This window comes from Pleurodeles waltl, chromosome 10 (genome assembly GCF_031143425.1).
Source record: "Pleurodeles waltl isolate 20211129_DDA chromosome 10, aPleWal1.hap1.20221129, whole genome shotgun sequence".
In the NCBI taxonomy this organism is placed as follows: Eukaryota; Metazoa; Chordata; class Amphibia; order Caudata; family Salamandridae; genus Pleurodeles; species Pleurodeles waltl.
Genome location: NC_090449.1, coordinates 394,657,069 through 394,729,157, shown reverse-complemented (window position 1 = coordinate 394,729,157; position 72,089 = coordinate 394,657,069).

The following is a 72,089-nucleotide window of genomic DNA, read 5'->3' as shown; positions in this document are numbered from 1 at the left end:
TGTCCTCTCCGCCAACGGTGTCCACAATGCATGCACTCAACTTGTCTTTATGTTTTCCACCCCCCCCCCATTTTCTTTGTTTCTCTGTGAATGTGTGCATTAGCATCATCAGGCGGAGGAGAAGTGGCATCGGCGCAAGAGGGAGCTGCATCTCACATGGCCCCGGAGGGCCATGCAACGGACTCCGACATGACCAGTGAGACGGAGGGCGAGGGGGGCTCCACCACGGGGACCCGTGCAGACGTCAGCGACACCGACACGTCCTCGGAAGGGAGCTCCCTTGCGGTGGCGGCAACATCCGTGCCCACCGATCCTACAGGTACAGCCACCACCCAGCGCACCAGCTCCGCCCTCCCAGCAGCCCCTCGGCCTTCGGCCCGTGCCCGCAAGGCCAGGAAGTCGGCCATCTCCTTCGCCCCAGGCACCTCAGGCCCTGCCCCAGTCACCCCTGCTGCCCTCAGTGAGGAGGTCATTGACCTCCTGAGGACCATCATTGTTGGGCAGTCTACCCTTTTGAATGCCATCCAGGGTGTGGAGAGGGAGGTGCATCAAAGCAATGCATACCTGGAGGGCCTTCATTCGGGTCAGGCTGCCCATCAACGATCGTTCAACGCTCTGGCCTCAGCACTGACGGCAGCGATTGTCCCTGTCTCCAGCCTCCCTCTTCTGACTCCCTCCACCTAGTCCCACTCCCCTGTTCCTCTGCCTATCCCATCCACACCTACAGACCAGCCTGCACACACCTCAACACCCAAGGGCAGCTCATCCAGACATAAGCACCACAGGACACACAAGCATTCACCCAAGCAACATCCAGATGCAGACATGGCAACAGTCACTACCTCCTCTGTGTCCACCACCTCCTCGTCTCCCTCCTCCCTCCCTGTGACGTCTCCACATACACCTGCAAGCACACCACCATCAGCCATTGCACCCATCACCAGCACACCCTCCAGCCCAGTCCGCACACGTGCAGTCACCACCCCCACTGCCATGTACACGTCCCCTGTGTCCTCTCCCAGTGTGTCTGTCACCCCCGCTTCCCAACCACACAAACGCAGGCAGGCACCCAAACAACAGCCATCCACCTCACGTCAGCCTCCAGCCCAAGCACCTGCACCCAAAGACAGCACACTTGACTCTCCTACAACCACATCCTCTTCCTCCACTCCCATACCCACTCCAGCTACCCTTCCCATGGCTCCAAAGAAAATTTTCCTCTCTAAACATGACCCCTTTTCCTCACCTGACCCACCCCCTCCATCCCGTAAGAGTTCCACAAACACCTCAGCCACCACCAGCCCAGCAACTCCCAAGAACGTCGTGCCTGGTTTTTGGAGTCCGCCCTTTCCTTGGGCTGGGACATCGTCCAGCAGCAAAGGCACAGCCAGCCCCCCCCCTGGGAAGAGGAGCAAAAAACTGAAGGGCAGGCGTGACAGGCCTGATACGCCTGCCCCCAAGGAGGGTAGCCTTGCACCGTCACCTGCCACATCGGGTAAGGGAGCCAAGGGCCACGGACAGTCTGCAAAGGAGGGCAAGGGCAGCAAGGAGCAAAAAGCAGGGAGCAGCCGATCTGGCCATGAGGGCCCCACCAGCCCCATTCCGGGGGTATTGGAGGAGACCCAGGGCCCCAGGACTCCATCACAGGAGGGCCCCGCAACAGAAAGGTCCGATGCAGACTGAGCGGCAAGTATTGGCCAGGTGTGGTTCACTGGAAACACAAGACAGGCACCGCTGAACAGGGCCCCGCCGTGAGGAGCACCGCTGAACAGGACCCCGCCATGAGAAGCACCGCTGAACAGGGCCCCGCCGTGAGGAGCACCGCTGAACAGGGCCCCGCCGTGAGGAGCACCGCTGAACAGGGCCCCGCCAAGATAGGCACCGCTGAACAGGGCCCCGCCGTGAGAAGCACCGCTGAACAGGGCCCCGCCGTGAGGAGCACCGCTGAACAGGGCCCCGCCGTGAGGAGCACCGCTGAACAGGGCCCCGCCGTGAGGAGCACCGCCGTGAGGAGCACCGCTGAACAGGGCCCCGCCGTGAGAAGCACCGCTGAACAGGGCCCCGCCGTCTCAAGCACCGTTCCGCTGGGCCCTTCCTGTCAAGCACCGCTCCGCTGGGCCCTTCCTGTCAAGCACCGCTCCGCTGGGCCCTTCCTGTCAAGCACCGCTCTGCTGGGCCCCGCCGTCTCAAGCACCGCTCCGCTGGGCCCTTCCTGTCAAGCACCGCACTGCTGGGCCCTTCCTGTCAAGCACCGCTCTGCTGGGCCCGCCGTCTCAAGCACCGCTCCGCTGGGCCCTTCCTGTCAAGCATCGCTCCGCTGGGCCCCGCCGTCTCAAGCTCCGCTCCGCTGGGCCCTTCCTGTCAAGCACCGCTCCGCTGGGCCCTTCCTGTCAAGCACCGCTCCGCTGGGCCCTTCCTGTCAAGCACCGCTCCGCTGGGCCCCGCCGTCTCAAGCACCGCTCCGCTGGGCCCTTCCTGTCAAGCACCGCTCCGCTGGGCCCTTCCTGTCAAGCACCGCTGGCCCATTGGCAGTCCCGGTTCTGTGTCGGGCAGGCCTTCACGACGCACTCTGCCCACCATGCCTCCTCCATGACCACTGGTCTCTGTAATCCACCTGATGGACTGTGGCTTTGCACTCCCCAGGATGGCACAGTGGGCAATCCACCCACTGTAGAGACTTGTGAGACTGTGGCTTTGCACTCCCCAGGATGGCACAGTGGGCAATCCACCCACTGTAGAGACTTGTGAGACCGTGGCTTTGCACTCCCCAGGATGGCACAGTGGCCATGGAGGGCCTTCGTGGATCTGGCGTCGTGGACTCATGTGGCTGAGGTGCCCCCCCTTCCCTTCCCCCTGAGGTGCCTGTTTTAACTTTTTGTGATGCCCCAGCAGTGTTCTCTCCAATGGACTCGATCTCGTGTGTGGGCTTTGCCCATGTGTTGCTGCACATTGGCCCACGGACATTTGGACTTTGAAAGACTGGGCCGGACTTTTGCTACTTGTATGGATGTGTATTGATTCTTCATATATTGCTAAGTTCGCTATGCTTTATTGTTGCAATAATATAGTTCTACTTTTACATTCATTGCCTTTTCTCTTTGCTTTTTTTGGGGGGAGGGGGTTTGGGGGGGTCACTCTGACTTTTTTATCTGCATAGGTGTGTAGGTATTTCGGTGGGGGTGGGGGTGGGGGGGTGGCGTATGTGTGTGCCCGTAACCTTTCCTCCTCCCCCCTCCCCTGTGTCGTAGGTGCAGTACTCACCGTTGTCGTCTGCGGCGTGGTTCGTGATCCTGGAAGAAGAGCAGGAAGGCAATGGCTGGGAGGATGTGGAGTTCGGGTTCCATGCTGTTCCAATTCCGCGTGGAGTGTGTCGGGGTAAGCGTTTTCCATTGGAGATGTCTGTTTCCGCCGTGTTTATTATCGGCGGGGCTCCCGCCCCGGAAAAGGTGGCGGATTGGTGAGTCGTGATAGGGTGGGTGGTACATTGTCTGCCGCCTGCCTGTTGGCGGTGACCGCCGAGCTGTTTGTTTGTACCGCCGTGGCGGTCGGAGTGTTAATGCGGCGGCCTGTGTTGGCGGTTCCCGCCAGGGTCAGAATTCAGGTTTTTTGGCCGCCAGCCTGTTGGCGGGTTGGCCGCCGCTTTAACACTGACCGCCAGGGTCAGAATGACCCCCAATGTGTAATAGAGGGCCTAGCTATGAGGTGCATAGGAATGATCCTTTAGATAAAGGGACCATAGGCTCATTGAGAAATGTCCCCCTATGCCAGACTAGATACAGTAATTATGACATATACATGATAAATGTACCCAAGCTAAGTAATGGACAAAAGGAGCAGAGAGATTCCCTCACAAATAAAGTAATCCATTGGATAAGGGGGACGAAGAAGTGTAGCTCTATCATAAGGGACGACATAGTCACCGCTCACAGACATACAAGAGTAGGTTTAACAACAGACATCATAGGCCTCAAAATGAGTAGCCAGAGCCTAGTAAAGGGTCTTTTGGCACTGGATTCAAGAATGAGACCTGGTACCTTTTCACAAATGTCACTCGCTCAAAAAATCCCTCAATCATTGGCAAATCTGTCTCCCCAAGAGAGATACATCATCCCAACGGCCCTGCACACAAACACACCTAGAAGGCATCAAAAGAGGAGCCCAACCTCAGCCATAGACTGACGTGAGGCCCACATGTTGGAGGATGGGAAAGATGGCATATTCAATCTAGAACCCTCTAAGCCAAGTAACCAGACACTGTACACCCGGGGAGCGAAACTAGAAGCACATTGTAGTGATCCATTAGAGGAGCTGGACTATGGAATAATGCCCTGTTCAAATGAGAACAGAGAGATCCCACTAGATACGGGGAATGGTCTTAATCCTCCGATCAGGTTCTTAACTTGGAATGTGGCAGGGCTGCTTCAGAAATCAGATAACCCTGACTGGTGTAGTTTTATAGACCAACACCATATCATTTTACTACAGGAGACATGGGTGTCATCAGTGACTAATAGGGAAGGTTACTGGGCTTTTCAGAAGACCGCGCTTCCTTCACCATCTGGTAGGGTGTCAGGGGGTTTGATAATTTGGATAAAACACGATCTGTTCCCAAAGGTGAAGGAGCTAATAACTCCTACAAGAGATCTATTAGCCGTTGAGGTGGAACTTAGCACTGCCAGGGGACCTGTTAGCATAGTAATTGCAAATATATACGTTAGACCTGGCAGTCAAAGGACGCAGATTGCATTGATGAGTATGCTAGCAGATTTTCTTAACTGTCTACCGGGAGGGCTGGGCCTAATCATCGCAGGAGATTTCAATATGCAACTGAATTTCAGAGATATAAATCAGCAAAAAGAAATCCAGTTTGCAGAGCCTTGGGATAGATCTGGGCAGGTTCGAGCCACGGCTAAAAGAGAAGGGGGGGCACTAAATATATTAGACGACCTAATAATAACAACAAGGGGACTAAGAATAGTAAATGGAAACACTAGATCAGATAGTCCGGCCTCGCCCACTTATAGGAGAGGACCATACACTAGCCATCTTGACTACATCTTAGTAGACGACGTTCTCTGGAATTCTCTCATTGACATGGTTGTCCTCCCTCGAAATGATAGTGACCACCAACCCTGAGCACCGTCTTTTCTACAATCTCATTCAGCTGTAAAACACTGACAACATGGGTTAAGGGCAACGTCCTAGCTATGACAAATGATCTTAAAAGTGTAAAATGGGAACAGGTAGAAGATGACGCAAACGTTCAGCTATCTATATATAGAATAGTTGCAACAACGCTTTCCCCATTGAAGCACACAAACATTACATTGGTGGATTTGATCAGTCTGCATAGCATTCTGACCAACCAGCTAAAACCACACTTTCAGATAGCAAGGAGGCGGACAGCAACTGGAATTAGAACTGTAAGCTGGTTCTCTAACTCCTGCCGCCAGGCCAAAACACAGTTATTGGGAGCACTAAAGGCAGGGAGCCATTTAGAGATAAGAGAATCTAGGGTTGTGTACAAAGTTGCACTCAAAAATGCAAAAAAAGAGTGGGAAGCCAAATATTGGAATGGGATGGTAGACGCACTTCACGAGAAGGATTTCAAATTATTTTGGAAATTAGTGGCAGATAAAGGTAGCTCTAAAGATGGGGAGACTTATCCCGTAATCCAGCCAGAAACTTGGGTGACACATTTTAGCAAAGTATATGGAAAAACTCAAATTAATAGTATTACCATCCCTTTACTTAAATCTAATGATCTTGTTGGTAATACACTACATGCTGGGAGAGCTATATCATCCGAATTTGCTGTGGCTTTCTTTTCCCTAAAAGAAACAACTTTGGCCCTACAATCAGTGCGCAAAGGGAAGGCCCCTGGGCTGGATGGCATCCCAGGCGATTTATACCTGTCTCGACCAACAATTTGGTCCTTGTACTTAAATGCGCTCAGCAATGAGATACTGAGGGGGGGAGGACTTCCCCCTACGTGGCAAGGAGCAATCATAGTCCCTATTCACAAGAAAGGGCCAAGAGAAGAACCTACTAACTATAGGCCGATTAGCCTACTCAATGATGTCACTCAAAAAATATTTAGTAAGCAAGTATTGAATAGACTGCAGGCATGGACAGAGGATTCTCACATTCTTTCCGACTTCCAGGCAGGATTTAGGAAAGGAATGAGTACAATAGATCAGGTATTCAGGTTCAATCTCCTTTGTTGGAAATATTTGTCATTGAATAAGAGCCACCTGTACGTAGCTTTCATTGATCTAAAGGCTGCTTTTGACATGGTCCCCCGTGATCTACTGTGGAATGTCTTGGAGAGCTATCAACTTGATGGAGAACTACTAAGATTGATTATGTATCTTCACGAGGGAACGTACGCTCAAGTACGTTGGTCTCAAAGTGGAGACTTAACAGAAGCAATACCTGTTAACAGGGGGGTTAGGCAGGGGTGCGTTCTGGCCCCAACATTGTTTAATCTTTATATTAATGGTGCGGCAGACCAATTATTACATTGCAAGCACGATGCCCCAAAGCTTGCTGGAACCCCTGTCCCCATTTTAATGTTCGCTGACGATACTCTACTAATTTCAAGGACACCTATGGGCTTGCAAAATGAACTGGATGCTTTTTATAAATTTTGTCTGAACAGAGGGCTTGAAATAAATCCAACAAAATCAAAGTTCATGGCTTTTAACCCACATAAAACGTTTAGGGGGAAAATGACCATAGCAGGCCAACCAGTGGAGAGAGTCAGCCAGTTTGATTATCTGGGGATCAGGCTAAGCGATGACCAAAAATGGTCGGCGCAGATTGGGAAGAGTCTGATAGCCTTGAGGCAAAGGTCTTCAGTGATAGGGAGGAATATTGCAAATACCTCGCAAGGGGAGATATCACCTGCTATTACTGTTTACAAAGCAGCAGCAGTTGCAGCCTCAACCTATGGTGCTGAGCTCTGGGGCCATACTAATTCCAGGTGCTTGACTATGGCAGAAAACCGTTTTTTACGGAACTTTCTGCGACTGCCGACGACCACCCCCCTTATTCCGCTTAGATTCGACCTAGCCTTAAATGAAATCCACTACGAAATTGCACTAAGACCACTTAAGTATTGGGTGCGTCTTTGGACTTCTGAGCACCTGTCTATCCTACACATAGCATTAAAGGAGTTTCTTGTAGGTGACTGTGTATTAAAGATCCCTTGGCTTAGACACATTAGAGACACGTGTAAACTCCTTAAAATGGAGGAGATGTGGAGTGCCCCATATAACCTGACCAAGTAAGCAAAAGAGCGTATTAATAGGTGTTATTGGGAGAACATCCTGGTGCAAATTTGGACAAAAAACCAAGGTAGTCTGACGCTACAGTTCCTGGATCACAAATGTAGCCCCAAATTTGAGGCCTATATGGATAACATAAATCCTCCCTATACCAAAAATACTTTTTATTAAGTTTAGATTAGGGATCCTCCCGCTTAAGACATTCACTGCACGATGGAGCGTGGAGGACTGTAACTCAATATTTTGTCATTATTGCCAAAAGACAAAAGAGTCACTCGCGCACTTTATGTTCTTTTGCCCTAGATATTTGGTGCCCAGGAAGAAGTGGATTGCCCCGTTATGTAGGTTAATGGGGATAAGGGAATGGAACACAGCCTTACGTCTCTTCATAACTGACACAAATGACAAAATAGTTTTTTCTGTCGCATGATACCTGCAAAGTGCATGGGCAATAAGAAATAGAGAATTGTTATAATTGTGTGTTTTAACATATCGGTTTTAGATTTTACTTATCCATTTATCTTACGAAGTAAGTTGTAAATTGACCAGAGCCAAGATACATTGGTCCCCGTACTACATATTTAACACCCTTAAGACAAAAGATTTTTAGAATAATGTCTGTTTTACATTGGTTTTACAAAAAGCGATTTTATTATTTATTCAGGGTCCTAATGCATAATGTGGTAATTGTTGCTGATTTCCATTTGTAACTGGCATACTACTCAATTATGATATGATGTTTTATTGCTTACTTTTATGGCTCTTAGCCGAAATAAAGTATAATTTTGAATTTGAATATCCAAGGAAAGCCAGAGAACACGTGTTCCAAAGCCAGAGCTCCAGCTGAGGCAGCACCATTCTGTGTCATGCCCTCCATGGAGTTAAGAGTCGTGGAATCCATAAAAGGCAACTCATAAACTGCTTCCCGTAGCAAACACACCCTCAAAGCGCATGTCTGATAATGAGCCCTCATCGAGAACATCAACAGATAAGCGTCCAATGAAAGTAAGCTCTGCGTAGAAAGACAAACTTTCAGTGCACATTCAAAGAGGCACCAGAGGCATCGAAACACAGGCTGCACACAATCCAAAACCAGTTGGAATGACAAAGACAAGTCACACTCCAGTTGTTCCACGAGTGGTGCTCCGGAATACTGCATCATTCATTCATGACACAGTTGTGGTGGTGGTAGCGCTTTCAGTACTCCTTGCTGTGAAGGGACAGCCATTGTACAGAAAAAGTAGCAACAGCAAAATGTCACCTATTATAGCCAAAGTAATCGGAAATCCCCCGAAGACACTAAAAAATATTAAATGTATGGCTGATGGTATTAACTGAATACACACACACACCCACACACACACACATTACCTCCCACCCCCTCACCTGTCAGAGCACCCACTTACCTGTGTTTAGAGGGTCCTCTGGCAGGAGACGGGATGGGGCGCTGCTGCCAGCAGCAACGTCCGCCAACAGAACTCCGCCAGGCAGCGCCACCTTATGACCATCCGACGGCTTGGCCACAGCCGGATTTTTGCCATCCTTCTGGTGGAAATCCGGCTGTGGTCATAATACGGCGGACAGCTGGTAGCCACGGAGACGGTCTTTTGGCGGCCGGCACCACGGCAATAGGCTGTTTTCATTGTCATAATGAGCGCCTTAGTCTGCTCAACTTGTCAAAATTCAAATCAGAAGTACCAAAATGAGGCCAAACGTCTGCTACTCCTTGAAACTGCGTAGGGGGAAAAAGAACATTTTCTGCAACACATAACAATTTGGGAGACTGAAACGACATAAGCTATTCCGGCTTGCATTCCTCAACAGTTCTCACTGATAAGGAGCACATAGCTGCTATTTGAGAACACCTGGAACACGGGTCTAATTAAGGGGACTGGGACTCCCTTCAGATAACAAGCCAAATTTGCAGCGGAAGCATTAAATGCCCCGTATTAAGACAGCTGTTTACTAACCCTCTAATGGCTCACAGAAGTCTCGCATTCACTACCGCTAAGAAAGACCTCTTTCATGCCATTGAAACATTTGTACGAGAAAGGAAGCTCCCACACCTTCTGTATGTAATAATCTCTCAGCCTTTCATAACTACCCACTGGATTGTGTTTCAAACAGGATGTAAATTGAAGTGTTGAAATGGGCAGATTTATAACCCCATGTATTAGCCAATCAGCAGATGGTATTTCAGCCACAGTAAAAGGCAACGTTTCTACCTTTTCAATATTCAACATGACATATGTTGCTTCTTTCATAGCTATTATTTGTTGTTGTCGCGTTCGATTAAATGTGGAAAAAAAATCTCCCTTGCGCTTACGTGTTGCCAGGGAGTGCGACATGCTTTCAATGTTTGTAGTGTCCAACCTAACCGCATAATGGATCTTAGCTGACTTTGTTCATGTTGCCAAAATGTTACATCACTCTGTACTATATCTATTGCAGAGGATATAATGTTATTCAACGTGTATATTCGGTCTGACAAGGTGTTAATCCCATTATCTACAACGCCTAATGCTTTCTGTAAATTTTCCTGATCTATTTGCCTTAACCGGGTAGCCGCTTCTTGTTGGAAAAGCTTCCGTATTTCATTATATGCAGCATATCAGAAGCGTTTTCTGAGTTGTCTTCTGGTGCATATCAGGAAATCCTGTAAATCTGTGTTATTGGACAAGAGACTTAGATGTTTTTGGCAGCATACAACAAGGAAACCTTCAACCACTGCTGGCATTGTTTCCCTACACTATATGTTGTCACTATATCTGAGTGTTCTGAGGACACATAGTGAGGGTCCCGCACATTCGTTCTAAAACCCCCCGAGGAGTTGACAAAACTCATAAGGCTCCCCTAGGTGTCTACAGGCCACAATAACCACCCACCAGGATGTGAAAATGATTTGTTAAATGTACCATTCTGGACCCATTCATTGAGCTGATCTTCAGATGCATTTGTATACCTTTGCTATTTGTAAAATTTAGCAGGGGTGGGAATACTGGGCGCATTCAGTTCCTTAATGTTTGCTAAGCCTAAACAGCTTGTTTGTTGTACTGTGTCATTTACAAATATAATTTGAGCAGGAATCATACATGCTCTAAATAAAGCTTCTGTTCCTCTTATTTGCCAAGTTTTTGTTCCCCACACACTTTTTAAGTCAATCGACTTCAACCAGTATTTGTAGCTTTCTATAGACAATCGGGAAACGAAGGAATGAGAATAAATCAATTTTGTATCTGGTAATAAAGCATGTAGACTTTTTATTTCTGGCAGTTTAAAATAATATGACTCAGAATTTTTAACATTATGCCCAGAAAAATATGCACATTTTTCAGTATACGTTTTAGAACTACCTTCTGGTGGAGTCGGGCAGTGTTCCCATTGTATCTATTTAAAAATAGTCTTTGGGGTACATACTCTGTGAATTAAATAATGTCCATAGTAGTTATAACAGAACATATCACCATAATCTCCTTTAAACTGATACACATCTTCATTTTCAAATACTGTATAATACTTTAGATCACACATCATAGCATCAACAGTTTTCACATCCCAGTCATCAGAAACCACTCTGGGTGTGATTGCATCTGTCATAGAGAGTTTGAATGCATATGGTATTTGAATGACCTCAGTAGGCCCATATATGTTGAATAATACTTTATCCCAAACAATCCCATAAGGAATTGGTATGGCTGTAATGTTCACTAATGACAAGTCTCTGCAAATTTTATGTGATGAGAAAAGTGGTTTTAAGACTTCATCCACCAGTTCAACTTTAGAGCGTTTCGTAAGAAAATGACAATGCATAAGGAGAAAGAAAACAATAAGAAACCCAATCCAAAGGAGGAAGGCAAGTACAGTCAATGAAAGCCATAGATAAATCCATGGAAGAATGAAATAGTTAATTTTAAGCCAATGTATCAGCTCACACGCTCATGACTGTTCTGTTGCAATAGAGGCAGATGAGTCACTAAAGGTGTCGTTTACGTCGACAAAATAACCAGAATCTGTTTGTGCAAAAACTGGAGCTGGAGTTATAAGTGAAACCAAATAAAGCCCATTTTCCACCCTCCACCTAGCTTGGAGAGGTGTCATTGTTGCTGTTGAAGACTAGTAGGGAACATCCTGGTCTGTAGTGGGAGGGATTCGGGCACTACCCACGAGTCATTTAGGTCTGCAGGATCGGCCACATGGTGTAACTTGACATTGTCGATGGAGACAACGCGAGTTTCTTTAGAGCCAGTAAGCAATGGTAGGAACACAATTCTGGAACTGTGTATTCACAGGACTGGAACCAGTGAACGAAAAGAAGGTCTGAACTCCTTTTTTACAGCAATCTCTTCACTCACTAGATCCGCAAGTTAAGGAATCCAGCTGGTAGATGTTACTTGTACATCCCTAATTCCAGAGGAGGCAGCATTGGCAGATGCGTTGTCATCACAGAACTGTTGTAAGTCCTGCAAGATCTGGAACATATATTTGCATTCCAAAGAGGCATTAGTATGATGTACACCCCTCCAGGGACCCTTTGGGCAGATTGTTAAGTGCTCTCTGGACTCCATATAGGTGTGTAAGCCAACTACAACCCATGCCTAATACTCTAGCTGTTAAGGATTGCTTTGAAACTCGGTTTTGTCACTCCACAACACTATTTCCCACGGGATGAAATGGAGACGAGTAATGCAGTTAGACCCCTAATGAAGATATGTCCCTGTAAGCCCTCGAAGCAAAAGCAGGGCCCTGGTCCGAGTGGAAAGCCGCAACTGCATATGTGTCGATAAAGACTTGCAATTCTTTAATAACAGTTCGCTCATCAGCCGAGCGTTGTGGCCAAACCCATAGAAATCAGGAGCATGAGTCAACAGCGACTAGGATGTATTTGTATGCACTATCTGGTGTCAAAGGACCGCAATGGTCCAGGTACACACATTGTAAAGTTTTTTGGGAAATTAGGAGGGGTGTCTGCAGTGGGTGTTTCACAGTGGACCCTTTTATTTGCTGGCAGATGTCACAACAAAGGACATACTGCTTGGTCCATTTGTAGAGACCTGGCCACCAATAATGCGATTGCAATATTGAAATTGTAGCCGTCACACCAGCATGAGCAGAAGCAACTCCCTCATGCACTGCTTTTATTAATCCAGGTCTTTATTGGGAATTACTCGAACTCCCATACCTGATATTGTTACTTGTGCATCAAACAAGCCTGCCATCTGGTAGGAATATTTAGCAGGATGCACTTTAGGTAAAGGTGTGCCGTCACCCGAAGTTTTCACGGTTGCCAGTGTTTCATCATCCACCTTCAGCTTAGAACGGGTTACTGCAGCAACAGAAGTCAGGCCTACTGCTGATTTGGCTGCTTCTTCAGCCAGAGTGTTGCCTTCGACATGTATTCCAACACACTGAGGTCCGGGTATATGCACAACATGGACATTAGATAGCGTTTCTTTCAGCCGCGCTACCTTCCACCACAGTAGTCTGTGTTTAACAGTATTGCCTTTTGAATCTCTGAACCCATTTTGGCACCAGTAATGCAAATATTCATTGAAGGACTGGACACAATAATACGAATCACAGACAACCAAAGTCATCTACTCAGGATCCGTATGTTCCAGTGCCATCACCAGAGCCTTAAGCTGTGCAAGTTGTGCAGTGCAATCTCCTAGAGTCTGCGTGTAAGTATTTTGTGGATGGAACTTGCCATCCTTCATGTAACCACTCATGACTGCGCAAGCAGCGGAGTATTGATGTTCCTATTGCTGGTTGGGCTGAACCATCAGTATACAAGATTCTATGATATTTTTCAATAGGCAATGCATTTGCTGGAACTGGATACTCAAGTTCATATGGTAAAAATTCTTGTGTTTGTAATTTGGAGTCAAAAACATAATCAACATCAGTGGCTATCAGGGTCGTTGCCCATTGGATCCAACATGGATGCAATGCTTTAGCGTTTGGAACGCTTGCTTTGGGAACAGTCTCAAGGGCTGGAATCGGGGATACGACAATAATACGCTTCCCCTGGGCAAGAGTTCTCTCTTTAACGACCGCCATCCAAAAGCAGAGAGGATTTTCTCAGTGGGAGCAAAGTGTTGTTCAGCTGTGGAGTATAAGTGTGATTTATATGCAATTGGGACTGTCTCACCCTCATTGAATGTCACATAGGTGAAACCAATGGCACCAGCAATTACTCTGATAATCAAATATTTTTTATTATCCCTTGTATGCAAGTGTTTTGCTTCAAACATGTCTTTTTGCAAAGCTTTTACAATGTGTGTATGTTCGAGTGTTCAAAATTTGCTAGTAGAATCAGGACGTATTAAGTTGTACAATGGTTTTATGCATTGGGCATAATCTGGAATATATGTTCTGACAAACTTTAAAAAGCCCAACACTGACTGGAGCTTTTTTATTGTGTTTGGAGGTTATAGTTGCACACATTTTTCTAAAAATTGGGGCAGAAGGCTACTGCTTTCATCCAACAGTTCATATCCCAAAAACAGGACACTAAGGAAGGCTATTTTCATTTTTTTGAAGTTGAATTTATAGTCGATTTTGGCAAATCCTACAACAATGCGGGCTACCCGTCTCAAACGTTGCATGAGGTCGTCTGTGAGATAAATGTCATCCACATGCGACAATGCCTCAGGGTCAATGTTGTGTAGAATAGATGTTACACAAGCTGAGAACAGTCTTGGGCTGTTCTTGTACCTTTGTGGGAGTCGGCAGAATTTTTCTGAGAGCCAAGGGCACTAAGATTTGTTAAGTCTCTACTTTCAGGCGCTATGTTTTGGCAGAAAAACCCATTGGATATGTCCAGGGTCGTCTTGTTTTTTTGCGCACTACATTGTTCACAAGTGCTGTGCTGTGTGCATTTTGGACGGCAAATGTTTTTGTGTGACTGTTTAAATGTCTATAGTTTAAGACTTTTCTATATGAATGGTTGGGTTTAGCAACTGGAATTAATGGATTATTCATGGGTGAGTCCGAGGGTTCAATGACACCCTGGTACTCCAATTGGTTGAGGATTCCCCTCACAGGTGCTTTTGCATCATATTTTATTGGGTATTGAGGTTGAGGTTGGGGTTGGGATTTTATTAGTAGTAGGTGGTAGGGGGAAACATTTTCCCACCCTACATGATTGCGATATAACCCAGGTGCCTGTGCCACTGCCCAATCATTGGCATGCATTTCAATGAGCTTTCTGGGAACGAGGGGTGAGAAGGATTTTTCAATTACATCCTCTCCATGAGGGAGATCGCAGATGAATTCCGGCGGCCAATCTTTTTCATCCAGCAAAATATCATAAGTAGAAACAACGAGGTCCCAAAAGATGACATTGATCCTACGATCAATGTCTCCTTCTAACTGAATAGTTACTCTGTACACCCTATCAGGTGTGGAGACACTCAAGCCTGCAGTCTCAACTTGTAAGAAGTCATGAGTTGCTTTCACCTCCCGATACTTTTGAAGATCCCAGCGAACTATTGTGACCTCTGCTGAACTGTTGAGCAGTGCCAATGCCTACTTCCTGTTTTTCAGTAAAGCCCTCTTCTTGAGTGGCATGTCGGATTGTAACTGCTGACACTTTTTTCATTTTAAATTGATGTTTTTGTTGAGGAAGTTTCTCTTCTTTTTTAACTGAAACTTCTAAGGTTATACCTATTTTGTGGGGTCTCCGCGTGCGGAGATGCTCCCCTTTCTTTTTTAGGTGTTTGTTGTTTTTTATCTCAATATTTCTTGGAACCTTCAGGCGCTTGCTTGGTAGTATCTTTATTAGATCTGCCTTGAAATTGTGGTTTAATCAGTCAGGCCCCCAGACTAGCTTGACCAATACTAGAATAGGTCTCTGCGATAATCTTTGGTAGCTCACGTTGTTGATCCTGTACAGGAACGTCCTGGAGCCACATGTGCACTGCTAGTGCAACTGCTTCCCCTTTAAGGATACTTAATATGATTGAGGATACTGTGGTGAAATTGTCCATTAATTGCACCCCCAAATCCAGGGCTGGGGCATCCCCGTATTCATCTTGAATTTGTTTTAACACCTCCAGAAGATTGGCAAGTGTTGGTGTACTGTGTGCGGTAAGTTAGAGCGTGGCAAATACTGTGCCCTATGTATTGCAGTTATCAACTGTGGGAACCATCCCGAATGGCAAACACACAGTGAGAATTCTCAGTTTGTCCTGCGGTCCTGTATGGGGAAAAAACCCTTCTAACATTGCAGAACTAAAAGGCAATAGTCCATTGAATGCTTTTGTGGCTTAGGGATTCCCCATTATCTGGAGAGGGCCTTTAACATGTTTCTCAATGGGAAGGTACATCACTGTACCTTTTTGTCATGCAAACACAGATTCCATTGGTATACTGAGTGAACATGTTCACATATGATTCCAGCATTTCTGCATGTCACTCCCTGATGCAAGTCAACAGTTAGGTAATAAACCTTCACCAATTAACACATGCAAAGCACTTAGCCAAATCATTCAACATCAATGGTGTGTAAATGCACATAGTGATTAATTTCTGTAGGTCTGCCTGTCATTTCCTTCATTGCTTCTGCAATTGTTCATGATAAATGACATAGAGTATCGGGTTAGGGTATGTGTGAGACAACAAACAATGTTGACACACTCATGACTGTGGTACCACATGAACTGTATACCCATCATATAAAGCTATTTTCGAAAAGAATTTGACATGCACACATATGTGATGGAATCAGACATTGTCCCATGAAGACAAGTAGCTCATGTATAAAACAGTAGTGGAGATGATACTACAAAAGTGCAAGGTGCACATGCTAATATGTAGGCACAAATACTGATGTCAACAGTGATGTTACCCAAATCATTTAACTGTAGATTCCCTACTTAACTGGGCATGTATTGATCAGTGACTGCACACAAGGACAATGTATGCTATGTCTCATGCATGATAGCCACCATCACATGAGAGGCAGTAGTGACACATCAGCACTGTTGACACACTGAAGACAAGTGGCCTGTTGGGTACAGATGCCAATATACTCTCTTGAGCAGACACATGGCTGAGTACAGTGATCTATTACCTCATGTTGTTTAATGTTGCGGCTGGCACACTGAATACAAGTGGACTGTTGGGTACAAATGGCACCCACAACATGAAACAAACATGAGAAGATTGACCACTGTACTCAGCCATGTGTCTGCCCAATAAAGTATAATAGTGGTGGCCTGTACTCTGTTGTGTCCATGGTCACTAGGATAACAGAGAAGGCACATCAACAAGCATCAGCTACCATACCTACACAAATGATAACATATCTTGTGTATCACACATGGGCCATCTCCAAAATTCATAGGGAGCTGGCTGCTCCTAGCACATCAACCTGGCAATGTAACAGGTAGGAATCTGCCCAGGACTCACTCCCTTGTAGCTGCTGTGCTTCCTTCAAATGCCCATCAAGCTAGGGGTAGGCCACAAGTATGTGGCCTATCAGGGGGGTTAAGGTCTGATGGGCGCCCGCCCATGTATGGAGGACAGCCCCAGCTGGACCTCTGCAATCTTCCGGGTCCAGCGTCTCAGGTCCTCCCACCTTTTGCAACAGTGGACGCTCTGCTGGTGATAGATCCTCAGGGTCTGAACCTTCTGGTTGATGGGTCTCCAAATCCGTTGCTTCTGATGGCCGTTGACCTGTATTGACGCAATAGACAAATGAAGAGTTTACAATTGTTCTTTTTTTAAGGTAACTGGTTGTTTAACACACATTTTGGAAAACCCTAGCACAAGCATTTTGCACTTGGCAGCACACTACATGTGTAAAGCACACATGGTGATAAGTACAGGGACATAAATACACACGTTTGGAATCATCTGCTGACTATGCACAATCCTGTTCATGGCCTACACTCACTAAGAAAGCACATATACATCATGTAGCTCAGGGCCAAGCAACATGTACTGTGATGTGAGCCACTATGAAACACAACACACCATTTTGACCTCCTGAAGGGTAAACTAAGTGTGCATGAGTATGTTTGGTCTGTTGGTTTTATGTAACAAAGCCTGTGCCAGATGTAGCAAAATTTTGCGAGTCGCAAATGGCCCGAATCGCAATTTGCGACCCTGCAAAATCGGAAATGGGATGCAAAAATCCCATTTCCGTAGTGCAAATTGCGATGCGAGCCATTACAGACTCGCAAAAATTGCGACCTGATTTTGCGACCCGCAAATAGGAAGTTGCAATTTGCGAGTCGCAAACCATATGAAAAAGCCACTCGCAAATTGCGACTAGTCGCAAAAAGCCCATTTTGCACACCCAAATTACCACTAAGTCAGAACAGGTAGAAACCAGAACCAAAGTATAAAAGGAGACCCAGAAGGCATCTGGGTTACTCAAAATGGCTGAAATATATGTGATAGCAAGGAGGAGGAGAGTCCATGCCGCCCAGCAGAGGAGGAGGAGGAGCCAGAGACAGGAGAGGATATACAGAACCAGGCAGACACTTTTCCAACAAACTGAGGAGGAGATATATGACAAAATACAGACTCAGCAGTGCAGCAATATTAGCATTAATTGATCTACCCAATCCGCAGCTTCAAAGCCAGACTGTGCGCGGCAGCGCCACCCCCACACATGTGCAAGTGCTATGCTCACTGCACCTCTTGGCCTCGGGTAGTTATCAGGGGGTGATTGCAGTGGCAGGTGGGGTATCCCAAAGTGCACTCTCACGGTTCTTCAGATGTTTCCTAGATGCCATACTCACACACATGTCCAGATACATATACCTACCCAGGAATGAGGCAGAAATTAACAGCACCAAGTTGGAATTCTACAGAATTGCCAGCTTCCCTCATGTAATAGGGTGTGTGGACGGGACACATATACAAATTTGCCCTCCTGCAAATCTGGAATATCTGTTCCGCAATAGGAAATGTACCCACTCACTGAACATCCAGGTGGTATGTGACGCCCATTATGTCATCACTGACATGGTAGCCAAGTTTCCAGGGAGTACACATGACTCTTACATTTTCAGGCACAGTGGGATACACCAACGCCTAGAACGTGGGGAGTTTGGAGACGGATATCTCTTAGGTATTGCTGAAGACACCCTGAAGCCATACACACAGGTCACTGTAGAAACCATCCATGCCCTGCTAACATTGCTTATTTTTGCCAAACAGGTGACAGTGCATATGCGCCACGACCATGGATACTAACCCCGTACCTAACACACAGCAATGAGAATGAGAGGCGATATAACAGTGCACATAGGTGGACCAGAAATGTCATAGAGAGGACCTATGGACTGTTAAAGGCAAGATTCTGATGCCTCTACAGAAGTTGAGGTGCGCTCCAGTATGTCCCCATTACAGCATTCAAGATAGTTGGCGCATGCGCAATACTGCACAACATTGCCACCAGACGTGGGCTACATCTCCCCCCTGCAGATCCAGATTCGGAGGATGACGAGCAAGAGCTACCACATCGGCAGCCTGGAGATGGAAGCATTGCAAAGAGACGGGACCACATTGCAACCCAATACTTTGGAAGGTACGTGGCAACAGACACCACACTCACCAATGTCACACACAAAGAGCCCAGTTGTGTAGTGGAACAAACAAAACATTTTAATTAGTGAACCTAATAACAATGGAACATAACTGTCCGTAAGGGGCTGCACATGTCCACCCTTAATGAGGACACATTAACTGCATGTGCCTCATGAGTCCTGCAGTGTTTGTGCCTACATCTTCCTCCTGGTTCGCCCAGCATGGCTCGTCCCAGGTGGGTCAGCTGACCCCTGACGTGCACTGCCACTTCGCAGTACACGTGTGTCAGTGGCAGATACACTGCTGATAGTGGACCCCTCCTCACTGTCCTGAGGGGTCTCACCCGTGCCCCTTGCCTCCTGCCTAGCCTCCAACATGTCCACAGCATGGCTAATGCGGCCCAGTCCCCGCGCCACATCCCCTGCAAAGTGGCCCAGTTCCACCTGCAGACTCACAGTCCATCTGGACAGGCCTGTGGTGTTCATGGCAAGACGGCCAATGGACGCTGCCAAGCGGTCAAATCTTTGAACTAGGTGGCGCTCACGGCACCTTGCGCTTTGTCTCTCAGCCACCAGTTCCGTCACCAGTTGGCGGATTGAATGTGTAAGTTCACTGGCATTGTCATTTAGGGGGTGATTCCAACCCTGGCGGTCGGTGATAAAGCGGCGGCCAACCCGCCAACAGGCAGGCGGTCAAAAAAATGGAATTCTGACCCTGGCGGGAACCGCCAACACAGCCCGCCACTTTAACACTCCGACCGCCACGGCGGGACAGACAAACAGCGCGGCGGTCACCGCCAACAGGCAGGCGGCAGACAATGTACCGCCCACCCTATCACAACTCACCAATCCGCCAACTTTTCCGGGGCGGGAGCCCCGCCGATAAAAACACGGCAGAAACAGACTATAAACGGGGAAACGCTCACCTCTATACACTCCACGAGGAAGGAGGACAGCATGGAACCCGTATTAAACATCCTACCAGCTATTGTCTACCTGCTCATCTACCACGAGTACGAACGCCGGCGCAGACGACAACGGTGAGTACTGCACCTACGACACAGGAGGAGGGGGGAGGAGAAAAGGTTACGGGCACACACATATGCGACACCCCCCCCCCCCAACTATCTACACACCAATGCAGAGCAACAAGTCACAGTAACACCACCCAAACCCCCCGGAAAAATGCAAAGACATAATTAAATTGAGATGCAAAATTTATGTATAAAATAGGTTCATTGAAGTCATGGTAAAATAGCAATATGAAATATAAAAATAAAGAATGAATATTGCGAAACCTATAAACATAGCCAATAAGTCCTGCACAGTCAGTTAAATTTCCATTGTCCGTGGGCCAATGTGTACTAACACATGGGCAAAGCCCACACAGGAGACCGGATACCATCGGAGAGAACACTGCAGGGGCATCAGATGACAAAACTACAGGCACCTCAGGGGGAAGGGAAGGGGGGGCACCTCAGCCACAGGAGTCCACGATGCCAGATCCACGAGGGGCCTCCAAGCCCACCGTACCATACTGGGGAGTGCAAAGCCACAGTCTCTCAAGTCTCTACAGTGGGTGGCCTGCCCACTGTGCCATCCTGGGGAGTGCAAAGCCACAGTCCATCAGATGGATAATCGACTCCACTGGTATTGGAGGAGGCATGGTGCCCAGAGTGCTGCGTGAACACCAGCTAGACACAGAACCAGCACTGTCAATGGGCCAGCGGTGCTTGAGACGGCGGGGCCCAGGGGAGCGGTGCTTGACTGGAAGGGCCCAGCGGAGCGGTGCTTGACAGGAAGGGCCCAGCGGAGCGGTGCTTGAGACGGCGGGGCCCAGCGGAGCGGTGCTTGACTGGAAGGGCCCAGCGGAGCGGTGCTTGAGACGGCGGGGCCCAGCGGAGCGGTGCTTGACAGGAAGGGCCCAGCGGAGCGGTGCTTGACAGGAAGGGCCCAGCAGAGCGGTGCGTGACTGGAAGGGCCCAGCGGAGCGGTGCTTGAGACGGCGGGGCCCAGCGGAGCGGTGCTTGACTGGAAGGGCCCAGCGGTGTCCTTTCACGGCGGGCCCTGTTCAGCGGTGTCCTTTCATGGCGGGCCCTGTTCAGCGGTGTCCTTTCACGGCGGGGCCCTGTTCAGCGGTGTCCTTTCATGGCGGGCCCTGTTCAGCGGTGTCCTTTCACGGCGGGGCCCTGTTCAGCGGTGTCCTTTCACGGCGGGCCCTGTTCAGCGGTGTCCTTTCACGGCGGGGCCCTGTTCAGCGGTGTCCTTTCACGGCGGGCCCTGTTCAGCGGTGTCCTTTCACGGCGGGCCCTGTTCAGCGGTGTCCTTTCACGGCGGGCCCTGTTCAGCGGTGTCCTTTCACGGCGGGGACCTGTTCAGCGGTGTCCTTTCACGGCGGGGCCCTGTTCAGCGGTGTCCTTTCACGGCGGGCCCTGTTCAGCGGTGTCCTTTCACGGCGGGCCCTGTTCAGCGGTGTCCTTTCACGGCGGGGCCCTGTTCAGCGGTGTCCTTTCACGGCGGGCCCTGTTCAGCGGTGTCCTTTCACGGCGGGCCCTGTTCAGCGGTGTCCTTTCACGGCGGGGCCCTGTTCAGCGGTGCCTGTCCTGTCTATCTAGGAAGCCAGACCTGACCAAGACTCTCCGCTTAGTCGCCCTCCGACCTTGCGGGTGCTGGCCCCTCCTGTGATGGAGTCTTGGGCCCGTGGGTGTCGTCCGTCACACCCGGTATGGGGCTGGTGGGGCCCTCCTGTTCCGCTCGCCTGCTGGCTGACTTCTCCGCCCTGCTGCCCTTGCCCTCCTTCGATGAAGCTCTCTGGCCCTTGCCTCCCTTTGATGTTGTGGCAGGTGACGGGCCAAGGCTAGGGTCCTTGGTGGCAACAGTCTCAGCCTTCTAGCGCTGGCCCTTATATTTTCTGGTTCTCTTCCCAGGGGGTGGGCTGGCTGTCCCCTTTCTGCTGTCCGATGTTCCTGCCCCAGTAAAAGGTGGACTCCAATACCCGTGCACAATGGTCATACTTGATGCAGGGCTGGTGGTGGCTGAGGTGCTCTTAGGACTCTTACCAGATGGAGGGGGTGGGTTAGTGGTTGGAAAGAGGTCAAGGTTGGAAAGGAAAAGCATTTTGGAAAGACAGGGACGGTTAGGTGTAGTGGGTATGGGAGTGGAGGAAGAGGATGTGCTTGTAGGAGAGTCAAGTGTGCTGTCTTTGGGTGCAGGTGCTTGTGCTGGAGGCTGTCGTGAGGTGGATGGCTGTTGGGTGGGTGGCTGCCTGCGTTTGTGTGGTTTGGAAGAGGGGGTGACAGACACACTGGGAGAGGACACAGGGGACGTGTAAATGGCAGTGGGGGTGGTGACTGCACGTGTGCGGACTGTACTGGAGTGTGTGCTGGTGATGGAAGTACTGGCTGATGGTGATGTGCATGCAGGTGTGAGTGGAGACGTCACAGGGAGGGAGGATGGAGACGAGGAGGTGGGGGACACAGAGGTGGTAGTGACTGTTGGCATGTCTGCATCTGGATGTTGTTTGGGTGAATGCTTGTGGGATCTGTGGTGCTTATGTCTGGATGAGCTGCCCTTGGGTGTTGAGGTGTGTGCAGGCTGGTCTGATGGTGTGGATGGGATAGGCTGAGGAACAGGAGACTGGGACTGGGTGGAGGCAGTTAGAAGAGGGAGGCTGGAAACAGGGACAATGGCTGCCGTCAGTGCTGAGGCCAGAGCGTTGAACGATCGCTGATGGGCAGCCTGACCCGAATGAATGCCCTCCAGGTATGCATTGCTCCGATGCACCTCCCTTTCTACACCCTGGATGGCATTCAAAAGGGTAGACTGCCCAACAATGATGGTCCTGAGGAGGTCAATGACCTCCTCACTGAGGGCAGCAGGGGTAACTGGGGCAGGGCCTGAGGTGCCTGGGGCGAAGGAGATGCCCGCCTTCCTGGGCGAGCGGGCACGGAGCGTAGGCTGAGGGGCTGCTGGGAGGGCGGGGCTGGTGCGCTGGGTGGCGGCTGTACCTGTTGTGGCGGTGGGCACGGATGTTGCCGCCACTGCAAGGGAGCTCCCTTCCGAGGACGTGTCGGTGTCGCTGACGTCTCCATGGGTCCCCGTGGTGGAGCTCCCCTCGCCCTCCGTATCACTGGTGTACTCTGTGTCTGTAGCATGGCCCTCCGGGGCCTTGTGAGTTGCAGCTCCCTCGTGCTCCGATGCCAATTCTCCTCCGCCTGATGATGCTAATGCACACATGCACAGGAAGAAAAACAAAAAGGGTGGGGGGAAAAATAAAGACAGGTTGAGTGCATGCATTGGCAACACCGTTGTCGGAGAGGACAGACACAGAAGCCCCCTGCACTACGCCACGCAATCGGGGTACACTACTCAGTACTTGTGACTAGGCCTACAGGTCTATGGACAACATATGCACACATGGGTGATGCAGGACCATGGATAGCTGTACTTGGCACCCTACAGAGGAGGGGTGCGGGGGCACAGGGCCATGCCTAACGGAGGGGACTAGCCTACAGAAAGCACCCTGGCCTAGAGTTACCCACAGCCCTCCTCCCCAACCCAGACACCTCCACTGCGCGCAAAGATAGCAGAATGTGCTGATACTCACCCCCTTGTGTCTGCTGTGATGTCCTCACGCGCCCATCCAAATCGGGGTAGGTCACCGCCAGGATCCGGGACATCAGGGGGGTCAAGGTACGACTGGCACCCCTCCTACGTTGGGAGGCCATCCCCAGCAGTGACTCGGCGGTCTTCCTGGTCCCGCAGCGGATGTCCTCCCACCTCTTTCGGCAGTCGGTGCCCTGTCTGTTGTGGACCCCCAGGGCCCGGACGTCCTTGGCGATGGCACGCCAAATGTCGACCTTCTGATGGGCGCTGACCTATTTGACATGTACAGGGTGGCAAAGGAAATATCATCACTCTTCTGCATGGCAGATGTGAGTGGCCCCCCCCTCCCCAACCTTGCCATGTGGCATATGTTCTCATCTGTCGTGCGTTGCACTCCTCATTCGCTCCCCTCCCCACCATCTTACATCCACCCCACTCAACACAGGCATAGCCCATTCAACGTGCACCCAGTGAACTTACCTGTTGGTCTGGAGGACCGCAGAGTAGCGCATACTGGGGGAGGTCCCCATCAACAAGTTTCTCCAACTCTTCTGAAGTGAAGGCAGGGGCCCTTTCCCCAGTCGCAGCAGCCATAGTATCTCCCAGACCGAGGTCACAGCAGCACTTGCAGTATAGGTCCTCTCCTGTGGATGTTCAGGTCTCGAGTGATTAAGCTGATAGAAAATGGTGGTCACGCCCGCGGCGGTGCGTACCGCGACCGCCGGCGCACATCGTAATTGGCTCCTGAAACCCATAGGGTGCAATGTTAACCAATGCGGCTTCGCACCGCGGTCTTCGACCGCCTACCGCCACGGTGTGCCACGCCAGAGCATTGACCTCACATCCCATTGTCACACTTCACAGGTCAGGCAGCCGCCATTTCAAAGGCCCACTTGGCTTAATTTCTACTGCGTCACACAGGCCTAGGCCGTGCATTGCCACTCATACACGCCTTTCACTGCATTGCGATTCATTTACTGTGCAAGCTGTGGGAACGTACCTGTGGGTTGCTTGACTTTCGGCTCCATGTTGTCCTTCCTAGGCACCATCCGCTGGGACTTGCGAGGAGAAGGATGAATCCTCCCGTGTACCGACCGCTGGTGGACCTGTCGACAATGGAAGAACGACATATTATACTTCGATATAGACTTGACAGAGCCACTATCCATGAACTGTGTGCCCAGCTGGAGCCAGACCTGATGTCCCCCATCCGCCAACCCACAGGGATTCCCCCTCTGGTGCAGGTTCTGTCAGTACTGCATTTTTTAGCAAGTGGGTCTTTTCAGACAACAGTGGCCATGTCATCAGGGATGTCTCAGCCTATGTTTTCTAAGGTTTTGTCCAGAGTGTTGTCTGCCCTGATGAAATACATGCGGAGCTACATTGTTTTCCCTGAGGAGGATGATTTGGCTACAGTGAAGGGTGATTTCTATGCCCTTGGACATATCCCAAACATCATTGGTGCCATTGATGGGACCCATGTGGCTTTGGTTCCCCCCAAAGACAGTGAGCAGGTGTACAGAAACAGAAAAAGTTATCATTCGATGAATGTCCAGGTGGTCTGTTTGGCTGACCAGTACATCTCCCATGTAAATGCCAAGTTCCCTGGGTCAGTGCATGACGCGTATGTTATGCGAAATAGCAGCATCCCTTATGTGATGGAACAGCTACAGAGACACCGTGTTTGGTTATTAGGTGACTCTGGGTACCCCAACCTGTCCTGGCTACTGACCCCAGTGAGGAATCCCCGGACCAGGGCAGAGGAACGGTACAATGAGGCCCATGGGCGAACTAGGAGGATCATAGAAAGGACATTCGGCCTCCTGAAGTCCAGGTTTAGGTGCCTGCATATGACAGGGGGATCCCTAATGTACTCACCAAAGAAGGTGTGTCATATCATCGTGGCCTGCTGTATGCTTCACAATCTTGCTTTGCGACGCCAGGTGCCTTTTCTGCAGGAGGATGGTCCAGATGGCGGTGTTGTAGCAGCTAGGGAGCCTGTGGAGAGTGAAGAGGAGGAAGACGACGGGGACGACACGGACAACAGGGATACAGTCATACTACAATATTTTCAGTAGCACACAGGTAAGAATCACCCACGCCATTTCGCATTTACTTCAGGCCTCCTGCGTCTCTACTTTCTGTGTGTCCCCCCATTTCCTTTTCACTGAATTGTGACTTTCCCTTCCCTTTTCAGAGCTGTATGACCAACTGCGTGACTTCAGCTTTGTTTGCCCATGGACTACAGCTTATTGTCATTGGTATGTTGTCATCACAATGTAACGGAACATAATTGCACCGTTATGTGTAATACATATTTGTACATACAAGCAGACTCCTGTTATTGTTAGTGCAATAAGTGATTTATTTTAAGTGCTACATATAGGTACATGATAGTAAAATGGTGATAGGTGGGGGTGGAGTAATGTCCATGGCAGAGTCCAGTTCTCAGTTTCACAGGTGCATTGTCCATATGCCTGTGGAAGGATGGGGCAGGGGCAGTTTAAGGTAGGACAGGGTGACAATGTGGGACAGTGGGATGACATCAGGGGGTATCTTATGCTGGCGGGGGTCTTGCAATCCTACTCTGTCTTCTTGTGTGATCTCAGGTTCCGCTTGCGGGGTGGTTGTTCTTCAGCAGGAGGTGGGGTTCTGGTGGCCTGTCATTGTGTGGGGGCCTCCTGTCCACTAGCGCCGGCGGAGGTGGTAGGCTGTTTGTGGTCCAGGCTAGTGACAGGGGCCCTTTGGGGTGCCACATGGTCCCGCAATGTGGTGACTATCTGGTTAAGGGCCAGGACTATGGTCCCCATTGCGGAACCGATGTTCCTCAGTTCCTCTCTGAACCCCATGTACCGTTCCTCCTGCTGTGCCTGGATCTCCTGGAACCTGGCCAGTACCGTCGCCATTGTCTCCTGGGAGTGGTGGTATGCTCCCATGATGGTGGTGAGGGCCTCTTGGAGAGTGGGTTCCCGTGGCCTGTCCCCCCCCTGTCGCACAGCAGCCCTCCCAGTTGCCCTGTTTCCCTGGGCCTCTGTCCCCTGGACGGTGTGCCCACTACCACTGCCCCCAGGTCCCTGTTGTTGTTGGGGTGGTGGGTCAACCTGGGTGCCCTGTAGTGGCGGACACACCGCTGATTGACGTGTCCTGGAGACAGAGGCATGGGCCCGCTGGGTGGGAGCTGTGCTGGTATTCCCAGAGGGGGTTAGGTCTGCTGTGGCCTGTGGCTGTGTGTGGGGAACCGACTGTCCAGAGGTCCCCGATGGTCCGGGCTGGTCATCTGGGTCCAGGGAGACAGAGCTGCTGTCATCGCTGGGGGCCTCTTCTGGGGGTGGGATGGACATCTCTGTACCCTCCGTGGCGGTGTGGTGACGTTCGGGTCCTGCAGGGGTATAAGGGTATGGTTACAGCTTCTGTGTGTGGCATTTCGTGTCATGGGTGGGTGTCCGTGTACCCATGTGCAGGCATTCCCTTGTGGGGGCTTTTGTGAGAGTGGCTTGTGGGGGTGATGTGTGTGTGCGGTGGGCATGCTTTGGTGATGGGTGTCCATGCTTTGTGGTCGCATGCAGGTCTAGGTGTTGGCATGGGTGGGTTGTGATGGTGGGACATTTGCTAGGAGTTGGTGTGATGGGGGTGGGGGTATGTGCTGGCATGCAGGTGGGGTGAGGGTGGGAAGTAGTAGTTGGAATTGACTTACCAGAGTCCATTCCTCCGCGTACTCCTGCGAGGCCCTCAGGATGCAGGATGTGCAAGACTTCCTCCTCCCATGCTGTGAATTGTGGGGGAGTAGGTGGGGGTCCGCCGCCAGTCTTCTGCACCGCAATGTTGTGCCTTGATACCATGGAACGCACCTTCCCCCGTAGGTCGTTCCATCGCTTCCTGATGTCCTCCCGATTGCGTGGATGCTGTCCCACCGCGTTAACCCCGTCGACTATCCTTTGCCATAGCTCCATCTTCCTAGCAATTGTTGTGTGCTGCACCTGTGCCCCGAAGAGCTGGGGCTCTACACGTACTATTTCCTCCACCATGACCCTGAGTTCTGCGTCAGAGAACCTGGGGTGTCTTTGGGGTGCCATGGGGTGGTGTGGATGAGGTGAGGGAAGTTGTATGTGTTGTGGAGTGTACTGTGTGTGGTGGTGTATGTTGTTTTGTGCGTGGTAATTGTGTGGGTGATGTTGTGATTGGCCTCTGTGTGATGGTCTACTCTAAGCAGTGCTCTCTCTCTCTGTCCTTGATTCGCAATTGTGGTCGTAGGGGTTTGTGGGTGATGTGGGTGTGTGTTTTATATTGTATTGGGTGTGTGGGAGTGGTGTGTGTATGTGTCTCAGGTGTGTGTATTTCAAATTGTCCAATGTGGTTGTGTTTTGTACGGGTATGTGTATTTTGAGCGCGGCGGTGTGTACCGCCAATGGAATACCGCGGTTGTAAGACCGCCGCGTGGATTCGTGGGTCGTAATGGCATGGGCGTATTTCTGTTGGCGTGGCGGTGGAGGTTTGGTCATCGCCATTTTTTCACTGACCTTTGCTGTGGCGGATTTTTGTGGTTGTCGGGTTTTTGGAGGTTTTCAGGTAGCGGGTCAGAATGACCGTGGCGGTTTACTGCGGCCGCGGCGGTGTAATGGCGGTCTTCTGACCGGCGGTAAGCGCCTTTTACTGCCGAGGTCAGAATGACCCCCTTAGTCTTGTGAACTGTGTGTTCACATCAGCCAGGCCATGTGCGATATTGTGTTCCATTCGCTGCATTGCACCTGAAATAATCCTTAATTGCCTTGTTTGCAGGCGCTGACCAGAAAGGAGGGATGCCTCAACTGCAGACATGGATGCCTCCCCTATATCCTCCTGGGCCACCGCCTGGACTTGGACTCTGCGTCTGCGACACGGTGGTGCTGCTGGCTCTGGCTGTCTCACAGTGTGACTGGGGCCAGGTGTTGTGTCTCCTTCCTCCATGTCTTGTACTTCTTCTGGAGGGGACTGTGGTGGTGTTGTGCTGGGCTCTGTAATGGCTGCTGCAGCCTCCTGCACTGCCTGTGGCCTGCTGTCTTCACCCTGGATGGTGTGGCTGGTGGGGGTGTCTTGTGGGAGACCTGTGGGACATAGGGAACACACTGTCAGTCTATAACATCTGTTGTATGCCTCATAATAAACATTTGCCTATATGCTGACTACTGTACTACATTGCCCATAATGCACCATTCTGGTGGTTGCTAGTCTGGAATGGAGGTAGTCTGGTTGTGCATGCTGCTGTGTACTGGGTGAGTGTGGATATAGCATTTGTAGGTGTACATGCATGTTTCATGGTACTCACTTTTGGACGTCCCTTGCGCTGACGTGTCCAATGCTCCCATTCCTGACACAGCCTCAGGCTCCAGTATCTGCTCCACCAATTCCTCCATGGCTGTGGGTGGTGGGATGGTGGATGGGCCTCCTCCTGTGCCCCTCATCTCCCTGAGGCGCTCTGCCACCCTCTCCTTTGTCCTGGAGCGCAGGTCGTACCACCTTTTTTTTATTTCATCAATGCTTCGGTGGCTCACCCCAATGGCATTGATCCTCTCCTGGATTTGCTGCCAGATCCTCCTCTTCTCAGTGTCTGGGACACTCAGGGCTGCCTTGCCAAAAAGCTGGTCATGGTGCTGGCAGCATTCTTCTGTCAGCACCTCAAGTTCTTTTTCTGAGAATTTTAGTTTTCTTTTCCTTCCTGCACTGCCTGTGTCTTCCATGGTAGCAGCAGTTCCTCTCTCCAGGTAGTTGCACAGCAGTTTGAAAAGGGTGTGGTCCTCCCTCCTCCCAGGTGTATTTGATTACTTCCTGGCTCTGATGTCATCAGAAAGAGCCAGGAAGTGTTTTTCCAACTGATTTGCTGCACCTGCATGCAATTTGCGGCCCAGTCGCAATTTGCAACACCCGACTCGCAAATTGTGAGTTCGCTTTTAGCGAGGTTGCAAAAAGCGACCTCGCTAACAGCTGACTCACAATCTGCGGTGCGACATCATTTGCGAGTCGCAAATTGATGTCGCTTTTTTTTCTTGGATCCCATTTTGCGAGTCGGAAATTGCGATTCGCAATGACTCGCAATTTCCGACTCACAAAATGTTTCCTTCCTACATCTGGCCCCTAGTGATTCACATGTCATGATCTCTTAACCAAACATCTGCACTGTGGGTTTGTCACTTGTGCAACAGGCCTGTGCAACACAAATAAGACGTATGGAAAAGTGACAACAGACCTGTGGTAGTAAGGGTCCTGTTAAGTCAGTGACAAACACTGACAATAAGGATCAATGGAAATAAGTACCAGGTCAGCTGGTTACCTCAGTCCCCATTGCAAATGTAGTCAATGGAAAAGCATTCAGGCCAAATTGTGCTTCTGAAGACTCATTGTGGCGACATCCAAGGATCTGCAGGTCTACAGGTATTTAGCCCGGGAGCTCAGTTGCATAGCCACAGTTATTGTGCACCAGTCTGGACTATGTCTCATACTGTGCAAAGGCTTGACAGGCCTGTGCCCTCTGCAGGCTGAGCATACAGAACCTACATTAACATCACTTTCTCATCACTTCCATGCATGACAGTACATCCTGTGGCCAACCTATATGTGAATTCAGGGTTGTATGGCACTCTGAAAGGCTCAGTGAGTTTAACATTGTTCTCATATGACAGTTTACCAAGGCCTGATCTGGGTTGAGTGACCTGTGGGACTTTACACATTGCTAACAACATCCTCAACTGACTCAAAATATGTACATATACAGCTCATACTGTAATGCACATACATTTACTATGTCATTTACCATAATCTGATATATCATTGTTTTTCTTGAAAGTTTACGTGCATAGATATATGAATGCACCTGAAGGAGGATCTAGGGCTTATCACACATCACACAATGCAATGGTCATTTGAAATACACAGAGTATAGGGCTCCACAATCCACAATGTGTACATCCTATGTGTGGACCACAGATTGTGACAACAGGCACCCAAGTAACTCACTGGGACTCAGAGGCACATTGTAGTTTGTGAGGAAGGAAAGGATGGTGTTGAACAGAGTCAAATATGCCAATGAGGTAGTTACCTGCTGCTCTGGTGAGTTGCTCATGCAGGGGGATAACCTCTTCCATGAGCCTCTCCAGCTCCTTTGGAGAGAAGGAAGATGCCCTTTCACCTACGTGGCCTGGCATGATTGCTCACAGAGGCGGCCACACACCTCAGCTGAAGTGGTGGAGGTGTTGATGTCAGCAGCATCAGGAGGCAAGTGAGCCATTGAACTGCGACCATCACAACAATATTAGCCTATCGCTGTGTCCACTGCGATTGAAACTGCCCACTACGTGGTAGACTTCCGTCGGTGGTGGGAGGTTCCTAAAGTCCAATGAACAAGGTCAGGCATCCGCTATTTTGGCAGTTTAAACTACAGTTTTGGTGACTGTTAAATGCGTCACAACATCTATAAATGTGTAGTAATATATCAACATATGTGAAGCTGCCTTGATATGTAGAATTTCCTACACAGTCATCAGTGTAGTGCATTGCTGGTAACTGATGCCATATAACCTTGATGCACTGTACCCCACAGGTAGCAGTATTTTTGGCGGTCGAAACATACTTTACAATATCAAGCGGCATAAGAGGTACTGCTATGTGTGTTATGAGCACATATATGTTGTAGACACATGTCTAGACAACTATGGTGATCATGGCTGGATCTCGAGTAGCAGGCAGTTTGGATGTGTAATGGGAGTAATATATTTCCAGTCAGTAATGTTTTGCCACTTGACTTTGGTCTCAATTATCAGGTATGTTGGTCTGGACACAGTGACTAATGCTCCAACATATTTAATTCCACAAATAGATACCCTGGGAAAGGGAGGATGCGACCACCTCCAGTCTACCATCCATTTCCATTCCTCCAGCCATGGAAAAACATGACGTAATAAACCAGTTCCATCTGAAAAGGCAAACAATCCAAGATCTATGTCATCAGTTGGAGCCAGATCTCATACCTCAAAACAATAATCTAACATGTATACCACCCATTGTGAGATCCATGGCAATATTACAATTCCTGGCCACAGGGTCATTTTCATATACAGTTGCTTTATCTGGGTATTTCACAACTCATGTTCAGTAGTGATTAAAGATGTGCTATCAGCAATGATGAAACACATTGACAGCTATATCAGACGTGAAGATTTAGCCAATGTGAATGTTGACTTTTATGGATTTGGCCAGCTCCCATGTGTTGTGGGAGCCATTGAAGGCACTCTTGCTGCATTGGTGCCACATCATGCCAGTGAACAAGTGTATCGCAACAGGAAGCACTTCAATTCTATAAACGTGCAAGTTTTCTGCCTGTCAGATCAGTACATTTCAAACGTCTGTGCCTGGTTCCCAGGTTCAACCCATGATTCTTTTGTCATTGAGAACAGCACCATACCCCAGCTGATGTCACAACTACAACCACAGAGGGCCAGGATTGTTGGTAAATTACATTTGTTGTGATCTTGTGTGTGTAATGTCAGGTGCTATAAACAGGAAGCATGTGACTCATTGTGGCACTTATGTCTCGTTACAAAACCGGACACTGCATATCTGAACCGTCCTTGGTTGTTACCACTGCTGATGAATTAAACTATTGCAGGGGATATCTGCTTCAATGAGGCCCATGGATGATCATGGCGGCCAGTTATTCTGGCTTATGGGCTACTAAAGGCCAAATTTCGCTGTGTGGACAAGACTGGGGGAGTCCTCCTCTACTCACCTGGGAAGGTGTGTCAAATCAATATGGCATGCCGCCATGCTCCATAACATCACCCTGTGAAGGAACATCCCTTATGTTTCAGAGGAAAGGGGGCATGTGGTGCCACCAGTTGAGAATCCGGAAATGACAAATGAAGATGATAGTGGTGAAGAGGAAGGAGCTGACTTGTGACAAGATCTCATCAACAGCTTCTTCTTACAAGTGTTAGTATGTTATGAGATGTCATGACTTTGACTGTACAATGAACTCTTGTGATGATGTGAAGAGTATATTTGTTGGAAAATCTCGGAAGCTGAAGCTCTGGTAAATGCTAGCAAAGTGTGTCTGATGAGGAAGCTTTTGACACAATCACATTTTGGAGATGTTGCTATGTTTGAATGAGATTTATAACATGGACTGTGTTATCAAAACGTTTGCTCTGTGAATTGTGTCATATGTATAGTTTCAGAACTATACACCTTGTTTTTGCGTTTGTTCAGGTACCTTCACTATGACATCTTCACTGGGACATACAAAGTGGACATGGCTTGTTCCTGGGAATGTATGTCACAGACTTTGGGTGTCCAAGACCTGTGTCAAGACAGATTGCACAGTGATCGGATGGAAGTTTGGAATACTCCATTGGACTTGTTCCTTGTTGTGTGGTGTCCCTGATGCATCATGTGTGTCATCATGTTGTCAGAAAATATGCAGTTCTAGCCCAAATTCATGTTAGTTTCCCTTCACATTGGCTAAACAGTCTTTTTGTATGAACCATATGTAACTGTTGATGTGTTTCATCATTTTAGGCCAAAGTGCCTGTCGCACTTCACTGACATGTGTTTGTGTCATACCACCAAATGCAGAAGCACTTGATTGTAATGACTCTGTGATCAGAAACTGTTGTGCTGCCATCTGTCTGAATCTTACATTATATGATGTTGAGTTATTTTTGTGAGGTAGGCGATGTGGCTCCAGCTGATGACATCAACCTATTTCATGTTTGTCTATTCTACAGGACAATGTCTGATATGTCCCTTCCTTCCATGTTCTGGAGGTCTGTACCTGTAAATTTGATCATTTACCCGTATGATTCAATCAGCTATGATTTGCTATGTTTCAGACATATTGACAGCCTATGAGCTGAACAATGTAATAAAATATCTTCTTTGACAAGACACTTGTATGTATGGGTTTGAGTGGAATGGTTGTAATCCTGAGCTGGACACTGTGTACATGCAACATATCCCTGCTTCCATAATTAGCTTGTTTTCATTGTATGGTTCACATGTCCTTACATATCTACTTTGCTAAATATGAAATTTAAGACAGCAGACAAGAGTTTGTGACGGGTGAATTTATTACAGTGCTAAGGGTGAAAACAAACTTGTGGCAGGAAGTAACATAAGTGAAAAGTGAAGGGGTCAGTCAGGGCGAATAAACTCATAGGAGTAGATGCCACACCATTGGAAGTCCAAAGTCCACATTACTCTTCAAATGAGAAATGGAATGGGGTTCAGGATCATTCCCTAGAGTGAATGTGTGACACAAAGGAGGACTTTAAGGCTGAGATTTTTTTTAGAGGCAGTGGTGGGTGCCTTGCCATCCGCACCTCCTAGATTTTAACAAGGACGACCATGCTTGTGGGGTTCAGCTGCTGCAGAAGCAGGGGTGTCTGAGGGTGGATGGTCCTCTGGCAGGGCCTCTTTTCCCGTGTCTGCCGCAAATGTACTTGGGCTTGATGTAGTTGGCCCATAGAAAGGGGTAGATGTTGGTGGAAAAGACCTACTCAGGGTTGTATTAAGGTCCCTCAGCACACCTGTTATGGTGGCCATATTAAAATTATGGTCCTCCAATTGCTGGGTCATGTCCCTCTGCAGCTGCTTGATTTCCCAGACATCGATTAGCACATGGCCTATCATGCCTTGGGACTCCTGATAGCCCCCCAAGACTTGAATGATAGTATCCTGCTCGTGAGTGGCCCAGTGGCCTCACTCTGCTGGCCCACAGCATCCCTCCCACGGACCCTACCCCCAGGAACCTGTCCCCTTGGCACAGGGTGCCCTCTCCAACTGTGTCCTGGACTTTCAGTGTCAGGATTGTTGATTTGCACCTCAGGATCCAGGACTGGTGGGCACAAGATGGTAGCAACTGTGCTAAATACACAGGTTGGGGGGACGCTGTTGTCTGAGATGTAGAAACAACTGGGGTGGGAAGTGTTGTTGTGAAAACAGTGAGACTCACTGTTGCCATCTGACCAGGCTGCCCAGATGGCCAGGACTGTCATCCATGTCCACATGTCCAGGACTTTCATCATTACTGAGGGCTTCATCCAGCGGTGGGTTGGGAGTCTGGTTGGTGGACAATGTCTGGCCAGATGCCGTGCCAGCTCGACCTGTTGAAAAATAGAACACACTGTTATTGGTTGAAGTGTGGAATCTAAATCCAAAGGTTTTGTGTGACGGTAAGTAGAGACCTTGGACAACCTTAAGTGGTGGGTTTGCTGATTGTACTATATTACCATGGTATCGAAGTTGTTGACATGACATGTGTGAAGCTTGCAAAAACTACTGGACTCAAGCAGCTCTCTAGATGTGGTGATCAGTTGCACTTTATGTGATGGAATTAACATGACATCTTACAAACAGGTGAGCCAAAACAGGGGTGAGAAAAAATGTGTATATGACCATTCCAAGGACTAGTTGTGTGAGATACAGGCGAACATACAACTTTGTGTTATATGTAGCTGTAGCCATCATATGAGCAGTGCTGAGTCAATATGTTAGCTGCCACTACCAGTCTGATGAAGCACCCAACACCTTTGGAATACTTGATGTATATTCTTGGTAAGGTGTCATTCCTGTCCTCAATGGTGTTATTTTGGAACACCAGTACAAGAGCAAGCTAGGTAGAGAGACATGTCTCTGAGTTGAGCATGATATGTGGATTGCTCACTCTCATGTGAGCGAACATCAGTTGTGAGATGGCAAACAGATGTATTTGGGCAAGAGCACAATGGGCTGGTTGGTTTGAGTTACATAAACAGGGCCTCCTGATAGATGTAGGCATGACACTTGCTGACTCCACAAACTGCACAAATGCTAAACATCTAGATGCAGAATATCAGTTTTGAGATAGCAAACAGGTGCACTTGGGTTAGAGCACAAAGGGATCTTGGTTTAAGTTACAGAAACTCCTGGTAGTTGTAATCATGTCACTCTCTCTACTTCCTAATACTTGACAAATGTTTGGTATTACATATCTGTTGACACACTTCAGTTAGGTTGGACCATACATTTACATGTTGACACATACTATGGGTTCTGGGATGATCTTTTGATATTGAAACACTTACAGACCCCATTCTAACATATGGCATGTAATGGGGATTGGTACATGTGATGTTATGTACAACAATACACATTGACAGGCTTACATCCCTGTTACTCTGGGTGTTGCATGTTGGTAAAGTAGATGAACAACACAGTGACAAAAGGTGAGATGTCAGCATGCAGAACATTAAGTATTTGTGACGGTTTTTGTGTTGTGACTTTCCAGACTCCATCTCCCCAGGTATTCCTATCAAGCCCTCTGGATGTAGGACGGCCAAGACCTTCTCCTCTCATGGAAAGAGTTGCAATGGGGCAGTGGGAGGGCCACCACCAGTTTTCAGGGACTTCATGTGTTGCTTCCAGGCCAGAGAACACACCTTCCCCTTCAGGTCATTCCACCTCTTCCTAATGTTCTCCTTTGTGCGCAGGGTGGTGCCTATAGAATTCACTCAGTTTATTATCCTTTGCCACATTTCCATTTTCCTACTGAGAAGCGTATGCTGGACTTGGGCTCCAAACAATTGTGGCTCTACTCTACTATTTCATCCACCATAACTCTCAACTCATCTTCAGAAAAATGGGGATTTTTGGGATGTGACATGGATGTTAAATTAAAGTGGGTGACTGGGACTTATTTAACAAGAAAAGTACTATAGAGAGCAAATGGACAAAAGTGTGTGAAAGGTATTGAATGTGATTGTGACAAAAAAGGGGTGCCTTATCTATCAATAAAAAATGGTGGTCTCTGGTCTCTTTCTTGCAGTGCTGCAGGGGAGAGGCAAAGAATCACGGCCTGGGAAAGGGTATCTTTTATAGTGTAATTTGCAGGTGTGTCCTTTGGGCCAATGTCTGTCATCTGTGTTGTTTCTGAATTCATCCAATGGACACTTGTCTGTTGCTTTGCTGAATGCGTACCGTGGTGGCCGACCACCATCAGCTAACTGCTGCAAGCAGACTGCCATGTCTACTGTGTTTTTGTAATAGGCTTGGCGGTTCCCTGCAGCCATAAATGCGATGGAGTGTGCACTGCCAAGGTTGCAAGCCGCTGCGCAGCTGGCGTGCCACCATTTGTGTTGGCGTGGAGCTGGTCAGCCTGGATACCACGTAATGTGACGGTATGGAGACCACTGCAGCAGCGCTCTTTTTGGGACTGCCGGCACTGCGGACTGGCGGTCTAACTGCCAAGCTTGTAATCAGGTCGTTAGTCTCCAATATAGAAAAAAAGACTGAACAGAACTACAACAAATTTTGCAGAAAGTTAGAACTTTACTCAGAAAGCTTACTTTTTGTTATGTGGTTTAAATCCATTTAGCAAGTTTTGGGGAAATCATAATTTAGAAAGGCCTTTGGGATGGGCATAAAGATGTTAATGTTGGTAAAAAGGTAGAGCTATCTGGACTGTTGGTGCCCAGTTAATTGGCCCATTTAAAGTGTTTTGTGTGTCCAGATTGGCTGTACGCAACATAGAGAATATGTTTTGGCAGCCAATACTAGACTCAGACTTGACATTTGATGCCACCATTGTGAGACCACACGCTATGGTATCTCTGTACCTAACATTGCAGGTCTATTATGAAATGTTTCACCTTTACAAAATGTTGTGATAATAATAATGAAAAAGAAAATCAAATTAGGGAGGAAGAATGATGAATCTGTAGTGAGCTGCAAACTACCTATATATCCTGTTATTCCTTCACGGTCGCCAATCCAAGTACTAACCAGGCTCACCCTAATAAAAGTGTTATACACTGTAGATTTTGAATATGTATTGAAAACACCAGAGAAATTCACTGAAAAAATCAAAGGTTTAAGTGACATTATAATTACGTATGTTAACAAAGTCTTAAAATATTTTTGGAAAAAAAAGAAATTCACTGAAAAAACAAAATTTAAGGTGACATTACCATTAGGTATTAAAATGACACCACTCATGACATGTTAAATTACATTGTTGGTGATATCAGAGATTACTTCTTAAATAACATCACTGGTGGCATCATGCAATGAATGTGACAGCGTAATATAGGCTTTCTGGACTGGAAGTGATTCAGCAAACTACACATGGCTAATTTCCATCACCACTCAAGTGACATCAATTATGTCATTTAACATGTCAGGAGAGATGTAATATGTGAGATAATAAGCAGTGCATGACGGGGTAGCAAGTTATAGTTAGCTCAATATAGTGTAACTAGCGAATTTCAGTAGTTTTTTGGTTTTTAAAAATAAGTTCTGGTGTTATTTCATCACCTAAATATAACATTGCTACAGCCTTTTTTCAGTGAATATTTGCATATACATGTATATAAACACATATTGAAGCTTAGGTGCATTTAAAAATTATTAAATTGACTTACCTGTGAAGTAATGACTCCCAATTTATTTTCCACGGTGTAATGACTCCAGATGCAAGGCCTCGAACGAAAGGTAGCACAATCTAGTGAAACATATTACAGTCAATTGTCATCAAATGCACACGGTTCAATATGTTTTTTAAAGTGATGTATGTATGTGTATAGAATTGAAAATCCTTTTGGGACTGTTCTAAAAACGTAAAATGGAAACACATGCAAAGTTCCTAAAACAAAAAATATATATATTCAAAAAATAGTTATCTAAGACATATCAATTGCATGAGACGTTTTCTGCAATTTTAGGGGCATATTTATACTCTTTTTGCACCGAATTTGCATCATTTTTTTAAAACTCTAATTCGGTGCAAAACTAACTCCATATTTATACTTTGGTGCTAGACCCGTCTAGCGCCAAATTTATGGAGTTAAAGTCATTTTCTGGAAGTGGAGACCTACCTGGCCTTAATGAGATGCAGAAGCAGCAGGAAACAAAACAGGGGTTCAACCTCATTAGTGGCTTCCCACACGTCCTTGGTGCAGTCGACTGCACACATATACACCTTGTGCCACCTGCTGCAACTGAACACCTCTACCGCAACAGGAAGCACACACATTCCATCAATGTGCAGGCCATTGTCGATCACCAAGGATTGATCACCAACATCGTGGCTAAATATCCTGGGAGCGTCCATGACTCATTCATCTTCCGTCACAGCACCATCAATCAACACTTCCAGGATGGATGGTATGGCAATGGACTACTTGTTGGTAAGTACAGAAACCTACTTATATACACACTGCATAGCAACCCTCTAGGACACACAACACATTCACCACAACCGCAACATGTAGACAGGAACACACTGAGGTTGTGACACCGCTAGCCATGTTTCTTAGGTCACCATTGAACCTGTAACACATCTGAAATTAGTGTACAGTCTAATGTTAAGACGTCAAAGATCACAACGTTTGGTGTGGGTTGCCTAAATGTCACCTTGCAAATTGTAAGTGTCTCAATGATGTTTACATTAATCCATTGCATAAGTCTAAAGGTATGGGATGTCCAGGGTACATTGATATGAATGTGTTAACAACACTGTCAATCTTAACCTAAGTATGGAACTATCATCTCACCCCCAGTGAAGACACAGGGGCACCTGTATCACAAGTCACAATGCTAGGGAGGGCACACTGTACTGCAAATCCCAAAACATACTGCTGACAACCGGTTAGCAGCCAAACACATGTTCAGCCAAGGAAACAACACACTGCAGATGGTACATCCTACAAGTCTAGGATGCGACATAATAACACAAAAGAGTCACAGACAACACAAGACAACTACTGCCATGAAAGGTGATTTCAATAGGGCTAGCTACATCAACATGATCCCATTCATTTTCTCTTGCAGCTGAACAGGGGTATGGCATCCAACCATGGATAATGACACCTATTGGCAACCCGAGTACTGCAGCAGAGCGTGCCTACAATGACGCACATAGGAGGACACGCACCATAGTCGAGAGGACCTTCGACATCCTCAAGTCAAGGTTCCGGTGCCTCGACATCACTGGTGGTAGCCTCTTATATTCCCCGGAGATGGTCTGTAAGATCATCCGAACATGTGCTATTCTGCACAACATTTGCATAAAAAGGAACATTCCCCTCCTGGAACCCGAGCCACACATGCCTGAAGAGGAGGAAGAGGAGGATGGTGGCCTGCAACATGAGGGGGAACAACAGAACATGGCCGCTGGTTTACCCAGGCGGCAACATATCGTGAACAATATCTTTTAAATATAATCACCATCACCAATTTATGAACTAATTTAAATAAACACCTATAATAATCACCATATCATCGTTTGGCTATTCATTTTTGCACACCTTCATCTCTAACTATCAGAATAAGAGTTGCCTCATGGAGCATTGCTGATGTAACGATTAGGACACTGAAAATCCCAGAGCAAATGTGATGCGTATCATACAATGGTCACATACACACACACTGTAAATGACATATATCCTGTACATTTCACCTTTGAAGGGCAATAGCAGAGGACCACACCTATTTCAAACATACATGTTGAAATCATGGTTCATCGCAGCATATGTCTCACAACTAAGACACCATCACTCAATAAGGGGAAAACAAGCTTCATACATGAGGCAGTGGATGTGCTTTTGCATCAGTAACAGGAATGTCTGACCAGACCATTGACAGCAGTAAGTCCAACTGCATCCAATATTTGCAAGGACTATCCGTGACCAGAGTTCCATAGAAGCAGTACAGAGACAGCACAAGTGCCACACATATGAGCAGCATTGCGCACATGACATTCCATGTACATGTCAGCCCATTTCCTAACTCCTGACATACCAATGCACCTGGTCACAACCCACCTGTCTGAAGAGGTCCCTGGAATAGTAATATGTGTACCCTGATATTCCCTCCTCTACACACACAGCTTGTCAATAGCAATCCAGTGTGCTACACCCTTTCCTATGGTATACCATTGTCATAGAACATCTGACTGCATGGACGTCAGGTCAATTAATACACTGGCTTCTAGTTTCCAAGCCCTGTTAGCACCTGTAGATTGCTTCCCGTGTGAAAATGTCTGTTGGCCATTAGAATGCAAATCTCACCTAGAGGACTTGTGAGAAACAGATGCAGCCCACACCTGTGATCACCTCCATGCACACCACCCATTTCAACAAGCACTGCCCCTGCTGATGCCTGGAACAGCATAGGAGTTGCCATTATGTCAAATACACCGTTAAGCATTGATACTAATTAAGCTGTGTAACACAGCCCTTGGGTTCATTTGTCACCTTCAAAAACTCAGGACTTACACAGTCTTAGTCAGACAACTGATTATGTAACTTGTCAAATTGCTGGATCCTGATTCACCCTGCATCCTGTCAGCCTGACTGCCATCTGTCTGTGCGTCACCCTAAAGTATCCCTGTGGCTACATATGTACCACACTTGCGTTAGCAAACCTCTCATTCATCAGAGGGTATTTGGGCATGTGCTTCTTCAATGCATACCCAAATACATTGTATAGCATCATCTGTCTTTTAACTGTACCATATGAGTTAAATCCTCTGTGAAAACCAAAATTAATGGCCCATCCCTTGTCTGGGTCTCATTTATGCATGAATGACAAAATGTGACAGTGTCCCAGGGCCATATGCAGGGATTGGGTACGGGCCTTCAGAAGAACCAGCAACCTCTGATAATGTCCATGAAAAATCCACACATGTCAGGAAACCTGACAGTTCACACACAGAATTACATTGCTCACAACATATTGATGGGCAGTGTGTGGTGAATAGCTGCGAGAATAATCAGCACAGATGCTATGATGTTCCCAGATGCAGTGGGAATTGCAGAGGCTAACCTGTGTACAAATGTTGTAATGACACCTGCCGGTACATGACACCTGAGACATTATCTCACTCAGCACACCAAGGTTGCCCCGTTCACTGTCTCATTACACGTCTTTAGTGACAGGGTGGGACCATCCCCATGTAGGTTCTTATATCCACATCCACTTTACTCACATTGATCAACAAAGGATACTCAGTAGATACAGGAATAGCTGCCACTGACTCATGATGAGTCCTGGACCTAACTGTGACAAATTACACCCCCAAAAGTATACAGGCTCAAGATTGGACCACACACATGAACAAGACACCTATGTGCAATTGATCACTGGAAATATGTGGACACATGCTGCCTCGTCTGCTGGTCCACCACAGCCACTTGAGAGGTGTGGCTCAGTTATATGACCTCAGCTGTGGCGTCATCATACATTTGTGGTTCACCTTTGTCTGTCTGGGCAAACAACATGGTACCCACTTCCTCAATGCTTGTGCATGACTCACTGTGGGACTCACCAACAAGTGCCTAGGAAGCTGTTACCAAACATCTAGGACATAGGATGTTGAAAATGTGGACCATTGACATGAACAAGCATCTGCCATCTATCTGGTGCATGCTTTGTCATATGTGGTGTCTACGTTACCCTAAATCTTGGAAGTGCACATAACGGATGTTGCTACATGTATGACCAACACATGTCCTCTCTCAGTTCCACAATGACTTGCATCTAAGGTTTGGACGCATGGACTTCACATTCATACAGGCATATGTGCAATAATGCATCATGTGATGCATACACACTTGGTCAACAAATACATTAGTTGCCACAGCACACACATTGAGCCATAGGAATTTAGGTATTGTACATATGTACGTCACATTGCTATCCTCTCCTGATGCCAAACATGCCCAATTTGTGCAATACATATATGTAGGCCACACATATGGCCATCTAGTGCTTTAGCCAACCATCAAAATACTGTGAAGGAAGTAGCGGGTCATGGTCCGCTGCAGTATGATGCCACACATGTGAACATACACCATCAACACCATAGTGGGTGCCATCAGCCTATCTCTGATGTGTCCCAAATGTAACATAACATAAAAACTGAAACAATGCCCAAAACCAGTTCATGCACTGAAATTTTGACGTTGCTAGCGTTATGCGTCATTTTTTGTACACCTATACAGAATTAGCGTCATTTTTTTTGCCGCACAGGAGTGAAAATTTGGCCGCATCCAGATCATTGTACAGACTATTTACTATTATTTGGATGTGGGCTAATTTTCACTCCTCTGCGCCGAAAATTATGACTCACAAATGGTATGCGTGAAAAAAATATGAAGCATAACGCGAAAAAGGGCGGACATTTTATTCAGGAAGTGATGTAATAGGATATCCTGTTTACAGATCATGTACAGTGGGTGTACTTTCACTTTCACTTTGCAGTCTATGATTCTTCTAGACTGTGTGGTTGTGTTGAGAGTGGTGTCCATTGATTTTGTGCTTTTGTATCCTGTGTGCTGTCTCTATTGTCAATTTGTGAAATAAATATTGTTGGTGTATACTGTCCTACTGTGTTTTGTGTACATTTGTCCAGTTTTCTAGTGTTTTTGTTGTGTGTGGGAGTCTGTTGTGGGTAGTGCTAGTTTGGGTTTTTAGTGGTTAAGTTTACTTTCCTTCTGTATTTGTACCCCTACTTTCCCCCTTTTCCCCTTTCTATTTCTTTAACCCCTATTCCCTTTCTCATTTGTACAATGTCTGGTACGCCACGTCTTGGCAAGATTGGTGAAGAGGAGTTGGGGGGCTTCATATGGCTTGTGTGCCATTTCTTGCCACTGATGATCGAGGCAGGGGGCAGGGTGATACAGGGGTATCACACTGAGGCGTGCAGAATCCGGTGGGGAAAGGTGCTGCATCACCTGCAGCGTGTGTATGCCAGCCAGAGGAGTGACCACCAGCTGAAGCACCGTGGGCTGACCTCATCACCAGGCAGCAGGATCTCTTGGACCACCTGGGAATCGTGATTGGTGGCCCTGTTGGTGAGTACTAATCATGTAAATGTGCACGATTAAATGCTCTGTATTGACATCAGATGATTTGTACAATATCTGCCAGCTAACTTGCTGAATGTGTGTAATGTTGGGGAAATATACAGGGTAATTGATGCACTATGGGAAGGATCACAATTGCTAGCTGTCAGGTAGCACGTGCTCTACAAACTTACAGGATACTTTTCCGTTAAGTAAATTGGTGCTGCCTTTGTGTCAGACAACCAAACAAAATAGGAGCCAATCATGTCTATATAGGCCACATTTGCCATATAAGTAAAGATGTACTAACATATTGGCTAGCTTTGTTGACGCAATAGCTAGACTGACTTTAGAATCACTACATGATGCAGAAAATGAGTGCTGGCTTCACGTCAATTGATGATAGCAAAGTGGCCCACACATATGTCTCATGTGAGTCTGGTGAGTGTGGTAGGAAAGCGTTCACTGAAGTTCTATGAATGTTAGGGATTATTGTGGTCCTTCATCTTTTTGGATACATGCCAGATCTGGATTTGAAAACATAGTGAAAAGGTGTAAGGTGCCCTCAGCTAACATCTTAGAATGTTTTTGGGAGTTAGTTGTACCACATTCCAATTAGGGATGGCAGTCCAAAGGTATGCACATGGGTTCACATCTCCATGGTTGGTGCAAATCACCATAGCTGGGCCACATCAAATGAAGAAACTGTAACAGCATGAGGGCTTACAAAAGTCCCTGTCCCTCTGTACATTGTACCTATGTGTAATAAATGTGCCATGGTAACATAGGCTGTTTGACTGGTAATGCAGTCCTCAAGTAACCAGGCTTTGGATGTCTCTCTTTGATGCACATGATGAGACGATTACACTCCAAAAAAAATTCTGGTCACTAATGACGGGGCATGTTTGCCACCACATGATAGTTAGGGCCACTGCATGTGTGCAGATATGTGAGTAACTGTCACAGGAGACCCATGCTATGTACAAGTTGGCTGTGATATATCAGATGCAGTATCATCATGTCTGAATGGCTGCCATTTCCTTATTCAGCCTACACATTGTATATGTCTTTGAAATTGTTGGTCAGTGCACAGATTTTGAGCACATTTCTTCCTTCCATGCCTTACAGGTAGACCGGCACCCTACACTGTGGGAGAGGTGGCTACATTTGAGGACCCCGACCACTCCAGTAAGTGTTGATATGTCTGTTATGTGTTGTGTTTGCTGGTTATGTGTGATAGACTCCTGTGTTTTGAACGCATAGCAAGGTGTGATGCGTTGGCCAATCATTTGTCTTGTTCCATGAGTGGGATTTCAGTTTCTCAAATGTTTTGAGTTGGCCAATGCGTATCCTATTGTATTATCTAGGGATTGTAGGCCATTCCTGTAGGCACCACAGTGAGCACTGGGGTGAGTCATGTGGATGACACTTGTATCAACAAGAGTCGCACTGGAAGTCAGCTCAGATTTAGTCAGCCTGTCAGACCACATTCTTCCAGATTGGTACAGCAAATTGCTTTCCAACAGACTTCTGCTTCCCTATTTACCAAGGTACTTATTAAACTGTAGGTAGAACTTCCTAGCAGCATGTACTTCCACATGTAGTGCTACAAGTATGTGGAACTTGAGTGCAATGGCCTAGGTGTGCATGCTAATCATGATCATGGGTGTTCTTGCAACTCTGTGTCTGATGTAAGTCATGCCTTACTCGAAGTATATGTTGTGTACCAAGCTCTGCATTTCCTGACATGTGTGGCGCTATGATTGGTCTAGGATTTGCAGACTCCTAATTGTTGATAGACCTTACCTGTGGTGTGTGTGTAGAGCCAAACACGTGTGGAGTTTTCTATACACTCCTCGGTGTCCATGTTGTTTGGAATTGTTCGTTGTTTATCCACCCCCCCACCCTCAAACACAGGCATGGGTTTGTGAATAGGGTACCTAGGACTGTTGCAACCAGTATGTTACACATACATGTGAATAAGTGACTGTTTGGTCGGAACCTAGTATACACACTCAGGTATGGCACATGGGTACTATACTGGCAAGTCCTGTTACAACTTGCAGACCATGTGGCTTTAGTTTTGCATTCCGTACACTGACATTTTTAGCCCAGGTATTGGCGGAGGATATGCAGCATGATTGTTAGCTGATAACTGGCAGAACTCAGATGGCAAGTCAATGCCAGTTGTTACCCATCTTGTAGGTTTTGGATGTGCTATGTGTGATGTGACCTTTGTAGACTGGCCTGCCATGTACTTACTCAGTGACATTCAATGATCTGTATTGTGATATGAGCTGTTACAAGTACTGTAGATGTATTGTCTGATTGACTTCTTGTGCCATTTCACACAATGCAGTTCCTAATGTAGATTATTTGCATTTGTCTTCACAGCTGCAAACATGACTCCAGACCAGGTCCGTGAGTTCCAGCGGCGGGCCATGAGATACCAGCACATCCTGCTGGTAGAGTCGGGGTTCAGGAGGATGGCCCGTCGATATCGCCATAAACGGGCCTCCGGGGCATAGAGGGCCTTCCCACAGGGTGGCCCTACTTTTTTCCCACCAAAGCTACCACCAGCACAACCACCACTTCAAGCCAGGTGGCCCCACCCACAGCTGGGACTGTTGTCCCTACATCTGCTGTACTTCCAGGTCCCATCATTGCTACAGGTGCAGGTCAGCCCACTGGCCTTGGCTCCACACACGCACAGACCTCCTCCACCAGTACCCAGACTACCCCAGCTCCATCAGTTGACCCTGCAGCATTCCATAACATGGAACAGAAGATGGACCGTGTGTTGCGAAAGTTAAGCCATCTGAGCCGGGATGTTCGCCACATTAACAGGCGTGTGAAGTCCATAAAGAGGACCCTCCGGAGGGCCAACCTCTAGACTGATGTAACAATGGACATGATTCCCTTCCCTCCCTCCTCTTTCCTTGTTCTCATACTTATTGAGCTTAGGGGGCTTAGTGTTAGGTTAGTATAGGCTGTTAGTTTAGTTAGTGTTAGTGGGTGGGTGGGGGGTCCCGATTCTTTCTATTTTTACTTATTACATGTGTGTTGGGCTATGTTGGCTTTCTTGTGTGTTTAATAATAAAAAATAAAAAAAATATTAAAAAAAAAATACCAAAAAATATATCTTTGTTTGGGATAGTATAGTATGTGTTTAGGTTAGTATGTGTTGTCCTCCGTGTGTCCCGTCTCATAAGGGGGGTGGAGGGTGGATGTTTAGAATGTTTTGTTACATGTGATAAGTATGTTTAGCTTAGGTTAGTTAGGGACATTTGTGGGTAATGAGTAGTCAGGGTAGATTAGGGTAGGTAAGCCTTTTCCCTCAGTTTCCTCTTCTGTGATTAGCATTTAATAAATATATAGTTAACCCTTAACAGTATGCGTTAAATGCTACTTGATCATGGGCTTGGAATTAGTGTACATGAATGTTGTTCTATTACATTTGTGTCCTATGCTACAAACAAATCCCAACTGAGCTATAAGATTGGCAGCTACCCCAGAGCTACCTTGCAAAGTTTCCACAATTCGTTGCATCCACCAATCACAGTTAATATGGATCCCAATTTGTTTCTGTCGATAAGTATGTTTTCTAAGTCACAAACAGTGCTTCCAGGCTTGGTATTGGGGGAACAGTTTTAGGTCTGACTGCAGTGTGATGATCAAGGACACCCTTATAAGATGAGTTCTCGTAAGCACTCTTGTATTCTTGTCTTCATGACTCACATACGTCATTTGTGACACAGTTCAGCAAGATTACCTATTTGTATGTAAACTCAGACAGCTTCATTCATGCAGTTTTTGTAGTGTTTGCTTAGATTTGTGTGCACTGTTAAATGTGTTAATATTGCATGGTGACAACATTTTGAGGACACTATTTGATGACTTAGATATCCCTTGAGGAAGCATTATTCTGTCCAACACAGCATGATGGTGTATGGTTTCTCACTTCATAAGATATGTCCCTCAGAAAGGGCAGAGTATGATACAATCATGGGCACTGTGCAGAATTATCTGACTACATAATATCAGGACAGTTGTATTGACAAGCTACGTAATTTGACAGTAGGCACATTTCAGTTATCTACTGCACAGTTGATATGTCACATTACCCAGAGACAGATTTGTTGTGTAAGTGCTATTTATTGAAAAGTGCTGTAGTGCTATATGTACATTGTCCATGATTGTGAGTCCATTATAGTGACATCTTACATTGTGATCCTACACATGGGGTTAAGGAAATGCTTTTGACATGCGGGAGTGATGTTTCAGACAGTGCAGAGGGACAGCATTTGACAATGAGTAACAGAGAGACAATCACTGGGCAGGCTGACAAGATATACAGTGGTAAGCAGAACAGTCATTAAGTAGAGTTGTTGTAAGACTGGCATGTTACAAAACGCAGGACCTTGGTAATAGTTGGCCATGTGGCAGGGACTAGTGCTTCTGGGTACTTTTCCGTGTGAAAGTGATCTGTTCCATGTCTTCTTCTTCTGATGTGTGTGTTGCCTCCTCTGTCCTTGTTGGTGGTGGTTGTGAAGGGGCAACACACACCTCAGTGTTAGAAGACGTGGAGTCAGACATCCCGATCGCTGCTACCTGTGAAGGTCTTAAGGGCAGTACTGCAGCAAGGAGGATCTGCTGGTTCTTGAGAATAGCAGCCACATCACGATGGTAGGCAGCCAGGTCAGCCCTGAGGGGTTCAATGTTGCATTCGTGCACGAGTTGACAGGATTGCTGCTGTAGGTGTTGGGTCAACTGTATTACAGCTGTGCTGATTTCCTTCAGCCTTTTTTCTACTTCCTGCAAGATAGTTGTTCGCCCTTGCATAGCTGCTGCTTGTTCTTCAGTTGACATCATGAAAAAAAGCGCACCCCCTCAAGGCTGGCTGCCATAGTTTGCATCCCTACCCGCACCTCCTTGGCCAGCTCCCGCTGTACTCCGACTACAGTTCGCTCAAAGCTGGTGCCTGTGTCTGAGTCCTCAGCTGTATTGGAGCTGGCAGGTCTTACAATTGGGGTGGTGGGTGGGTCCTCTGCGAAGGCTGCTTGTTCTGTGCTCCTCCTTGTGACTGAAGGTGGGGTCTGGAGGGTTCCAAGGACCTCTTGGATGGTCTCCTGGGGAATGTTTATCAGCTCGTCATCCATGTCATCAGGGTATTCTGAGACAGGCATATCCGCAGGAGATCCATCTTGCTCTGCAATTAAACAGGGTACAATTAGTGTGTGTGTGTTATGGCATTAGTGATGTGACATGCCTGCCTTGTGATGAATTCACATTGTGATCTTGTTTCGTGTTTATTGCTCCAGTCTTTCAGATGGGCATTCTCCCAGGCCTATGGCCCACCTGCATGTCACATGTATAGTATTAAGTTATTGGACTTCTCTACATCATCTCCTCTAGTCTTGTTTTAGGCCAAATAGTGAATTGCCACCTTCTTGTCCTACTCAACCCTCCGGCTACATCCATTCTCATGGTGAGACCTTTCACTGGCTGTGGGTGTTCTGATGGCACTGCTAGCACACTTGACAATCTGGACCTGCCCCAGTCTCTGATCTTTCACATCCACTTAAATGTAGTTGTCATGTAGCATATCCTATGCATAGTAATGTTATGGCACGATATGGATGTTGGCATTGGTAATGTGTACAGCTGATGTTAGGAATGTGTGGTACATTGGATTGCCCTGATAATCGTAGCAGTGTCCCATTTCCTCCTCTGACTGTGCAGGTGTATTTCAGTGACCAGTTACATGTGTCCTCCCCCTCAATGTTGTAGTCTGAGCAGTATGACATTTGGGATGTTACATTGTGACCCAGGCACAGGATGGACCCTGACATATGCAGCATGGGTATGTCCTTAGCGCTGTGTAGCTCCTATTGTTGTTGACATTGGCTGATGTTTGCAACAACTATGGGCATTGACATTTGACAGTACTGGGGCCTTTGTCTTTTTTCAGGGGATTGTGGAAGTTGTCATCCTCAAGCTCTAATTTAGGTGTGTATGATCCATGGGGAGGTTACTGCCATTGGCTACTTGAGCTGCATCTGAGCGGAAGTGGTAGTGGCAACTGTTGTCGCAGTTACATTCCAGTTGTCGGTATGGCTCGAGGTTGTTAATAGGGCCCTAGTTAATGTAGGGGGTATCGTGGCTGACGTGTGCCGGGATGTCAGTTTGACGTTGTGCCCTTCCCTCCTGGCGTGGCTTTCCCTTTGCTCCATCGTTGGCATGGCAGCATGGCAGCATGGCAGCATGCCCCCATGGGACTGTTGTTGGTGTAGTGTAATGGTGTGCCCCAGCTTCTGTCTGTGCAGGCCATGCCCCCATGCCATCCCCCTTTACCCATGCCACTCCATGTATATGATGACTTACATGCATTGTGTAGTAGGTATTCCCCCCCGCTGGCAGTTAACATTAGTGCATTTTAATTCCCCATGTGACTTACCCTGCATGTGCGTTGTCTCCTGATAGTCTGCGCTGTCCTGTCCTTGAATCCCTGTGACGATCTCCTCAGGGATGACGGCTGCGACCATCTCCTCCATGTGGTCCAGGGCCTCCTGGTGTGCTGGACTCCCACCTCCAGTCTGCAGTGCTGCCTTCCTGTTCCTGGCAATCTTTTCCTTAGTCCTGCGCTTACAGTCATGCCAGCGCTTCTTGCACTCAATGACTGTTCTGCGTACTTCTGCCACACTGTTGATCTTGTCGACAATTTATGGCCATATAGCCTCTCTCCTACTAATTGGCAATTTAGAGGTGACAAACAGTTGGTGCTGGTGTTCCGTCACCTCTTTAACCAGAATTTCCTGCTCCTCTGCACTGAAGCGACACTTTATTTTCTTCTTAAAAGTGTCCTGGTTCTTGTGTGGGTCCTCCTGGCTGGTTCCTGGTCTGTTGTCATCTTCCTGGGGTCTGTAGTGGCATCTGGGATCCATTTTGGCTCTCCTTTGCTGAAATATCAGTGTTCACGGGGTTTTTTGACGCTCTTGCGTCAAAAACCGCCGCATATCTGGTTTGCGGGGTCGTAAATCGACCCACAGTCATTTCCTCTGCGTTGACGTTGTTTTGCTTTATGACATGACGATGCGGTGTGCGTCAAAATAAATGACTCCCACCTGTGGTTTGCGCCGCCGTGCGTCAAAGTATAAATTTGACACCCGCAGGGCGTACCAAAATGGCGTTAGCCGGCGGTATTATTTTTGACGCAAAACTGCGCCGGCGCAGTTTTGCGTCAAAAAGTATAAATATGGCCCTTAGTGTTTAGTGCTTGTTGCAGAGGGAATGTTTCATTTTAATTTGAGCTGATCAGTGTTTTCTGGTATTTGATCATGTTTATGATTTCTGCTGCGGTGATTGTTCTTGCTAAGTTAAAACACCTAGGGGCATATTTATACTCTGTTTGCACCGAATTAGTGTCATTTTTTTTAACTCTAATTCGGTGCAAAGCTAACTCCATATTTATACTTTGGAAGGCCCTGATTTATAATTTTTTTTGCGCCGCATTAACGTCATTTTTTGATGCAAAAGTGGTGCAAACTTACAAAATATTGACCCTTATTTATACATTTTGCTGCAAAACTGCACTAACTCCATTTCTGTGCACCAGCCGGGCACCATATTTATGGAATGGTGCAAGCCGGTGCAAAGGGTAGGCTAGAGTAAAAAAAAATGACTTTAGTCGGGTGGGGCTGGCAGTATAGAGGAAGAGGGTTTAGCACCAAAAAAAGATTTTAGGCAGGTTAGAGTAAAAAAAAATGACTCTAACCAGATTACCGTCACCTTATGGTACTAAACCTACCATGCCACATGACTCCTGCTTTAGAAAAGGCAGGAGTCATGCCCACCACCCCAATGGCCGGCACAGAGGACAAGGGTCCCGGGGGCATGGCCATTGCACCCTGTGCCATGTATGGGGCCCAGTTCAAGGCCCCATATGGCACTTTCAAAAATAAAATGCAATCTTACCTGTACCTACCTGGGATGGGGTCCCCCATCCTCCGCAGTCCCTCTGGTGTGGGTGCCCCTGGGGACTGGGGAGGGCGCCTGTTGGCTTATTCCATGGTGTTCCACCATGGAAATAGGACCACAGGTCCCCTAACGCCCACCCTGACCCAGGCTTTCAAAAATGGGGCAAAGCAAGCTTTGCCCAATTTTTTGACCTCTCCTCCCTCCCTTGCACCATTTTTGCATAGGAGTATAAATATGGAGTTACGGCCATAGAGTCATTTTTTTGCATGGGAACGGCTACCTTGCATCTCATTAAGGCAAGGAACGTTTCCGCTTCCAAAAAATGACTTTAACTCCATAAATTTGGCACTAAATGGGTCTAGCACCAAAGTATAAATATGGAGTTAGTTTTGCACCGAATTAGAGTTAAAAAAAAAAAAGTGTCGCTAATTCAGTGCAAACAGAGTATAAATATGCCCCTTAGCATCAAAAAATGACGCTAATCTGGTTAGAGTCATTTATTTTGACTCTAACCTGCCTAAAGCCCTTTTCTTTTTACGCTAGCCTACACTTTGCACCGGCTTGCACCATTCCATAAATATGGTGCCCAGCTGGTGCTAAAAAATGGTGCAAGCCGGTGCAAAACTTTTTGGTGCAAAACTGCGTTAGTGCAGTTTTGCACCAAAAAGTATAAATAAGGCCCCAAGTCCCTGCTGAAGTCCGATGTAGTGCACTGAACCTCATGTGGCTACTTGTTAGTGTTGCTTAAGAATAATATGGATTACAATTTAGAGAGAGTGGTTGTTACGTTGTGGAAACTGTCTGACATGGCAACATTGCTTTAGCCTCAATAACTAAAGCTCAACACATCAGTTGCTCACAACACAAAGTTTAAACCCAGGAATGCATATAGTAAGTCAACCTGCATACTACTTGAGGACTGGCTGTTGCATGGACAAATTGTGATTTACTGCAGCACTGATCTCCATTTTAACTTCGGTGACTCAGACTTTTCCAGAAAGGTATTTTTTGGTAACACACACACGCTAGAAATTGACCTGTCTTTTTGTGTGATAGGTTGTCTCATATAGTGGAGTAGTTCAGACACCTTTAGGGTAAGATTAGGTAGAAAATATAGTTTTAGAATCTTCCTAAGGGGGCTAAAAGTGATTGTGATCTAATCAGTAATGTCCGGCTGTTTTGAGTCTGGTCTACTCGATTTGAAATACAATGGTTTAGAAATTTAAAGTTAGTAAGCGCAGAGACTGAAATGGCTGTTGGGAGTTAAGAGTTCAGTTGGAGGTGTACTGAAAGGATGTGTCAAACAGGAAGGCCGCAATCACACATTTTCAGGTCTTCAGTCAGTTTTAACAGTCACGTCAGAAACCTATTGTTAGGAATATTTTAAGTTACTTAACATTTGGTCTTTGAATCGATAATTCATTCCATACTTTGAATTATGAGAAGTCAAACTACAAGCTCCATAAAGCAAGCATTTGTTGGCAGTGCCCGACGATGGTGTCCCACGAGGAACCCCACGGCAAATGTGTCAGAAGTTAGCTCGCCTTCTCGAAATTCCCACAGAAGCATCCAAAGTCATTTTTATTGAAATGATGACCAGCATTTGGCTAAATACTTAAACCTAATTTGCTACGAAATATACTCCATACTGCACGTACATACAGTCACAGTGTTTGAACTGATTCCTAGACTATACAATTCATCATTTAGAACAATTTCCTAACTTGCTATGTTTTGGTTAAAAAGGTCCACTAATGAATTCCACAATGAAATAACTCTATTCACTACCACAATGCATTGCAGTAAACTCACAGTGGGATGGTGAAGCATACTACAGGCTAGGAAATCCCTGAAGGGTCAGCCATTGAAGTTCTTGTGACAAATTGCCTAACCTGTGCCTGTGTATATAATTCACACCAGTGACTGTTCTGGATGTGTTCTGTTTTTGTATTTGGTTTCGAACCTGGTGTCTCTTTATTTACTAGAATTTTAGTTGGTGTTGAAATAAGACATTATATTCTGCACTATTTTAAACTGTTTTGCAATGAATGACGAAGAAGAACAACCCTTTAAGAAGCATGGTGTGACGGGCTGGAACCAGATCGCCCGCACATGGCCCTGACTTGTGCTGACGCTGCCTCTTGTGATCTCGACCTTCCCGGCCTCCCTTCCCGTGATTGGTGGGACGGTCAGCGGTGGCGGGATGTCGGGAGGTCAAAACTGCTGAAGGCAGAACATGCGGTCGTCGGAGGATGTGAAGAGGAGGCTGGAGTCCAGGAAGAAGACGGGAAAAGACCAACGGAGGAGGAAGACGGTGAAAGACAGACGGACGAGGAAGACGGAGAGCGGAGCCCAACCAGAACCCGGAGACGGCGAAACCAGTGTTGTGCTCGAGGAGAAGGCCGGAGACGCCTGACGGAATCACCTGCAACAGGCAACTGGGAGGACAGAACGCTGCATCCCGCCACGCTTCTGGAGAAGCGTGGCAGTTACAGGTGCGTGGGACCACGTACCTGAGAGAGAGGGATAGAGAGAGAGAGAGAGAGAGAGAGAGAGAGAGAGAGAGAGAATGAAGGGGGGGGGGAGAAAAGGCACGGGCACTGAGAGGGGTGAGAGTTGGGAAAGCACTATCAACAGACCACAACAAAGCACAGTATCCAGTATAGTCCGCACCAAAGGCACCGTGCACAGAATCGTACGGGCACAGAAGAGAATAAAAGAGACATGAAGCAAAAGATCTAGGCCAAGAGGAAAGTGAAAGAGGAAAGCGCCTAGAAAGAAACAGTAACAGAAAAGGTCAGATAAACGAGTCCCTGAGAGGAAAAGAGAGACATGAAGAGAGAATAAGTAAACCTTAAGGAGTAATCAAAACCCTGACCACTTATCGCTATTATTCTGTTCTCTCCACATGCGCTTCCCGGGGAAACCTGTGAGACAAGGAGACAGAAAGAGAAGAGTGAAGACCGAACCTCGGGAGTAACAGCCACCCTATCCACTGCAGTCGAAGGAAGACTTATGCGTACCTGAACTGTAACCCACCAAAACCTAACAATAAAAACCCTTGCACATAGAACACGTGAGTTTTGAGTGATTCCTCCGCACCAATACGGTTACAAGTGGTGTCAGAAGTGGGACATTGAGGACCGCCACCATGGAAGAGAAGGCAACAATGGCCGACGTAATAGCCCAGTTGGCATAAGGGCAACTGCACCTCCAGTTGATATGGGAACAACAAATGAAAGAAGCCAAAGAGGAACGTGAGGCGTTGCAAACTGCTCTTAAGAGCCAGGCAACAATTATGGCCAACAACCAGCTGGTACATGAAACAGCACTGGGAAAGCTTACCGACACCGTCGCCCATACAAAAGTACACCCCAATGTACCGAGTAGTGTGCTGCAACGTTATCAGGAGCAGGAAGATCCAGATTCTTTCTTCACAAATTTTGAGAGAGTGGCCCGCACAGCTAATTGGCCTGAGGACAAATGGGGCCAGAATATCGCCCACCTTTCTCACCGGTCACTTGCAGTCTACATACCAAGGCAACAATCAAAGTGGTACCCTTCCTTACAGGGAAATCAAGAAAACCATTTTAGAAAGAGTGGGGTTGGACAGTGAAAGCTACCGCACCAGGTTCCGACAAGTGAAATGGCAGCATCAGGAGAATCCCCGCACCTTATACTACAGAGTCCAACACGCAGCAGGAAGGTGGTTACATCCCACGGAGAAATCCAGGGAAGAAATGTTTGACGTCATAGTCTTAGAACAGTACTTGGATGCCTTACCATCTACCACCCGTAACTGGGTACGGCAACATCCCGGACTCACTAATGAAATGGCCGTGGATCTTGCCTGTGCTTATCATAGGGGTCCGGACTTCCGTGCTACCGTTAGTCGAGCCCCTCCACCTCCTGTCCGACCGATCATGACTAGAAATATCACTCATCGGCCAGTATTGATCCATGGCCCTGACCGTTCCCAACCAGCGGGCCCGGTGGCTTCCGGATACTCAGGCACGGACGGCAGTGCTATAACTGCTCAGAGTGGGGACATATTGCCAGGTATTGCCCTCATAAAAAAGACGGAGAGGAACCCATGGAGATAGGTCAGACAAGGGGGAGAGTGTTCTGGACAGGAGGAGCAAAGCCAAAATATACCCTCCCCATCATCATCAATGAAGTAGAAAGAATAGCCCTAATTGATTCCGGTTGTAGCCAGAGCGTGATCAGGGGAGATCTAGTATTGCCAGGTCAAAAGGATACTGAAACCCAGGTCCTAATCGCATGTGTGCATGACGATCAACGGTACTGCCCCCTTGTCACTATAAGGTTGAAGTGGAGAGACCAAACTGAGACCCTACGGGTTGGGGTACTCTCCAAATTAGATGAGGACATAATCCTCGGTACGGATTATGAGGATTTTCCCTCTTTATTAGAGAAAGCCGGGCAAGAACACCTTTTGAGGGACTGGTGTAAAGAGGCACCCAGTAGATTGGTTACAGAGGAGCCCAAAGAAGCACGGGTTACCCTCAGTAGGAGACGGAAAAGGGAGCAACGACGTTCTTATGCACAGAACTTCCCACCACAGGATGGTCACATAGTTACTGGGAAGGTCTGTACGGTCACAGGTGACTTCTGGCGGAGTCAGAATGAGGACCCCTCTCTGAAACACGCATGGCAGCAGGCAGTGTCCGGGGCGGCACAAGGGGTAGGTCCCAGATTCCTGATTCGTAATAATCTATTATACCGGAATCCCACCACAACAAGGGGAAACGAACTACAGTTAGTTGTGCCTAGAAGTCACCGTCAACAGGTGTTACAATTAGCACATGGGGATAACGGCGAAGGGCACTCGGGGAGGGAGAAAACCGAGGAAGCAGTTCTTAGACGGTTCTATTGGCCTGGGGTTTATGGAGAGATTCGCAAACATTGTTCCGAGTGTCCCAAATGCCAACTGTACAACCCCTCTCCACAGAAACCCGTTCCCCTCCAACCTCTTCCGGTTATAGATATTCCCTTTACCAGAGTTGGGATGGATATCATCGGTCCTCTCACCCCTTCGACTCGGGGTAGACAATACGTCTTAGTATTGGTGGATTATGCCACACGGTATCCAGAAGCCATTCCCCTTCCCAGTATGCACACTAAAGCCATTTCACAAGCAATGATAGAGTTCTTTTCGAGGTTGGGCTTCCCGAAAGAAATATTGACTGACCAAGGGACCCCTTTCATGTCCAGACTGATGACTGAAGTATGTCGATTGCTAGGGGTGAAACAAATCCGTACCTCAGTATATCACCCTCAAACAGATGGGCTAGTGGAAAGATACAATAATACCATTAAATCCCTTCTAAGAAAAAGCATATCCGAGGCTGGTAAGGATTGGGAAAAGAAACTACCTTTAGTTTTATATGCTATCCGTACCCACATACAGACCTCCTTAGGCCATAGCCCCTTTGAGATGTTGTTTGGCCGACAACCACGCACACTGTTGGATATGTTAGCTGAACAGTGGGAGGAAACTGAGGAGGAAGTAAAAGATCTATTAACCTATACCCGAGATTTGAGAGAGAATCTTCATACAGTATGGGAGGAAGCCCACACTGCTGTACGTGAAGCTCAGACCAAGCAAAAGCAGATATTTGATACCCGAAGCGTAGTTCGGACATTAGCAGCAGGAGATAAAGCACTGGTCTTACTCCCTAGCACTGAAAATAAATTATTGGCTCGACGGCAGGGACCATTTGACGTGATTGCACAAATTAACCCCACCACCTATAGGCTGGCCATACCCCAAGGCAGCGGAAGGGAACAGATATACCATATCAACCTTCTAAAAAAAATGGTTAGACCCCACCGGTGGGCATTCCGTCCACTACATCAACTCCAATGTTACTGAAGACATCCCTTATCCCATACTCCCTACCCAAGAACTGTCCAACCTGGCCAAACCGTGGATCAATCCTGCCCTTACTGGGTCGTGTCATAACCAATTAACCCACTTAGTAAATCTAAACCAAGATGTCTTTTCTAAATACCCGGGGAGAAGCACCCTAGTCCAGCATCCCATCTGGCTCAAACTGAATAAAGTATCCCGACAGAGGCCATATCGCATCCCAGAAGCCAAACAGAAGATTATAGAAGAAGAAGTCCAGACCATGTTAGCAGCCGGTATCATAGAACCCTCAGCCAGTCCTTGGTGCTCGCCAGTTGTGTTGGTTCCCAAGCCAGACGGCAGTACCAGGTTTTGTGTAGACCAAAAGGGGGTCAATAACTTAACCTACTTTGATGCCTATCCCATGCCTAGAATTGACGAGCTTATTGAGAGATTGGGCCAAGCCAGATACTTATCCACCCTGGATCTTACGAAGGGTTATTGGCAAATACCCTTGAGAGGGGAGGACAAAGAAAAAACAGCATTTGCCACCCCTTCGGGATTATACCACTTCCCCGTCCTCCCGTTTGGGCTCCACGGGCCCCTGCCACCTTCCAAAGACTCATGGATGAAATCTTACGACCATACAGGCAATATGCTGCGGCCTATCTCGATGACATTGTTATATATAGCAAAACATGGGAGGAGCACATGTCTCACCTATATGCCATTTTACGAGCCCTGAGAAAAGCCCAGTTAACCGCAAATCCAGAGAAATGCCGACTGGGACAAACTAGCATGAAATACCTGGGTTACATTGTAGGGGGTGGTCGGATTAGCCCACAAGTGGAAAAAATAGAAGCCATCACGCAAATGGTATTCCCAAAGAAGAAAAAAGATATTAGGGCTTTCTTGGGATTAGTCGGCTACTATAGACGCTTTATTCCCCATCTCTCCATGGTGGCAGAACCCCTTACTTACTTGCTACAGAAGACCTGTCCCAATACCCTTGGTCCACCTTCATCGTCTGAATTATGTAGCTTTGACAGTCTAAAGGCCGCTCTCACTTCTGAACCAGTGTTATGTTGCCCTGATTTCCATAAACCCTTTGTTTTACTAACTGATGCCTCCGAGGTGGGCCTTGGGGCTGTACTATCCCAGCCACAGGATGATGAACCCTCCACCCCGTATTGTATATCAGCATGAAACTTCTACCACAAGAAAAACATTATCCGGCTATAGAGAAGGAGTGTGTAGGAGGCTGGACTGGCTTGTAGTGAGTACCAAGGGGTACTTACACCTTGCACCAGGCCCAGGTATCCCTTATTAGTGTATAGGGTGTCTAGCAGCTTAGACTGATAGATAATGGTAGCTTAACAGAGCAGCTTAGGCTGAACTAGGAGACAAGTGAAGCTCCTACAGTACCACTAGTGTCATATGCACAATATCATAAGAAAACACAATACACAGATATACTAAAAATAAAGGTACTTTATTTTTATGACAATATGCCAAAAGTATCTCAGTGAGTACCCTCAGTATGAGGATAGCAAATATACACAAGATATATGTACACAATACCAAAATATGCAGTAACAGTATTAGAAAACAGTGCAAACAATGTATAGTTACAATAGGATGCAAAGGGGGCACATAGGGATAGGGGCAACACAAACCATATACTCCAAAAGTGGAATGCGAACCACGAATGGACCCCAAACCTATGTGACCTTGCAGAGGGTCGCTGGGACTGTAAGAACACAGTTAGGGTTAGAAAAATAGCCCACCCCAAGACCCTGAAAAGTGAGTGCAAAGTGCACTAAAGTTCCCCAAAGGACATAGAAGTCGTGATAGGGAAATTCTGCAGGAAAACAGTCGAGAAGGCGGCAGGATCAGTGTTACAGAGTGGCAGTAGTCGTCTTTGCTACTTTGTTGCAGTTTTGCAGGCTTCCAGCGCGGTCAGCAGTCGATTCCTTGGCAGAAGGTGAAGAGAGAGATGCAGAGGAACTCGGATGAGCTCTTGCATTCGTTATCTAAGGAAATCCCCAAAGCAGAGACCCTAAATAGCCAGAAAAGAGGGTTTGGCTACTTAGGAGAGAAGATAGGCTAGCAACACCTGAAGGAGCCTATCAGAAGGAGTCTCTGACGTCACCTGCTGGCCCTGGCCACTCAGAGCAGTCCAGTGTGCCAGCAGCACCTCTGTTTCCAAGATGGCAGAGGTCTGGAGCACACTGGAGGCGCTCTGGGCACCTCCCAGGGGAGGTGCAGGTCAGGGGAGTGGTCACTCCCCTTTCCTTTGTCCAGTTTCACGCCAGAGCAGGGCTGAGGGGTCCCTGAACCGGTGTAGACCGGCTTATGCAGAAATGGGCACCATCTGTGCCCATGAAAGCATTTCCAGAGGCTGGGGGACGCTACTCCTCCCCAGCCCTAACACCATTTTCCAAAGGGAGAGGGTGTACCACCCTCTCTCTGAGGAAGTCCTTTGTTCTGCCCTCCTGGGGCAAGCCTGGCTGGACCCCAGGAGGGCAGAAACCTGTCTGAGGGGTTGGCAGCAGCAGCAGCTGCAGTGAAACCCCGGGAAAGGCAGTTTGGCAGTACCCAGGTCTGAGCTACAGACCTGTGGGATCATGGGATTGTGCCAACTATGCCAGGATGGCATAGAGGGGGCAATTCCATGATCATAGACATGTTACATGGCCATATTCGGAGTTACCATTGTGAAGCTACATATAGGTAGTGACCTATATGTAGTGCACGCATGTAATGGTGTCCCCGCACTCACAAAGTCCGGGGAATTGGCCCTGAACAATGTGGGGGCACCTTGGCTAGTGCCAGGGTGCCCACACACTAAGTAACTTAGCACCCAACCTTTACCAGGTAAAGGTTAGACATATAGGTGACTTATAAGTTACTTAAGTGCAGTGTAAAATGGCTGTGAAATAACGTGGACGTTATTTCACTCAGTCTGCAGTGGCAGGCCTGTGTAAGAATTGTCAGAGTTCCCTATGGGTGGCAAAAGAAATGCTGCAGCCCATAGGGATCTCCTGGAACCCCAATACCCTGGGTACCTCAGTACCATATACTAGGGAATTATAAGGGTGTTCCAGTATGCCAATGTAAATTGGTAAAATTGGTCACTAGCCTGTTAGTGACAATTTGAAAGAAATGAGAGAGCATAACCACTGAGGTTCTGATTAGCAGAGCCTCAGTGAGACAGTTAGTCATAACACAGGTAACACATACAGGCACACTTATGAGCACTGGGGCCCTGGCTGGCAGGGCCCCAGTGACACATACAACTAAAACAACATATATACAGTGAAAAATAGGGGTAACATGCCAGGCAAGATGGTACTTTCCTACACAACCCCCCCCCCCCCAAACGAAGGACAATAAGACTAGTCATTACCTGATGGGTCTTCATTGTCTAAGTGGAAATATCTGGAGAGTCCGTCTGCATTGGAGTGTCTACTCCCAGGTCTATGTTCCACTGTATAGTCCATTCCCTGTAGGGATATGGACCACCTCAACAATTTAAGATTTTCACCTTTCATTTGTTTTAGCCAAAGTAGAGGTTTGTGGTCTGTCTGAACAATGAAGTGAGTGCCAAACAGGTATGGCCTCAACTTCTTCAGTGCCCAGACCACAGCAAAGGCCTCCCTCTCTATGGCAGACCAATGCTTTTCTCTAGGGGTCAACCTCCTACTAATAAAAGCAACAGGTTGATCCTGGCCCTCAGAATTAAGTTGTGATAAAATGTAAATTAGCACTTGTATAGCGCACTACTCACCCGTTAGGGTCTCAAGGCGCTGTACTCATACCGCTATGGAACCCCTCCTGGCTTTTCCCTGTGAGGCGCCCACTCCTGAGCACCCCCAGGGTGAAGCCAGGCATCCAAGCACTGTTGGGGCCGCTGTGGAGATTAAGCAAGCTAGTGCCCAGAGTTGCAGAGTGGGACCCATGAATTAGATTAGGCACCGAGGCGAGAATTATCTGGTCAAGGGGAATTGAGCACAAGACCTGCTGAAGCAGGACTTGAACCCTGGTCTTGAGCCAGATCTCTGCTTCAGGGTCTGCCGCTCTAACCATTGAGCCACACTTCTCCACCATTGAGCCACACTTCTCCACATGATAGGACTGCCCCTACTCCTAATTCAGATGCATCAGTTTGGACATAGAATTTTTTAGAGTAACAAGGGCTTTTCAGGACAGGTGCAGAGCACATGGCCTGCTTCAGCTCCTCAAAAGCTTTCTGACAGTTTGCTGTCCATAATACCTTCTTAGGCATTTTCTTTGAAGTGAGGTCATTAAGAGAGGCTGCAATGGAGCCATAGTTCTTTATGAACCTCCTATAATACCCAGTGAGGCCTAAAAAGGCTCTCACCTGAGTCTGAGTAGTAGGGGGAACCCAATCTATAATAGTTTGGATTTTCTCCTGAAGTGGTGCAATCTGTTCTCCACCCACAAGGTGTCCCAGATAAACCACCTTCCCCTGCCCTATCTGGCACTTTGATGCCTTGATATTGAGGCCTGCCTTTTGCAGGGCCTCCAAAACTTTCCATAGGTGGACCAGGTGATCATCCCAGCTGGAGCTAAAGACAGCTATATCGTCCAGATATGCTGTACTAAAAGCCTCCAGCCCTTGCAGGACTGTGTTCACCAACCTCTGAAAAGTGGCAGGTGCATTTTTCAATCCAAAAGGCATTACTGTGAATTGGTAATGGCCTCCAATGGTTGAAAATGCAGTTTTTGCTTTTGCATCTTCTGATAATTTGATCTGCCAATACCCTGCAGTCAAGTCAAAAGTGCTTAGATACTTGGCAGATGCCAGTGTATCTATGAGCTCATCTGCCCTGGGTATAGGGTGAGCATCAGTTTTGGTTACTTGGTTGAGACCTCTATAGTCTACACAAAACCGCATTTCCTTCTTTCCATCCTTGGAATGAGGTTTTGGTACAAGTACCACAGGAGAGGCCCATGGACTTTCAGAGTGCTCAACCACTCCCAATTCTAACATTTTCTGCACTTCTTGTTTTATGCAGTCTCTGACATGGTCAGGCTTCCTATAGATCTTACTTTTGACAGGCAAGCTGTCTCCAGTATCTATAGTGTGCTCACACCAAGAAGTGGTGCCTGGCACAGTAGAGAAGAGTTCAGAAAACTGACCCAGGAGATTTATGCAGTGGTCTTTCTGCTCAGCAGTAAGACAATCTGCCAGTACAACCCCTTCCACTAGAGCATCTTGTTCTGTGGAAGAGAAGAGATCAGGGAGAGGGTCACTCTCTTCTTCCTGTCCCTCATCTGTTGCCATGAGCAGGGTGAGATCAGCCCTGTCATAGTAGGGTTTCAGGCGATTGACATGGAGCACCCTAAGGGGACTCCTGGCAGTGCCTAAGTCAACTAAGTAGGTGACTTCACCCTTTTTCTCAACAATTGTGTGGGGTCCACTCCATTTATCTTGGAGTGCTCTTGGGGCCACAGGCTCCAAGACCCACACTTTCTGCCCTGGTTGGTACTGAACCAAAACAGCCTTCTGGTCATGCCATTGCTTTTGGACTCTTGGCTGGCCTGAAGGTTTTTACTGGCCTTTTTCATGTACTCAGCCATCCTTGATCTGAGGCCAAGTACATAGTCCACTATGTCTTGCTTTGGAGCTTTTAAAGGTTGTTCCCAACCCTCCTTAACAAGTGTTAGAGGACCTCTCACAGGGTGTCCAAAGAGGAGTTCAAAGGGGCTGAAGCCCACTCCTTTCTGGGGTACCTCCCTGTAAGCAAAAAGGAGGCATGGTAAAAGGATATCCCATCTCCTGCTGAGTTTTTCAGGGAGTCCCATAATCATGCCTTTGAGAGTTTTGTTAAATCTCTCCACCAGTCCGTTTGTTTGTGGATGATAGGGTGTAGTGAACTTGTATGTCACACCACAATCCTTCCACATGGCCTTTAAGTAAGCAGACATGAAATTGCTTCCCCTGTCTGATACCACCTCTTTTGGGAAGCCCACCCTGGAAAATATTCCCAGGAGGGCCTTTGCCACTGCAGGTGCTGTAGTGGTCCTTAGAGGAATTGCGTCAGGATATCTGGTGGCATGGTCCACTACCACCAAGATAAACCTATTGCCTGAAGCAGTAGGAGGGTCAAGGGGGCCAACTATGTCAACCCCTACCCTTTCAAAGGGAACCCCAACCACAGGCAGTGGAATAAGGGGTGCCTTTTGAGTGCCACCTGTCTTGCCACTGGCTTGACAGGTTTCACAGGACTTACAAAATTATTTTGTGTCCTCTGACATTCTAGGCCAATGAAACAAGGGAACAAGTCTGTCCCAAGTTTTCATTTGCCCCAGATGTCCAGCTAGGGGAATGTCGTGGGCTAGAGTTAGGAGGAACTTTCTGTACTCCTGAGGAATCACCAGTCTCCTGGCAGCTCCAGGTTTGGGATCCCTTCCTTCAGTGTACAAGAGGTTGTCCTCCCAGTAAACTCTGTGAGAGTCACTGACATCCCCATTTGCTTGTTTGACAGCTTGCTGTCTTAAACCCTCTAGTGTGGGACAGGTCTGCTGTGCCACACTCAGCTCCTCCCTGGCAGGCCCCCCTTCACCCAAAAGCTCAGCAGTGTCTGCTTCCAGCTCCTCTGGTGTAGGTTCTGCACAGGGTCGAAATTCTTCTTCCTCAGAAGTAGAATCCACTGTAGAGGGAGGGATAGTAGGTAGTACTTTACTTCTACTAGCCCTAGCTTTAGGGAGCACTTGGTCCATTGTTCCAGGATCCAAGTCACCCTGTCCTTTTTGCTTTTTGGCCTGAGCCCTTGTCAAAGCAAAAATATGCCCAGGAATGCCCAGCATTGCTGCATGGGCCTCCAACTCCACATCTGACCAAGCTGATGTCTCTAAATCATTTCCAAGTAGACAGTCTACAGGTAAATCTGAGGCAACCACAACTTTCTTTTGACAAGTAACCCTCCCCAGTTGAGATTTACAACAGCCATGGGGTGGCTAAGTGTGTTGTTGTGAGCATAGGTTACTTGGTACTGGTGACCAAGTAGGTGTTGTTCAGGGTAGACCAGTTTCTCTATTACCATTGTAACACTGGCACCAGTGTCCCTGTAGGCCTGAACCTCAACACCATTTATTAGGGGTAGTTGCTTGTACTTATCCATGTTAAGGGGACAAGCAACTAAGGTGGCTAAATCAATAGCCCCCTCAGAGACTAACACAGCCTCTGTGGTCTCCCTAACAAGACCAACCCCAACTAAGTTACCAAAAGTGAGCCCAGCTACTCCCTTGGATTGGCTATTAGTAGGTTTGCTCCCACCACCACTGCTATTAGTAGGGACACTTGGTGTAGCAGTAGGGGTTGTAGTGGTAGGAGGCTTGGTGCTTTTCTTTGGACAACTGGGATCTGTTGTCCAATGGCCTTTTATTTTACATAAATAGCACCATGGTTTCTTTTCTTCGTTTTGATTTGAAGAGAATTTGGACCCACCACCCCCACCAGAGTGTTTTTGTGGGCCTGATGAAGACTCATTTTTAGATTTGTCCCCACCCTTGTCAGAAGACTTACCATCCTTCTTCGTATTGCCATCTTTGTCACCCCCTGTATGAACTTTTCTGTTCACCCTTGTTCTGACCCATTTGTCTGCCTTCTTTCCCAATTCTTGGGGAGAGGTCAGATCAGAGTCCACCAGGTACTGGTGCAACAAATCAGACACACAGTTATTAAGTATATGCTCTCTCAGGATCAAGTTATACAGGCTTTCATAATCAGTAACTTTACTGCCATGTAACCACCCCTCCAACGCCTTCACTGAATGGTCAACAAAATCAACCCAGTCTTGTGAAGACTCCTTTTTGGTCTCTCTGAACTTCATCCTGTACTGTTCAGTGGTTAAGCCATAACCATCCAGGAGTGCATTCTTAAGAACTGCAAAATTATTGGCATCACTTTCTTTTACAGTAAGGAGCCTATCCCTACCCTTTCCACTAAATGATAGCCATAGGATAGCAGCCCACTGCCTTTGAGGGACATCCTGTACAACACAGGCCCTCTCAAGTGCAGCAAACCACTTGTTAATGTCATCCCCCTCCTTATAAGGGGGAACTATCTTGTGCAGATTCCTGGAATCATGCTCCTTTGCAGGATGACTATGGGGAATACTGCTGCTGCCACCATGGGTTTCTAAACCCAATTTCTGTCTTTCCCTTTCCACCTCTAAGGACTGCCTATCCAAATCCAGCTGTTGCTTCTTGAGCTTCAGTCTGGTTTGTTCCACTCTCAATCTATTGAGCTCCCTTTCTAACACTCTGTCATCAGGGTTGGTGGGTGAGGCATGTCTAGAGACAGAAGTATGCTGAGATAGAACAGAAGGAGACCTGGCCCTAACAGAAGGCACCCTAACAGCTTGGCTAACAGAAACAGCACTTCTACTATGATGAGAAGGAATACTCTTAATGTGATGTGAGACCACACTATCTGTATGATGTGACTCAACATCAGTACCAACTATGCTAGGTGGCTTGCTAGGGGGCAGGCTTGTTAGTTTCCCTCCCACTTCTATTGCTAGGGGTGCCCCAGAATCAGAGTGGGAACCATCAGCTAACTTTTCAACAGTTGTGCCAGCTCTGGTCTTATCCTGTTCAACAAGCATATTCACTAACAGTTCTCTAGGGGGATTCTTCCCTACACTTAAACCTCTTTCTATGCAGAGACTCCTTGCTCCTTTCCAGCTAAGGTGATCATAAGCAAGTTTGGACAGATCAACAGTTTGGCCTGTGCCAGACATTTTAGAAAGTGTTTAAGTGATAGAAAAAGGAAGAAAAAAGTTTTTCAGAACTTTTAGAAAGACAGAAAAAAACTTTTAAAACTTTTTAAGAACTTTTTAGAAAGTTTATAGGTACTTTTCAGCACTTTAGAAAAGAGGTGAGAAAAGAAATGCAAAACTTTTTGGTTAGGTGTACATACACTGAACTTGTTTTGTATATTTTTCTCTTATGAAAAGTACAATGACAAAAGTGGTAAGTAGTTACAGAGCACTTATCCCACCACTGCACAACCAATGTAGGAGGCTGGACTGGCTTGTAGTGAGTACCAAGGGGTACTTACACCTTGCACCAGGCCCAGGTATCCCTTATTAGTGTATAGGGTGTCTAGCAGCTTAGGCTGATAGCTAATGGTAGCTTAGCAGAGCAGCTTAGGCTGAACTAGGAGACGAGTGAAGCTCCTACAGTACCACTAGTGTCATATGCACAATATCATAAGAAAACATAATACACAGATATACTAAAAATAAAGGTACTTTATTTTTATGACAATATGCCAAAAGTATCTCAGTGAGTACCCTCAGTATGAGGATAGCAAATATACACAAGATATATGTACACAATACCAAAATATGCAGTAACAGTATTAGAAAACAGTGCAAACAATGTATAGTTACAATAGGATGCAAAGGGGGCACATAGGGATAGGGGCAACACAAACCATATACTCCAAAAGTGGAATGCGAACCACGAATGGACCCCAAACCTATGTGACCTTGTAGAGGGTCGCTGGGACTGTAAGAAAACAGTTAGGGTTAGAAAAATAGCCCACCCCAAGACCCTGAAAAGAGAGTGCAAAGTGCACTAAAGTTCCCCAAAGGACATAGAAGTCGTGATAGGGGAATTCTGCGGGAAAGACACAAACCAGCAATGCAACAACGATGGATTTCCAGTCGAGGGTACCTGTGGAACAAGGGGACCAAGTCCAAAAGTCACAAGCAAGTCGGAGATGGGCAGATGCCCAGGAAATGCCAGCTGTGGATGCAAAGAAGCTGCTACTGGACAGTAGAAGCTGACGGTTCTGCAGGAACGACAAGGGCTAGGAACTTCCCCTTTGGAGGACGGATCCCTCACGCCGTGGAGAGTCGTGCAGAAGTATTTTCCTGAAGAAAGACCGCAAACAAGCCTTGCTAGCTGCAAGTCATGTGGTTAGGGTTTTTGGATGCTGCTGTGGCCCAAGAGGGACCAGGATGTCGCCAATTGCGTCTGGGGACAGAGGGGGCATCGAGCAAGACAAGGAGCCCTCTCAGAAGCAGGCAGCACCCGCAGAAGTGCCAGAACAGGGACTACAAAGTGGAGTAAAACGGTGCTCACCCGAAGTTGCACAAAGGAGTCCCACGCCGCCGGAGGACAACTTAGGAGGTCGTGCAATGCAGGTTAGAGTGCCGTGGACCGAGGCTGGACTGTGCACAAAGGATTTCCGCCGGAAGTGCACGGAGGCCGGAGTAGCTGTAAAAGTCGCAGTTCCCAGCAATGCAGTCTGGCGTGGGGAGGCAAGGACTTACCTCCGCCAAACTTGGACTGAAGAGTCACTGGACTGTGGGAGTCACTTGGACAGAGTTGCTGGATTCAAGGGACGTCACTCATCGTGCTGAGAGGAGACCCAGGGGACCGGTGATGCAGTTCTTTGGAGCCTGCGGTAGCAGGGGGACGATTCCGCCGACCCACGGGAGATTTCTTCAGAGCTTCTAGTGCAAAGAGGAGGCAGACTACCCCCACAGCATGCACCACCAGGAAAACAGTCGAGAAGGCGGCAGGATCAGCGTTACAGAGTTGCAGTAGTCGTCTTTGCTACTTTGTTGCAGTTTTGCAGGCTTCCAGCGCAGTCAGCAGTCGATTCCTTGGCAGAAGGTGAAGAGAGAGATGCAGAGGAACTCGGATTAGCTCTTGCATTCGTTATCTAAGGAAATCCCCAAAGCAGAGACCCTAAATAGCCAGAAAAGAGGGTTTGGCTACTTAGGAGAGAAGATAGGCTAGCAACACCTGAAGGAGCCTATCAGAAGGAGTCTCTGACGTCACCTGCTGGCCCTGGCCACTCAGAGCAGTCCAGTGTGCCAGCAGCACCTCTGTTTCCAAGATGGCAGAGGTCTGGAGCACACTGGAGGAGCTCTGGGCACCTCCCAGGGGAGGTGCAGGTCAGGGGAGTGGTCACTCCCCTTTCCTTTGTCCAGTTTCACGCCAGAGCAGGGCTGAGGGGTCCCTGAACCGGTGTAGACCGGCTTATGCAGAAATGGGCACCATCTGTGCCCATGAAAGAATTTCCAGAGGCTGGGGGAGGCTACTCCTCCCCAGCCTTAACACCATTTTCCAAAGGGAGAGGGTGTAACACCCTCTCTCTGAGGAAGTCCTTTGTTCTGCCTTCCTGGGCCAAGCCTGGCTGGACCCCAGGAGGGCAGAAACCTGTCTGAGGGGTTGGCAGCAGCAGCAGCTGCAGTGAAACCCCGGGAAAGGCAGTTTGGCAGTACCCAGGTCTGAGCTACAGACCTGTGGGATCATGGGATTGTGCCAACTATGCCAGGATGGCATAGAGGGGGCAATTCCATGATCATAGACATGTTACATAGCCATATTCGGAGTTACCATTGTGAAGCTACATATAGGTAGTGACCTATATGTAGTGCACACGTGTAATGGTGTCCCCGCACTCACAAAGTCCGGGGAATTGGCCCTGAACAATGTGGGGGCACCTTGGCTAATGCCAGGGTGCCCACACACTAAGTAACGTAGCACCCAACCTTTACCAGGTAAAGGTTAGACATATAGGTGACTTATAAGTTACTTAAGTGCAGTGTAAAATGGCTGTGAAATAACGTGGACGTTATTTCACTCAGGCTGCAGTGGCAGGCCTGTGTAAGAATTGTCAGAGCTCCCTATGGGTGGCAAAAGAAATGCTGCAGCCCATAGGGATCTCCTGGAACCCCAATACCCTGGGTACCTCAGTACCATATACTAGGGAATTATAAGGGTGTTCCAGTATGCCAATGTAAATTGGTAAAATTGGTCACTAGCCTGTTAGTGACAATTTGAAAGAAATGAGAGAGCATAACCACTGAGGTTCTGATTAGCAGAGCCTCAGTGAGACAGTTAGTCATAACACAGGTAACACATACAGGCACACTTATGAGCACTGGGGCCCTGGCTGGCAGGGTCCCAGTGACACATACAACTAAAACAACATATATACAGTGAAAAATGGGGGTAACATGCCAGGCAAGATGGTACTTTCCTACAGAGTGTTTGGCGATTAAATGGGCTGTTGAATCTCTCAGATATTACCTGTCTGGCAGGACCTTTACCCTGGTTACTGATCACGCTCCTCTCACCTGGCTCGCCCATAATAAGGACACTAATTCCCGTATTCTACGCTGGTTCCTTTCCTTACAGCCTTTCTCGTTTCAGATTCAGCATCTCCCGGGAAAACAAATGGTGACTGCGGATTTTCTATCTCATTATCCTGTCTCTGTGCGTCCCGACCGGCCGCTCTCTAGGGGGAGTGTATGTGACGGACTGGAACCAGATCGCCCGCACATGGCCCTGACTGGTGCTGACGCTGCCTCTTGTGATCTCGACCTTCCCGGCCTCCCTTCCCGTGATTGGTGGGACGGTCGGCGGTGGCGGGATGCCGGGAGGTCAAAACTGCCGAAGGCAGAACATGCGGTCATCGGAGGATGTGAAGAGGAGGCTGGAGTCCAGGAAGAAGACGGGAAAAGACCAACGGAGGAGGAAGATGGTGAAAGACAGACGGATGAGGAAGACGGAGAGCGGAGCCCGACCAGAACCCGGAGACGGCGAAACCAGTGTTGTGCTCGAGGAGAAGGCCGGAGACGCCTGACGGAATCACCTGCAACAGGCAACCGGGAGGACGGAACGCTGCATCCCGCCATGCTTCTGGAGAAGCGCGGCAGTTCCAGGTGCGTGGGACCACGTCCCTGAGTGAGAGAGAGAGAGAGAGAGAGAGAGAGAGAGAAAGAAGGGCGGGGGAGAAAAGGCACGGGCACTGAGAGGGTTGAGTGTTGGGAAAGCACTATCAACAGACCACAACAAAGCACAGTATCCAGTATAGTCCGCACCAAAGGCACCGCGCACAGAATTGTACGGGCACAGAAGAGAATAAAAGAGGCATGGAGCAAAAGATCTAGGCCAAGAGGAAAGAGAAAGAGGAAAGCGCCTAGAAAGAAACAGTAACAGAAAAGGTCAGATAAACGAGTCCCTGAGAGGAAAAGAGAGACAGGAAGAGAGAATAAGTAAACCTTAAGGAGTAATCAAAACCCTGACCACTTATCGCTATTATTTTGTTCTCTCCACATGCGCTTCCCGGGGGAAACCTGTGAGACAAGGAGACAGAAAGAGAAGAGTGAAGACCAAACCACTGGAGTAACAGCCACCTATCCACTGCAGTCGAAGAAAGACTTATACGTACCTGAACTGTAACCCACCAAAACCTAACATTAAAAACCCTTGCACATAGAACACGCGAGTTTTGAGTGATTCCTCCGCACCAATACGGTTACACATGGATATTAAGGCAATCAGTGTGAATCCATGCTCAATAGACAAATTTAGGCATAACCGCCCAGCTATTTATGTAATTTATGACCAGCACCTCCACCAATTCCAGGATTTTGTGCCAAAGGTATTTGGTATTTCAGGACGTGTATTTTGTATCGGACATAACACAGACCAATAGTAAATAAGGTACTACCTCCAAACAGACTTTGCATACTATAAGTTAAGGCGCCACAAGTACTTTTGCTCAAGCCGGGTAAGCCTAAAGATGAGGAGGCCTCTTATGGATCACCCTAGATGCATAATTTAGACTCTAGAATTCTTAATAAAATCCTGGCTAGTAGATTATGTCCCTATAAGACTGCAGTGATCCATGCTGACCAAAATGGATTTTTCCTACTTGAAACACTTTGCTCATTCTTAGAAAACTGCACAGGTCCTGAGTGAGAGTGACCCTGAATTGTACCTAACAACATTGGTAGTGTCTATCTTTAAAAAAGTGTATGATACCTTACAGTATGGGTTTCTAGATCCCTTTATGTCCTATATGGGACTGGGGAGCGAATTGTTGCAATGGACTAAATTGCTTTACACTAGTCCCCTGACCAGAGTGAAGAAGGGAGGAGCAGACAGTAAAATAATAACTTGATTTTTAACTACTGTAATAAAATGGTGAGAAGCCCCTTTACCATGTTAAGGCCCAATGGGACCTGTGCCTTGAGATGGACTTTGACATCTCCCAACAATACCATATATTCAGGGGAACTTAGCAGGGATGTCCCCTGCCACCACTCCTATTAGCAATCACAATACTACCTTTCTCAATGGTTACCAGTCTTGAGGGACCAGTCTTGAGGGAGCAGGCATTCTGCTGTGGAAAGACATACACATAGTCTACCCCTTTATGGATGACTTATTGATATATTTATTGGATATCTTCACAGGCCTAACACCAATGCTCCAGAACCAGGGAGGGGTGCACAGAGTTGGGATGGTTTGCTGGAGGGTCAAACCAGGGAAGTTAGTAGCCATCTTGATGGGCAGAAGGGTTCAGAGACAGAACTGCAAGAGCCTTCTCTCCACAGCTGTGTAATGTTTGATTCACTATGTTAGGAGGATATCAGGACATCCTTCACACACAGCTACCCTACCCCTTGTTGGCTTTCCTTGGGGGGGACTTGTCTTTCTTTAGGGTGCTCCACTTATTACAGTGGTCCAGGGCTGCGATTGTAACAATAGGAAACTGCTATTCCACAAGCAAAATCATGCCCCAGAGACATATAAATGAACATGGCTTGGCCCCTGGATTGATCCCAATTTATCGGCTCTTGATGTGAACCTTCAAACATTTATAGAGCAAGCTCAGGAACCATGAACCTCAACATCATGCTCTGTTGCCGGTCTATGGTTGATTCTATAAATACCTTAATGGAATGGTGGACTTAGACAAAAATGACTGGGTGAAAATGTTGTCTCAACAATAAATTTGAGAATACCAGAGTTAAGCTCATACAGTTTATTTATCTTCATCAGACATAATTATTCCCCTCCCAGATTAGTGGTATGCTCAGGGGCAACCACAGGACATACCCTTGCTGTATGTCAACATCAGCACACTTTTTCCACATAGTCTGGAGCTACC